At 59.2% G+C, this 65,912-nt stretch overlaps 5 protein-coding genes across 11 annotated transcripts in view; 3 read left to right on the top strand and 2 right to left on the bottom strand.

Moving 5' to 3' along the window:
* Positions 1-7,746: 7,746 nt before the first annotated feature.
* On the top strand, positions 7,747-22,840 carry KIAA1522 (KIAA1522 ortholog). 2 transcript variants are annotated; one of them, XM_027905525.1, is made up of 7 exons: positions 7,747-7,968; positions 17,271-17,426; positions 17,623-17,678; positions 18,815-18,932; positions 19,300-19,416; positions 19,538-22,411; positions 22,637-22,840. In XM_027905525.1, exons 1-7 carry the CDS (start codon positions 7,881-7,883, stop codon positions 22,657-22,659), a joined length of 3,432 nt encoding a protein of 1,143 aa, XP_027761326.1. In that variant the 5' UTR covers positions 7,747-7,880; the 3' UTR covers positions 22,660-22,840. The 2 variants fall into 2 exon arrangements, with proteins under 2 accessions (XP_027761326.1, XP_027761327.1); XM_027905526.1 differs by lacking the exon at positions 7,747-7,968 and adding an exon at positions 15,505-15,873.
* An 825-nt stretch (positions 22,841-23,665) lies between these two features.
* YARS (tyrosyl-tRNA synthetase) lies at positions 23,666-29,131 on the bottom strand. The gene is made up of 14 exons (XM_027905520.1): positions 29,116-29,131; positions 28,941-29,005; positions 28,460-28,606; positions 28,192-28,367; positions 27,944-28,073; positions 27,028-27,108; positions 26,607-26,699; positions 26,278-26,413; positions 26,024-26,109; positions 25,567-25,702; positions 25,131-25,225; positions 24,821-25,014; positions 24,561-24,702; positions 23,666-24,372 (listed from the first exon to the last, which is right to left on the bottom strand). The coding sequence occupies exons 1-14, from the start codon at positions 29,129-29,131 to the stop codon at positions 24,262-24,264; spliced, it is 1,608 nt and encodes a 535-aa protein (XP_027761321.1). The 3' UTR covers positions 23,666-24,261.
* A 129-nt stretch (positions 29,132-29,260) lies between these two features.
* On the top strand, positions 29,261-52,360 carry LOC114068998. 4 transcript variants are annotated; one of them, XM_027905515.1, is made up of 5 exons: positions 29,261-29,340; positions 31,228-32,406; positions 32,612-32,709; positions 33,415-33,519; positions 52,169-52,360. In XM_027905515.1, the coding sequence occupies exons 2-5, from the start codon at positions 31,348-31,350 to the stop codon at positions 52,281-52,283; spliced, it is 1,377 nt and encodes a 458-aa protein (XP_027761316.1). In that variant the 5' UTR covers positions 29,261-29,340; positions 31,228-31,347; the 3' UTR covers positions 52,284-52,360. The 4 variants fall into 4 exon arrangements, with proteins under 4 accessions (XP_027761316.1, XP_027761318.1, XP_027761317.1 ...); XM_027905517.1 differs by lacking the exon at positions 52,169-52,360 and adding an exon at positions 51,846-51,870; XM_027905516.1 differs by lacking the exon at positions 52,169-52,360 and adding an exon at positions 40,104-40,237.
* On the bottom strand, positions 42,687-56,724 carry FNDC5 (fibronectin type III domain containing 5). 2 transcript variants are annotated; one of them, XR_003573696.1, is made up of 7 exons: positions 56,530-56,724; positions 48,583-48,698; positions 48,075-48,273; positions 47,371-47,463; positions 45,474-45,607; positions 44,202-44,791; positions 42,687-43,525 (listed from the first exon to the last, which is right to left on the bottom strand). XR_003573696.1 is itself a non-coding variant. In XM_027905519.1 (6 exons), the coding sequence occupies exons 1-6, from the start codon at positions 56,606-56,608 to the stop codon at positions 44,750-44,752; spliced, it is 663 nt and encodes a 220-aa protein (XP_027761320.1). In that variant the 5' UTR covers positions 56,609-56,724; the 3' UTR covers positions 44,196-44,749. The 2 variants fall into 2 exon arrangements, 1 of the variants encoding a protein (XP_027761320.1); XM_027905519.1 differs by lacking the exon at positions 42,687-43,525 and having other exon boundaries at positions 44,196-44,791.
* Positions 56,725-63,528: 6,804 nt separating this feature from the next.
* HPCA (hippocalcin) overlaps positions 63,529-65,912 on the top strand; it is a 4,179-nt gene continuing 1,795 nt past the window's right edge. Inside the window, exons 1-2 of one of the 2 annotated variants that reach the window (XM_027905523.1) lie at positions 63,529-63,582; positions 65,048-65,502. In XM_027905523.1, the coding sequence (XP_027761324.1) occupies positions 65,125-65,502 (378 nt within the window). In that variant the 5' untranslated portion in view covers positions 63,529-63,582; positions 65,048-65,124. Of the gene's footprint in view, positions 63,583-65,042; positions 65,503-65,912 lie in introns of both variants that reach the window. The other variant, XM_027905522.1, reaches the window with a different exon arrangement.

The raw sequence follows: 65,912 nt of genomic DNA, 5'->3' as shown, positions 1-65,912 counted from the left end.
CCTATGGGCAGCGGCTGCCGGCGGTGCGGGGCGGTGCGGGGCGGTGCGGGGCGCTGCCCGCGGCCATGTCCGCCGGGGCTGCACCTGCGGCGGGCGCCGAGCGGGACCCGGAGCGGGGCGGCGGCGGCAGCTCCGCGGGGGCGGCAGCGAAGGGGGATGCCGGGGCTCCCCCCCGGCGGAAGAAGGCCCGGGCGAACTCGCTGCGCAGGGCTTTCAGCTGGCTCCGGGGCCGCCGGAGGCAGCCCAAGGACGGCGGCACCGCGGGAGGCACCGAGGGACCAGGTGAGGAGCGGCCGGGGAGGTGGCCACGGTGGCGCTTAAGGAGGAGCCGCGGTGGTGGCTGGGGAGGTGGGCGAGGAGGGATCGGGGTGGTGGTGGTGGTGGGCGAGGAGGTGTCGAGGTGGTGGCCACGATGGTGGCTAAGGAGGGGTCACGGTGGTGGCCGCGGTGCTGTCGGGGTGGTGGCAGTGTTGAGCGGTGGCTGTGGAGGTGGGCAAGGAGGCGTTGGGGTGTGGTGGCCAAGGGGTGTCAGGTGGTGGGCGAGGAGTGTGGTGAGCGTGGTGGCCGTGGAGGCGGGCAGGGAGGGGTCTGGGTGGTGGCTGAGGGGTCATGGCGGTGGCCAAGGAGGAGTCACAGGGGTGGCCATGAAGGTGGGGAAGGAGAAGTGTTGGGCATGGAGGTGGCCAAAGAGAGCCGAAGGTGGTGGCCAAGGAGGGGTTACAGTGGAAGAAGCCAAGGAGGGTTGAGGCCATGGAGGTGACCAAAGAAGGGTCGCAGTAGTGGCCAAAAAGGAGTTGAGGTGGCGGCCATGGGGATGGCTAAAGAGGGGACACAGCGGTGGCCAGGGAGGGGCAGAGGTGCTGGCTGTGGTGGCAGCAGAAGTGGCTGGAGGGGGTGAAGGAGGTGGTAGCCGTGGTGGCCGTGGGGGCTGTGCCGGCCTCGGTGGCCGGTGCTGTGGTGGCAGCAGGCCGGATCCGGCAGTCCCTGGTGTGATCTCGCCCCTGCCCCGAGGGCTGGTGCCGGTTCACTGGGTAGGTTCTCTCTCCGCTGAGTCAGAAGGTCACTGGGGCTGAGGGAAATCTGGAGGGACGCCAGCCACTGCCTCCTCCTTCCCCTCCTCCTCTTGGGCAGGGTGTTTGCATGCTCCAGGTGTGGCCCTTCCTGCCCCAGATATGGCCCTCACCCCGTCTGTGGGTGCTGCCTCCACAGCCCGGCCATGTCCCTGCCACCTTGACTGGGACAATCCTGCTCCAGGTGCCCCTCTCTGTGCCACCCCAGGGCCATGTTCCGGGGGATCTGTGTGCTCAGCGATGGGGTGGTGGCGTGTCTGGTCATGCTCGTCTCCTCAGCGAGCTCAGTTTGCAGCGCTGGTGTCCCAGGAGGCAGCAATCACTGGAGGTATCACCCCAAAAATGCTCAGCCTCTCCCACCCCACGCCGTTGGGGACACCATCCCTGTCCTGCCGCTGCCCTCCCTGCAGGCACCTCTGGCAGGGACATCTCCGTGCTTTTGCCAAGGGAGAGGCCCCTTGTGCGGCACCCAAGTGCAGCAGGATGCTCTCGGCTGGGACTTTCTTCCTCGATTTGCCCCGGGGAGCGAATTTCCAGGCATCCAAGACCGCATGCAGGCACGTTTCCTGCTTGGAGGAGCACACGGAGATCCGTGCTAGGAGAGGAGTGGCTGTGGAAAGGCAGGAGGGTCCTGGGAAGAGGCTGAGCTCTTTCCTGAGCTGGTCCATCAGATCCTGCCGTGTGTGGACGCCGCTGCCACGGCCCAACACTGAAACCTGAGCAGAAAAAATGAGATGTGCCGGAGCATGTGATGTTCCTGTTGGCGGTGCAGGAACGCCCCCAGCAGCTCTGCCAACCCTATTTTTCCTTCTTTTTTTTTTTTTTTTTTTTTTTCTTCCTTTTTCCCGGAGTTGTAACGTTCACCAGCTAATCCTCAAAATGCGAAGTCACTGCCCGTCAGGGTGGCAGCTCGGGGACCTGCAGCACATCCACCAGGCTGTCCCTCGCAGCTCGTGCCAGCCGTGGATCCGCCACCGCGTTGTTCCGTTAGATATCCCCGTGTGATAAACTGTGATTTGGCATCCAGGAGAGCTGCCCTGAGCGCCCACGGTCCGTGCTGGTGTTGGAGGGTTCATGCAGCGCCCCAGCCCGGGCTGCAGGGCCCTTCCCCTCCAGGCTGTGCTTTGGGCATCCCACGGGGCGGGAGGTGCCGCCTTCCCCCTGGTCGCCGCTCGCTCCGCGGTGTTCCGGGGGAAGCAGCGCGGATGTGCAGCGCTCGCAGCTCGCAAGGCGCGACTGAATCACCCTCCCTGTGCAATTCCAGTGTGGAGAGCACGCCAGGAACCCCTCCCTGCTCCGGTGCCTCCGGCCCCGCCGCGGCCTCCAGCGTCCTCGGGACTCCGCCAGCACGCGCCGGGGTTAGCGGCGTCCTTCCCCGGGAGATGGGGGATGACACTTCCACACTTCCCTGCACGGTGGGGGTCAGGAGGCCGCAGGGGGTGGTTTGGGCCGAGCTGTGGAGAGGGAAGGAGTGTCAGCTCCGGGTGCTTTCTGTGGGCGGATGTGGCCGCAGAGCCGAGCGCGGGAGCCGGAGGCATCGGCTGCGCCACTCGCGGCTCTGACCTGCCCGCAGGCTGCCTCGGCCTCGCCGCCCGCATCACGAGCCTTCCTGCAGCACGAGCAGCTGGGAATTTTTCCAAACATCAGCCGGGAGCTGTGGGAGGGGGAGAGGGGAGAGCTGCAGCAGGGCCTGGCAGGCTCTGGGTACCCTCAGCTTTCCCCTGCGTCCGTGTGGTGGTTTGGATCTGGCCTGTGACCTGGCAGCTCCCCATCATCCCAGCTCTTCCCACAGGTGGATTTGGTCGTGGAGTGGGGGCCAGGGCACGCCTGACCATTCCCTGGTGTATCCCAGCAGTGGGGAGGGGGAGCAGGGTCTCAGGGTGGCTCAGAGGTGGGACAGAGTGTGCCCGTTCCGAGCTGGGTGCCGGTGAGGTCGGCATTGCTCAGCACTGAAATCACGGCCGCGGGAGGATGAGAGCATTTCCACTTCGGCTCAATCCCGTGGGTCCCGTGGCTATCAGTGATGCCATCTCTGGCTGCCCAAACAGCTGAGCTGTGTGGAGGAAAGGCTCCCTAATCCCGCTCATGGGCGAGCGGCAGCCGCCTCTCCGGGGGGAACACCAGCGGCTCTGTGAGCGGGGGGATGGCTCCATCCCAGCTGGAAGCGCATCCTCTCCTGCTTCCTGACTGGATGCTCTACCCTGTTTGGATGAATGGGCTCTGCTGGCTGTAGCAGGGTACATTTTTATGCCAGTGCAATTTTTTGCCACAGGATAATTCCCTCTGTGAGCTGTAAGGCCCCATCCCGGGGTGTGTGGGGTGGGTGCCAGGATACCACCAGCCCTGGACTGTTTTACCTGGACACAGCCTGCCTGCTCTGAGCACCTCTGTGGCCCCATCCCCGTGGTATCCCAGCACCTTGCCCTTCCAATCGTGTTTATTTCCACAATAACTTTGGGAGGCAGAGGAGTGATTAACCGCTGGGATGGGAACTGAGGTGTGGAGACCAGCTGGGCTGTACCAGGGGTCTAACACAGAGAAAGGAACTGGGGTGCTCAGCTATTCCTGCTCCCCAAGCTGGATTTCTGGGTGCAGAGGTGTAAACCCAGGTCTGGGATTAAGGATGTGGTGGTGCTGGGGTCCTGCTGCCTGCCAGTGGTTTTAGTCTGCTTTTTGGCCACTGCCCTATCCGGCTTTCGCAACATTCTTCTTAATTCCTTGATGAAGTAAAGGAATCGATGTTCCAGAAATATTAAATTAGGGTCGGCTTTTTTTTTTTTTTTTTTTTTTTCTTCTCTCCTTTTTTGATGCCAGCTTAGTCCAGCAGCAGCGATTTCCCGACTGGGGCGGGGGAATAGTGCTGTTAAAAATAAAGCTTTCAATGCTCACAGCTGCTTTGTAACAGCAGCGAGTGCTCGTTGGAACCGGGGCTTTGCCGTGTGCGGGGTGAGCAGCGGGGGGAGGGACTGGGCTGGGGTGGGGATTGTGCTCCCTTTCTTCATGGAAGGGGTTGTTAAGCATTGTTAAGCATCCCTGGGGTGTCCAAGGAATGACTGATGTGACACCCAGTGCTCTGGGCTGGGTGACAAGGTGGGGATGGGATACAGGCTGGACTCGATGGGCTGGGAGGTGTTTTCCAGCCTCAGTGACTCTGTGCTGGTGACACCACGGGGTGGTCAGGGTGCACGTGAGCCCTCCAGGAAATCTGGGGCCGAGCTGTCCCCGTGTGTCGCTCTGATAACAACCAAGATGTGAAATCTCCCCAGACACTTATTTCCTCCCTCCCCTGCTGCCTCGTGGCACTTGGTTTGCTGTAAACATGGGGCCTGTGTTTAGTCCTGAGCTCCTCAGCTCAAAGGAGAGGGGAGGAGAGGGTGGCTGCTCCTGCACCCCGGGACTGTTCCCGTGCGTGCGTGGGAATGAGCTTGTTAATCTGCAGCAGGCAGAGAGTGACACTCCAGAAAATGTGAGCAGCAGGAATCCCCTGGCTGGCCTGGCCTGGCACCGGCGAACAAAGAGAGGTGTGTCTGCAACCACAGCTATTCCACCTGGAGACAACTGGAAGAATTACTCTTGAGAGTAACGTTCCATAAGATCCGATAAAACTATTTCAGCGGAGTCGTATTTCCCTGTGGAGGGAAGGTCTGATTTCATAAGACAATATCATCATTGACTTGGACTCCGGCAGCGATGGGAACATAAGCCGTTGGAAGGTGAAGAGCTGGGCAAGGATGAAGTGAAAAAGCGTTCCCCTGCCAGGCAGGAGCCTGAGCCTTGGGCTGCTCCCCCGTGGCTGTGCGTGGGTAAAATCCACCTCACCCCGAGCAGGGAGCTGTGGGCTCCCTCCACCCCTGCGGGCTGGAGCCGGACCTGTCATCGGCAGAGCCGGCCTGGACTCCGGCTCGAGCAGGAAATCATTTGAAACCCTTCTGGTTATGTATTTCTGTTAATGATTGGGGATCTCAAGTGGGGTTTTTGTGTTACCTTTGCCTCGCTGAGCTTTACTTCCCCGTGAAGGGAACAAGGGCTGAATTCCTTTCTCATTCAGGCAGCTCAGCTCCCACTCCGTGTTTGCTCGGAGACGGCGTCGGGTTTAGAAAACACCAGAAGGAAGGGATGAAACACCAGGAAGGATGGGTAGAACTCCAGGAGGGAATGAATCCATCCCCTGTGCCAGCACAGAGGGGTCCCCAGGCCCGGGCTGGCTGTTGTGACTGAGGGAGTGTGTGACTTTGGAGCGATCAGATGTGCTTGGAGCGGTCACACCGTGTGACCAGATCTGTATCTCAGCAGCAGCTTCTCCTCCCTCCCACTCCAGCTCTTATCAGAGTTCTCTCAATGAGTAAAACTGGGGATTTCTGGCCTGGAGAAGAGATTCTGCCTGGAGCCAGCATCTCTTGCTCTAATTCCCCATTCTCACCCCTCACTCCACAACTGGATGTGCTGGGGATTGTGTGCTGGGGAAGCTGCGAGTTCTCCCCATCCTTCCCTTCCCCTCTGGGCTCTACTGAGGCTCTAACACAGAGCAAGGAATTGGGGTGCTCAGTTGTTCCCACTCCCAGGCTCCCTGAGCTGGATTTCTGGGCACAGTGATGCAAACCAAGGATGAAGGATGAGAGTGGGTTTTACGGGGGGGTTGTGTCCCAGAGGTGCAGCGGGGTGGGTCTGTGGGGATGCTGCAGCCCCCCCATGCTGCTCTCAGCCCCCCCAAATTCAGCAGGGACTGAAACACGAGGCCCAGGAGGAGCTGAAGCTGAGGCTGGCGCTGGATTCCACGTGGCAGTGAGTTACCCCATCACAGTTGTTCCAGCTCGGAGAAGCCACTTGATATTTTTGGCACACGTGGGCTTTGCTGGGTTCCTGGGGCTCAGCTCCCTCTCAGAGCCCCCCCAGCACATCCCAGGCTGTGGCTGGGGGCGGTGACACTTTGGTGCTGGCGGTGGCTGTGTTTGCCTGGCAGGTGCTGGCACGGAGGGCGTCTGTTTTGGGAGTGGAGGGGGAAGTGTCTCCCTGTATCTGGGGCAGTCCAGGCTCTCTGTTTTCTTCCAGGGAGAGAAGTAAAAGTGCTTTGCTGGGAGAGTTGTGCTGTGTGGCTGCAGAAGAGCCCCCTGTGCCACCAGGCAGGGGGCTGAGCAGCACGGGGATGGGGGGGGCACACATCCTATTTTGGAGATTCTGTGTGGGGATGGATGTCCAAGGGATGCCCAGGAGGTGCTGGGCACTGGGAGGAAGAGCCATCCCAGGCTGGAGTTGCCCTGGGCTGACCTGACTCTGGCAGCCCAGGGAAAAATCATCTTCCTGTAGGCAGAGACCTGTGATCTGTGGCAGTTGTGACCGTGTCCTTCTTTAATCCCACTTGCCCCAAGATGGGAAGGCTGACCCTTGAGCTGGGTACAGCTACTGATGGGAGACAGGGAATAGTTTCCTACTGGATCTCCCCATTTCCTTACCAGCTCCAGCAGCAGACAGGGCAGCAAATCACAGGGACACTGGTACAGCCATGTCTCTGTAGCACAAGACTGCCCCTGCCCAGCTGAGCGTGCCCTGGGCACCCAACCAGGCTGGTGAGGAACTGAACCATCAATATTTCCATTGCAGAGGAGGAGACTGAAGTCCAAAGATTAATTCAGTGCCGATCACCTTGGGAGGTCAGGACAAAGCTGCTGGTTGATCTTTAATTTTTTCCTTTCTTTTTTTTTCGCACCACCTCCCCAGTTTTGTGCCTTTCCCACAAAACCCTCCTTCCTATTTATCGCAGCCTTTGATGAATCACCTAAGGAACATAAACACTGCCAGCAGGAATTGCCCACCACTGCCTGCCTGGCTGACCCCTCCCTGCCCTCGCAGCGTTTAATGTTCTAATTAAAAATCAGGAGGGAAAAGCTGGGCTTCCGAGGGGGCAGGCTGGCGTTCGCCCTTGGGAAGGGGCCGTGGCAGGGCTTGTCCGGGCAGCTGTTGGAGCAGCAGTGCCTGCGCACGGAGCTGCTCGTCCCCCGCCAGCCGTGACCGTCTCGCTGCCGGGGCAGGGGCTGGAGCGGGGAGAAGCCGAGGTGCACCCGGGAAGGTGCTGGCAGTGTGAGCCACGTCCTCGTGACTTGCCCCAGAGACAGGAGTGGCCGTGGGGAGGGCGGCGGGGGGTTAACACCCACCGGCGGGTGCGTGGGCGCTGGCATGTGGGTGCTCGCCCTGAGTTTGGGCAGCGGCCGGACCCAGCCCGTGCCCTCGGGCGCTCTGCCCCGGCCTTGGAAGTCCCGTTCTAGTCTTGGCCACGCTGTGCCGGGCTCGGCTGGGGTGTCCCCATAGGGGCGAGACCCCCAAAACCCCCGAGTGAGGGGTTGTAGCCGCGGTTGTTGGTGCTGTGCTCGGGGACAGCCAGGCGTGGTGGCGGCTCGGTGGAGCGTGGCAAAGTCCAGAAGAGAGGTGGGAGCGCGGCTGGAGGCGAGTGCCATGCCCGGCTACCCCGATGCTCAGCGATGTTTGCGATGCGGGGAGGGGAGGGGGGGGGGGAGGCTCTCCCTTTGCCCGCTCTGTATCACCCAGGCATCCCTGCCGGAGGGATGGGGCTGGGAGGGTGCTGTGGGATCTCCGACGGGTGATTCCGGCAGGCCCCTCCTCTCTCTGCCCGTACCATTGGCTCCGGCACAGCCGCCTGCGAGCGCGCTGAGCTCCGCCGGGGCCGGAGGGATGGGAGCCGGCGGCTGAGCGCCGTCGTCTGCCGGGGCCGCCCGGGCCACGCCGGAGCCCGCCCGGCTCCGCGATGTAGCACCGCGGTCCCCTCCACCCGCCCGCGGTGGAGGCGAGAGCGGCCTCATGGGCAACGCGCACCGCAAGAGGAGCCCGGCGGGCGCCAAGCCCGGCTCCTCCTGGCCCTTCGGCCGCGCCGGGAAGCCGAGGGCAGGTAGGAGCCGTGGGGATGCCGGGGGAAGGGGCGCGGGGGGGGGTCCCGGCTCGGTGACTTTTGGGAAAGTTCGCCACCTCGATGTGGGGACTCGCCGGGACTCGGGGGGGGCTGAGGGTGGAGGCTTCTCCCTGCCCTCCCCGTGCCTGGGGGCGCAGGATCAGACCCCCCGACGCCAGTAACGGAGCTGGGGAGGACCCTCCGGCTGCAGGCAGGGGCTGTGCTGACACGCCGGGGACCGGCCAAGGGCTGGCCGGCGCTATCAGGACGGGATCAGCTGAATTAGTTACTGATTTGTTTTCCGAGTGGGATCCCAGCAGTTACAGCGGGGACCCAGCGCTGGCGGCGTCACCTTCCTCCCCAGCCCCCCTCCCATCCCCTGCCTCGGTTCCCTCCGCTGCGCCCTGGGGAGCACCGGGCTGGATCTGGGAGTGTCTGCAGGGAGCACTGGGCTGCTCCCCCCATGTTTGTCACCTCCCTGCGCGGGTCTGTCTGTCCGTCCACACACCGATCCCTCCGCTGCCTTGTGCTCTGGCTCCACGGATGCCGCTGGAAAGCCCAGGAGGAGGCTTGGGGCAGGGCGAGCTCTTTCCTGCAGGAAAGAGGAGTAGGGGAAAGAGTCCCACGCCAACCTGGACCCACATATGGAACCATCAGCCCTGTGGGGTGCCCGGTCCCAGTGGGCTCCCTCTGTGGTTCCTCCATCAGAGCAGGGTGATGGCAACGGGCAAGGTCCCTTGCAGTAACATCGTCCCCATCCTGGGGTTTCTGATTCCCCCACTGGTGTCACTAAACTGTCCCTGTGTCCCCAGCTCGGCCTCAGCCAAGCAGGATATTTGACAGGCGTGTGGGCAGAGGGGGCTGGGGTTGTAGGATTGGGGTTAGCAGGACCAGGTGGGGGTAACAGGGCAGTTTTCCCCTACCATCCCTGCAGGATCCTGGCCCCATCATCCTTCCTGCCCTCTCTCTGTTTCCCTCAGTCTTTACAGTGAGCAGACGCCCAGGGGCGTGAACCGAGCTGTCCACAGGGTAAACAGGGTCTGGAATTAACTCCACAGGGGCTTGGGGAGTGCCACGCTGAGCAAAACTGTCCCAGAGAGGTGGGGGCTGGGGTGGGGACACCCTGCCCAGGGAGAGGGGGCCAACAGCATCCACTGGGCACCTGGGGAAACCGAGGCAGGAGAGTCCATGGCCACGCAGGGACCACAGGCTCTCCACTGTCCACCTCTCCTGCAGGCTGGCTGCAGGCTCCTCTCTGCCACTGTCATCCTCTTGTGACCTCTCAGTGCCACTGGACAGGGCCTGTTGCAGCCGCATCCCTGGCATATCCTCACCTTTTCCATGTGGCATTCCCATCCAGGCCTCCATCTACTCTCCATCCCCTGCCAGCCTCGAGTGCCCCTTGCCAGTCCCTGAACCAGGACCGTGCTGCCCCTTCCCCGGGAATGACCAGGAGAGAAGCCCTGCTCCATCCTGGATGCCCTGAAATGGGTGGGATGTTGGGACCTCGGGAGTCGAGGGCTGGCGCTTGGGGCCGAAGGCCGTGGGGTGGAAGGTGCTGAGAAAACATGGGGTGAGTTGTGTTTGTTCTCTGCGAGGGCTCCATGGCAACGGCTCGGCGGCCACAAAGCCAAAGAATTTGCATTGTGTCGCTTCAGCATTTCGGAGGGCGCAGCGGGGATCGCCGGCTGGGGGCAGGGTGTGCCGGCACCCGCCGGGCGGGCCCCGCTGGCAGCCCCGTCTCTCCCTGGGAGACCCCCGGCACTGCCGGATTTTGGGCTGCAGGCAGATTGCATATGGCAGGCAACTGGACCAGCGTCCCCCAGTTGCCGTCTGTTTAGGGATTGGAAGTGTAGGTTTGGCCCTGCTGTGCCCATCGCTGGTCTATCGGGCCCAGGCTGCCATCAGCAGATGCCTTAGTGCCTGTGCCATGTGTGGAGTGGTGTGAGCCTTTGGATCCAGAGGAGTTGGAGCAACGATCCTCAGAGACAGGGTGGGCAGGCAGGAGCACTGCTTGGGGGCTCTGGGATGGCTCTGCCTGCTGCTCCCTGCCTGAGCCTCCCCACTCAGCCCCGCCAGTGCCAAACACACACACCCTGACCCCATGCTGGAGCGGGGCCCGGCTTGCTCCAGGTGCATCCCTGGCCTCTCCTTCCCGGATTTGTCTGTGGCAGGAGCTGCTGGGGAAGGTCCTTGAGCAGCAGGGAGGCCAAAGCCTCTTATCACCTCCTTATCGGGACACCCCGCCGGGCCCTGCTGAGTCAGGGCGGAGGAACGTGGCGCTGGGCCAGGCTGTGCCCCGCGGAGTCAGCGGGGATGTGGCCAGCGGAGAGCTCTGGGTGTGGGGTCACCCGGCACCCGCCTTCCCACCCGTGGGCTCTGGGGTGGGTTGTAGCGCCAAATTGTGGAATTCTTTGGGTTGGAAGGGACCTTAAAGCTCCTCTCATTCTATCTCCTCCCACCATGAGCAGGGACACCTTTCACTAGGCCGGGTTGCTGCAAGCCCCGTCCAACCTGGCCTTGAACACTTCCAGGGATGGGGCAGCCAAATGTTCCAGCAGGGGCAGGTTTGGGGGGGCTGTGTGACCGTGAGGTTTCCCAGTGGCAGCGCTGGAGCGTCTCGGCAGCCCCAGCTCCTGCTGGGCAGCTCTGGGGTGGGCCGAGCCATTCTGGGCTCTTCCTCCTTCACAGCCACTCTCCGTGCCAGACCCACGCTGGGCCGGCTCCGCAAACACCCGGGGGAGCGGAAAAGGGCAGGGGCCCAGCCCGGCGGGGGATACACCATGATTTACACAGACGCTTTCTCCAGGCACACCGGCCGGCATCCTGCTGCATGTGGGACATCTGAGCCCTTCCCGCTGTCCCCTCCTGCTCCTGGAGCAGGGGAGGAGGTGATCTGCAGGTGTCCCGGGCAGGCAGCTGCTGCAGCGCACGGCTCCGACAAGCCGTGCCGTGCCCGCTTGGCACATGCCCTGTCACCGAGGGGCAGGGGTGGGACCTGCCCTTGGGCTGTGGGTTATCCCCCATCCCGTTTTGGTGGCAGCCCCGTTGCCACCTGGCACTTTTTCCTCCCATCTTCTGCCTGATCCCGCATCGCCGTGTCCATCCCAATCCCCGGTGGGGGATCAGCGGCTCCTCGGCGTTCCCGCGGGTGGGAGCGGGGTTGGGCGCTGCCCGCGGGACGGTGGATCCGCGCACGGAGAAACCTGCAACGTCTTGTCCTTAATCCGTCCTCCTGGATTTGCTCCTTCGCGGAGCCAAGTTCCTGCTGCGACAGGCAACGCCTGCCATGTGAGCAGCACCTGGGCACCCTGCAAACACGCCGGGCATGACGGCACGCGCCGTGGGACGCAGCCAGCCCCGGGCACCGCGGCGGGAACCGCGCAGGCGCCGCCGCTGCCACGTCCGTGGGAGGTGGAGGACACGGAATGAGGGGGATCAGGGAGCGACAGAGCTCTGGACTTGGAGGGAGGAGATGCTGGTGGCCTGTCCCTGGCCGTAGGTGCCACTGGTGGCCCCGTGTCACTTGCCAGGCTCTGCCTGCGGCCTCTCCCGCCCCGTGCGCCCCATCTGGGATGTTCCCGCCCGGATCCGGCTCCTGGCCGGGGAAGGTTGTTATTTGCCTTCAAACCTGTTTGGTGGCTTCTCTCGGGAGGGGACGAGCACGGGGTGGGGACGTGGTGGGATAGGCTGTTATGGGGGCTGGGAGTGAGGCACATCTGGGCACTGGGGTGGTCCTGCCCCCTCTGCAGCACTGCCACCCCCCCTCGGGCTGCTGCCAGACCCCTGCCCTGGGGTCTGTGATAACACAGGCAGGAGGAGATGCTGAGTGTCACTGCAGGGCCAGCTGTGGGGCAAGTGTGGGACAGCAGCGAGGTCAGGGCCTGTTGCACAACCCCGTGTGCTCCTGCCATGACAGCAGCCGTGGCTGGAGGCGACTGCAGCCACAACTCTGCTCCGAGCAGGAGTTCACCCCGCGCCAGCTCCTTCTCCGGGGCCCGCTGGCTCACCGAGACAACACCGGCCAGTTTTCTGCACTCTGATTTAGAGGAAGAACAAACGATCCAAGTTTGTTTTCCCAGTTGAATTAATTTTAGTTCAGCCTCTGCGTGGGATCGTGTTTGAGAGCCGAGCCAGCGGCGCGGGTCGGGTGGTGTTTATTTGCGTGGTGGAGATGTTTTCCTGGCTGGAGCAGCAGCCCCCCGAGGGTGGCCGAGGGCAGGCTGGCAGTGGGAGGCTGCATGGCCAGAGCCACCGTAAATATTATTGTGCTCTTATCCTGCCTGGAGGGAGCACAGTCCTGTGGTGTGTCCCAGGGTGTGGATCCTGTGCAGACACAGGGATCTGGGGAAAAAAAAGGCTGGTTGTCTGCAGGGGTGCTGTGTCCCCCCCAGCCCCCCTCAGCAGCTCTGAAGGTTGGGGTGCAGAGGGAGAGAGGAACAGGATAGAGTCCCTTCCAACTTGGAATATTCTGTGATTCTGTGATACTGGAGCAGAGTGTGGGGGCTCTCTCAGCCGTGGCAGGTTCCATGTCCTGGTTGCTCCATGGGGTTCTCTGGGATGGGGTTTCTGGTGCACCCTATTAGTGTTATCCATACTCATGGCATCTGCAGGCAACTGGGGGGGCAGAGCAGCCCCCAAAGCCTGGGCACACACCTGGATGCAGCGAAGGAGCCTCAAAGGGGTGAGAGAGCACCAACCCCGTGGGGCAGGGAGGCTTCTTTCTGCCCCCTGCACTGCTCTGGCTTCTACAAGAAGAGAGACAAAGGCTCCATCCCACTGAGCTGCAGGACACAGGCAGGCTCCCCTGGGGACCTCCCAGCCCCTTCCCGCCTGCCTGCCAGCTCCCCCCTCCTCCCCATTTTTCTCCGGTGAGTCAGTGGTGGTGAAGGGGCGGGCAGGGAGCTGCTGCCTGTTCCCTGCCTCCTGCTGCTGCCTGTTCCCTGCTTCCCTGCCTCCCGCCGCAGGACCCGCCGCCACCGCGCGGGGAGCAGGCAAGTCGAGGCAGTGCCGAGCAGGCAGAGATGGATGTTTGCAGCTGAGCCCGGCCAAACCTGCTGCCTGCAGGAGGCACAGGCCTGGCCAGGAGGGGGACAGGAGCTGGGATTTTCTCCTCTGGCTCTCCCCAGGTGAGGAGCAGCATCGTGGGAGCTGGGCTGGCACCGCGTCCCACTTTGCAGCCTCGCTGGTCCAGGGATGAACAGCCCTGTCCGTGTTTCTGTGGGGTCTCAGCTCTGGTCCCTCCTTTGTGCAGCCCTTCCCATTCCCACCCCTGTGCCTCCAGTCCTGCTCTGCCAGCACAGAGAGGAGCAGGAAGAGCTGAGGGCGAGGTGCCTGGGTTTCCCTGTCCCTTCCCATCACTGTGCCTTGCTGCAGGGATGCTTTGTTCCCTCCACACCGTCCCTGTCACAGGTAGCAGCAGGTACCAGCTCCGAGTCAGGGAGACCATCCTTGAGAGAGTGCTGAGAACCCTCTGGCTCCTTCTCTGGGAGAATCCCGCTGCCACATGTGGACGAGGCACGTGTGTCAGCTGAGCCCGGAGGGGACGGGGTGATCCAGGATGTATTGCAAGGAATGCACAAGCACAAGGGCCGGGACACCAGCCCAACCGGGCATGTTGCTGCCGGCACCAGCTGCAGCTGCAGCAGCTTCCCCAGCCCACCAGGACCTGCAGCCTCTGCCATAGGATCAGGGCTCTCTCCCTCCTGGATTCCCCCTCTTTTCATGTCCTGTTTGTGTCGGGTTTCACTGTGTGTTGACAGAGCCGGGGGTGAGGCCGGCTGGGTGAGGATGATGCGGTAGCGAAGGTCGCAGGGAGTGGGAGGGGAAGTGGAGGCTGCTCTTCGCACGCCGCCACAAGGCTCCTCCGTGGCCAGGATAATCCCAGCTCTACCCTGGATTATCCTTTGGGAGATTGCAGGCAGCCATGCTGAGCTCCTCCTGTCCCGACTGCAGTGATGTCACACTCGGGAGGGGGACGCCAGTGTTGTCAGTGAGGGATGTTCTCGAGGTCCTCTGTGTCCTCGTGGGCAACGGGCCACAAGAGGGAAGGTGGAGCAGGGATAGGGCGTCTTCCAGCACCTGGGAATGTCCTCACAGCCCTGGGAGCAGCTTCCATGCATGCTACCATTGGCAGACCCCCGGGGCTGAAGCTCAACTGTGTCTGGGCCCTGCACCAGCAGCACAGGGGGGACTGTCCACCTTCACTGCAGGGGCTCCCAGAGCTCCTGGTGCCACGAAGGGGCATCCCGAGTGCAACCCCATCCGTGCAGGCAGAGGTGGAGGGCTGGACCCTTCCCTGTGGAGCCAGGAGCAGTGTCCCTCAGCTGCCACCAGCCGTGGCCCTCGCTGGGCTCGTGACGGGCTGCCCGGAGCGGAGAGGGCAGTGCTCAGCCCAGCACGTGGCTGCTGGCTTTGTGCTTCCTCAGCCCTTTAATTATGTCCCTTTTCCACTTGTGCTGTGGAAAGAGCCGGGGAGCGTCTGCCCGTGGCCCCCGGCACCTTCTGGGTGAGCTCATGGGCAGTGGGGCCGATCCTGCCCGTGCTGGGGCAGGTGCTGGGGCAGGCACAGCCGGGGTTGGGTGTTGTTGGCCACGGAGGCGTTCCGGGGAAGAAATCCTTGCTGAGCCCGGCGCTGCCTGGCTGGGAACACAAAGGTGCCCTTCACAAGGTCAAACTGTGCCTTGGGCCACACAGTCACTTCCTGGGGTCTGCTGGGACCCTTGTGTTGGGTGACGCTGCTCTGTCTGCAGCCCAGGCCTCTGTCCTGATGGAATAAACCCTGGGCACAGACTGTGGAGAGCTGGCAGGGCAAGGAATGGAGGGTTTGACATGTCAGCTCCCGGCTGGCATGAGGACACAGCTTCCTGCTGGATGGTGCTCTTCACCTTTTAGGACGAAACGCTTGTAAAGGAGGAGAACGAGGCCGATTCCCAGATGGCATAGGATTCCCTGGCTCCACTGCCCCGGGAGCATGGAGCAAATCCATGGTGGGGACCATCAGTGCCAGGGCTGTGCCAGTGCTTGACCGCCCGGCATTTCTGCCCCTGCCTTACGTGCCCCCGTGCCAGCAGCTGGAGCTACTGGTTAGACTGGTCTGAGACCTGGCTCTCCCCCGGTGCTGCCAGCCCTTGTGACCGTGACGTGTCCCTGAGGACAAACACCCTTTGCCCCAGCATGGCTTGTGTCCCCCTGCTCTGGGCTGAGCTGTGCCAGGAGCTGGGGGGGGCTGTGCTGGGCACCATGTCCCAGGGGGCACTGGGAATGGACAAGGAAGGGAAATGCCAGCCCTGCTGTCTGTGCTGTGTCATATCCCAAGGGCTGGTGCTCACCGGAGGAGAAACCTCCCAGTTCTTCCCAGTTGGCCGCACCGTTGTGGAAACGAGCAACTGGTTTGCGGGGAGCAGGGTCCCGAGGGGTCCCAGGGCTGCGAGAAGGGGAAATCGGGGAAATCCTGGCAGTGAGCCTGCAAGAACAGATCCCTGTGGTCCGTGCTGTGCGTGGGAGGAGGCGGGAGAGCCGGGGGAGCGAGCGGGAGGCCAGAGGAGGGGCCCCCGCTCTCCTTCTCCCGTGACCGAGGAGCGCGGTGGGCGCAGCTGGGGCTGTCCCCTCCTGCCACCACCGCGCAGCCGTCCCCGGCTCGGGCTTCTCCCCGCTCGGAGGCAGCTGCGCCGGAGGAGCCTCTTTTGCCTGGCCGAGCATCCTCCCGCCGTGCGGATGAGGACGGAGGGAGGGAGGTGGGGACCGCCGGCATCCGCCTCGCCGGCCACAGCACAATAGGCTGAGCCTCTTTTTGGGGGCGGCGGAGCCCCCCTTCTCTGGGGACCAGAACTCTCTCCCCGGCCACCATGGTGGTTTTCATGGGCAGGAACCTCTCCTCGCTTCTGGCTTTCTTCAAGAAGAAGGGTGAGTGAGCAGCTGGGAGGGAGGGAGGGAGCAGCGCCTTGTCCTTACACAACCCCTGCCCGCCAGGACCCCCACTGGTCACCCGCAGCGGGCAGGGGGGCTGCCATCCCCCAGGGAGGGCAGGGAAGGTCACCCCAGCCCTGGCCTCGCCTGCTGGGAAGTTAATGGAATAAATCACAGCGCTCCTCTCTCCGCAAGGCAGCTCCGAGCGTGTTCGGGGGGGTGTCAGACGAGGGGCTGACGAAACTGGGGGGGGAAAGGGGTTTAGAAACATGATGGTGGGGGGGCTGTGGGTGTCTTGTGCCTCCTGCAAGGACCCTGCAGCAGCACAGGGGACCCGTGTGGCCCCAGGCCCTGCCAGGCTGGCCGTGCCCCGTGCCCGTGGGTGCTGGCGGAGGCAGGGGCCGGCATGGCGGCAGGGAGGGCGGCTCCATTGTTCCAGGCCTGCTCCTTTGTGTGCTGGATGGAGTCAGAGCACGGCTGCCTCGCTGCCTGGCCGGGCTGGCCGTGAGGGGATGGGGGACATGGGGGACACGGGGGACGAGGGGATGCGTGTGTGGCACCGGTGATGCTGAGCAGCAGGTGCCCGTGGCCCCGGGGTGCTGCCGCCAGCCCCGACGGTTTCCTGTGCTCGCCCTTCCCTTCCTCAGCCTCGAATTGGGTGGGTTTTTTTCTGGGCAGGAAGAGTTGGAGGCTTCGCTCGGGCAGGAGCAGACAAGGCTGTGCCTCGGTGCCGCAGTGCCCTGTCTGGGTGGTGCCAGGGCAGCCCCCTGTCATGGGCACCCCAAGGTGCTGGTGAGGGTTGTGGGGAGGGGGCTGTGAGATGGGGAGTGAGGGCTCTGTGCTGCCCCAGGCACGGCAGATGGGATGTCCAGCATACCGGAGGGGCTCAGAGCAGGGATTTGGGTCTTGTGGGGTCCCTGCAGCTGGTTGTGCCTCAGTTTCCCTTGTCTGTGCAGTTCCCAGCTGTGGGATGGGCCTGGGGTGAGTCCCTGCTCTGGGGGTGATGAGCAAGGCCTGGGAATGACGCAACGCTCCGAAGGGAAAGTCATCATCTTCCCATCGACATTTAATCCCCCCGTGCGGCCTTTCCTCTGCTCCGCTGGCCCCAGCCCTGAACAACTCCCTCCCTCGTTTGCCCCCAATGAGGGCACTGGGGAGGAGGGTGGTCCCATACCCAGCACAGCTCCAGCCAGTGGGGGGAAAACCCATGGAGACAGCCTGACTGCAGCGTATCGACCGGCCGGGGGATAGGATTTCTCTGTTTGGGGCTGGGCGGGGGTAACGTCATCCCGGGATGGTTGTCATCGCCCAGCTGCATCCCGTGGGTGAAGGTGCCTCGGTGGGAGCAGGGCTGTGCCCCCCCAGCCGAGCTGACCCCCTCTGTGCCCCCGCAGGCGCTGCCAAGGGTGAGGGTGAGAAGCGGCTGAGTGTGCAGTACACGGCGGGCGAGGAATGTCCCGACAACGTCTTCTTCCCCAGCACGCGGCCCCCGCACCTGGAGGAGCTGCACAACCAGGCTCAGCAGGGGCTGAAGTCCCTGCAGCACCAAGGTGGGTGTCCCCAGCCCTGGGGACACGGCGGAAGGGCAGCTGGCTGTCCCCAGCTCCTGGCTGGCCGGGCTGTGTGGGCGGCGCGATGGGACTGACCGGAGTCCAGCGGTGGCTGGGGGTGTGCAGGGGGCACTGCCAGCTCGGCAGCTGCTTCCCTGCCTGGGGGCTGGATTTACCTCCTGCCTTCCCTCCACAGAGAAGCAGAAGCAGACCAAAAGTGCCTGGGACCACGGGGACACCAGCAGCCTCCAGGTGAGCCCTGCTGGGAAGCCCCCTCTGCCTTGTGGTGCTCTTGGGGGTGCCTCGGGGGTGAGGGGACACAGGGTGGCTCCTCTTTCCCCCCCAGGTAGTGTTTGAGGTCAAACAGGGAACCAAACAAGGTGGCTGGACCGTGTCCAGGGGGGTTGTTGGGCGGGAAGGGGCTGTGTGTCCCTTGATGTCGTCCCCTTTGCCCCATAATGAGCCACTGTCCCTGTCCTTGGCCTTGACACATTCTGCCCTGTGGGGCTCTGCTGGGGACCCTCACCTTTCCTGCATCTCTCCATCCCCCTGTTCCTGTCCCACTGGTGTCCCCTGGCAGCCCTGACCAAGGTGGAGGGATGGGATGGCACGATAGGGACCATTAGCCATATCCAGACCAGTATCTGTGCCCCTCCCCAGCTGCTGACGAGGAGAAACTCCACTCTCTTGGCCGAGCTGGCCTTTGGTGTGTCCCTGGGCTCTGACCCCGCTGCCAGTGCCTCACCCGCCCGTGTTTGCTCAAGCCGCTGCCTCCCGCTGGCTCTTGTCCCCCTTAACCCCTTGGAAGCAGGGTCTGGAAACTGGGGTGGGCAGAGCCACTGGGATAGCGAGGTGGAGGGGTCAGGATGTGTCTCATCCCGACATCTACCTGTGCCAAGGGATGGTTTGGAGGGGTGGGAACACTGGAAGCTGTGCCTGAAGTGGCACACAAGTGCCAGGGGTCCCCAGCCTGACTGCGTCCCTGCCTGCCTGTCCCTGTCCCACTCCCCTCTCCCGGCCATGGCAGCCCTCCAGCGCTGGGATCCGGGTCACAGCCGGGCTGGGAACATCCACGGAGCCAATTTTGGCAGGGCACAGCGGCGGGGCCGGCGGTGCCTTCAGGTGCTCCCCTGGTGGGCCAGACCCCGGCTGTCCTGCTCTCCGGGGGGCTGCGAGGCCACGCGGGGTCCCAGGGGCTGCTCCCAGCCCCGCTCCTGGTGGGAGGACTCTGGATGCCGGCACGGCTGACTCAGCCTTTGGCCCTGGGAAAAGCTTTTGTCTGGGCTGTGGAGTCAGTTTGCGGCAGGGAAGGGGCCTGGCCGGGGCTGGGGCAGCTCCGTCCCTGCTGTCCGGGGTCCGCTGAGCCCGCTGTCCCCCTGTCCCCGCAGTCCTGCGCGTCCTTGGAGGATGACACTGTGTCCTTCCGGAGCCGGGCGACCTCCTGTGCCACGGACAGCACCTCTGAGGACACCCTTTCCATCCGCTCCGAGATGATCCAGCGGAAAGGTACCCGGCTGGGGGGTTGTGGGATGGGGGGGACACCAGGCAAGGGGATGCGAGGGGGGTCGGAGCTCATGGCAGGAAAGATGGGCTCTGCCTTGGCGTGGCCATGAGCCAGAACAGGGATTTGGGGGCCCTTGGGAGTGAGATGAGAGCAACTCCGGCTGAGTCAGAGCGTTGGGGCTGGGTGAGGGGGATGGACAGACAGACAGACACCGTCTCCTCCCTGTTGCTGGTGCCTCTCCAGGCTGTTCCGTGCCTAAGCTGGGCTTGTCCCAGAGCATCTCTGTCAGTGAGGGGGTGCTGGGGAGGCTGGGGACACCCTGGCCAGAGCCCCCCTCTCACCTGCTGGGCCTGCTCACTCCTCTTGTAGGTTCCACCTTCCGACCGCACGACTCCTTTCCCAAATCCTCAGAAAGGGCTGGCAAGAAGAGGAAGGACAGGAGGACAACGGTGCTGGGCATCCCCCAACATGTCCATAAGGAGCTGGGTAAGCGTAGGGGGTAAGGGGGGGGATTATTAAGGTCTGCTCTTGTTTCCCAAGCTCCGTTTGCCTTGGCTCGGAGTGTCTGCCTCGGGATCACGCTGAGGTCACCTCTCCCTGCTCCCAGGTCTCAGGAACAGCCATGAAGCTAAGGGCCATCCCGGGGCTGATGGGCGAGGGCCGGCGGGGCGCGGGGGCAGCCAGGCAGCGCAGCCCCTGCTGAACGGCGGGCAGGTCTCGGGCGACGCCGTCCGCATCCCCACCATCGACGGGAAGCTGCAGCCTCTGGCCGTGCCCGGCGGCGCCCGCGTCTGCCTGGGAGCCTTGGAGGAGGCGGACGCGGCCCTGCAGAAGCACATCAACAGGGTTTACTACGACGACACGTTGGTGGGGAGGAAGACGGCGGCCAAGCTGTCGCCCATGGTGAGGCCGAAGTCGCTGGCCGTGCCGGGCATGACCACCTACGCCAACCACCCGGAGGCGGTGATAGGCCCCGTCATGTCCATCTCGCCCCAGGGCACCTACATGTCCAAGATCATCCCCAACGCCATCCTGCCGCCCATGGTGGACGTGGTGGCCCTGACGAGGAGCAGCGTGCGGACGCTGAGCCGCTGCAGCCTCGTGTCGTCCAGCCCGGCCTCGGTGCGATCCCTCTCCCGCTTCTCCGAGCGCAGCGCCCGCAGCCGCGAGCCCTCCTCCTCCAGCGACAACTGGAGCCACTCGCAGTCCACGGAGACCATCGTGTCCAACAGCTCCACCATCTCCTCCCAGGGCGGCTGCGACCACCGGCAGCCCGAGGCGGGGCCGCACAGTGAGGTGGACGCCGCGGCTCGCTCCGACACCGACCAAATCAGCGTCTACAGCTCTGCCAGCTTCGCCAGCTCCTGCTCCAAACCCCCTGCCGGCCTCCCACCTGGGGCCTTGCTGGCCGTGGGGAGCAGCAGCGGGCGGGTGTCCCCCGCCTACAGCATGAGCAGTCAGGCGGACGGCTCGGACACGGGCAGCCTGGCCAGCGAGCGCTCCTCCGCCCGCAGCGTCTCCCTCAGGAAGATGAAGAAGCCCCCGGCCCCCCCTCGCAGGACCTACTCGCTGCACCAAAAGGATGATGGGGAGCCCAAGGTGCTGGGGCTGCCCCCCAAGCCTGACCGGCGGCCCCAGCGGGAGAGCGGCGCGCCCTGGTCCCCGCGGCCCGAGCCCTTCAGCCCCACGGCCGAGGATGAGGTGTTCTCCCCGTCGTTGCTGAGCGAGACCAGCAGCCTCCGCTCCGAGAGCCTGGCCGGGGCCAGCTCCCCCGAGGCCTTGCGGGGCCGCCCCGGTGTGACCGTGGTGCTGAGGGAGCCCCAAGCTCAGCCCAAGTGGAGCTGCCCGGATGGGTCTGACCGCACCATGTCCCCCTCCAGCGGCTACTCCAGCCAGAGCGGGACACCCACACTGCCCACCAAGGGGCTGGGACCCCCGTCCGTGTCCCCGGGCAAGTCTCAGCCCCAGAAGCCAGACCGGGTCTGCTCCCTGCAGTCGCCTGCGCTCTCTGTGTCCTCCTCCCTCACCTCCATCTCCTCCTCGGCCTCGGACCCTACGCCTCCTGAGGCACTGACCGGCCGCTTGGACCGGTTCATCATCCCACCTCACCCCAAGGTTCCCGCTCCCTTCTCCCCACCACCCACCAAGCCCCAGCAGCCTCCGGCCCCCACTGGCCCCATCCTGCCCTCGCCAGACCCCCCAGCGCCCAGCACTGCCTGCCAGGAGCCCGGGGCCAAGCCCAGCGGCAAATCTCCACCTCCATCGCCGCCTCCTGCCTACCACCCACCTCCCCCGCCAGCCAAGAAGGCTGAGGGGAGTCCCCAGACCACCGGGGAGCCCCCCACCGACACCGCCTGGCCCCCACCACCACCGCCAGCCCCTGAGGAACACGACCTGTCCATGGCAGACTTCCCCCCTCCGGACGAGTCCTATCTCTCCAGCCTGCCCGATGCCACCTCGGCTCCGGCGGACGGGCAGAAATCGACACCGGGCCCGGCAGCTGCATCTTCACCATCCTCAACCGCTGTCTCCTCGTGCAGCCAACAGCAAGTCCCACCGGCTGGGGCACCGCAGCCCCCGTGTCCCACCGAGCCCCTTCCCGAGGCCGCTGTGCCGCCGCCGCCGCCCCTCCCGCCACCCTCGGCGCTGGCTCTGCCACCCCAAATCAGCCTTAAGAAGGCGGCCAACGGCCCGCGGGCGGCGGACGCCAGGAAGGAGCCGGTGTCGCGGAGCAAGAGCGGCCCCGTGCCCAAGGAGGACGCCAGCCTGCCCATCGTGACGCCCTCGCTGCTGCAGATGGTGCGGCTGCGCTCCGTCAGCGTGGAGCCGCCGGCCGGGCCCGAGGAGCGCCCGGCCCCGCAGAAGCCCGTCCGCCGGTCCCTGTCCACGCGGCAGCCCCCTCCCGCCAAAGACACGGTGCCTTCCAACCCGCTCCACCACGCCGTGCACCTCAGGGCGGCCGCCTTGGCCGCCGGCGAGGCCGCGGAGAAGCCGCCGGGCGGCCGAGAGGCCCAGGCTGGCGGGCCCCCCGAGGACGGGCAGCTCTCCCCCAGGAACAAGTCTCCGGCCTCCACCGCCAGCTTCATCTTCGCCAAGAGCTCCAGGAAGCTGGTGATCGAGACGGCCTCGTCCCCCGAGGCACAGGCCGACCTGAAGAGGAACTTGGTGGCCGAGCTGATGAATTTTTCGGGGCAGCGCTCGGCGGCTCCGGCGGCCGCCCCGCAGGGCCCTGGCAAGGCACAAGCCCACCGAAAACCCGGCAAGATCCCCCCTCCGGTAGCCAAGAAGCCTTCGCTGGGCCCAGGGCTGGCTCCTGCCCCGCTGAGCACAAAGGCAGCGGGGGCAGAGGCGCTGGGCTCCCCGGTGCCGGACGGGAACGCCACGGCGGTGCCGGCGGATGAGAGCAGGACTAAGAGCGAGCTGGTGGGGACGGAGGGCAGGGACACCACAGAGCCGCCAGCTCAGAGCCTCCCTGCACAAGGTACGTGGGGTGGGAGCCTGGTCCAGCCCTGCTGGGGGAATTCCTCTGCTGTAGGTGCTCAGGATCCTGAGCTGTACGTTCCCAAGCTGTACATTCCCGAGCTATAGGCTCCCAGCTGGGCTGTGTGGTGGCTGGGGTGGCACTGGGACAGCAGGGAGAGCCTGGGAGGGCTGTGGGAAGGAGGGATTCGGGGTGTCTGACAGGCTCTTCCCTCCTGCCTTGCAGACGGACGGGGAGAGACGGCCTGAAGGACGACGCTGCAGGACTGGTGCCCCCACGGACAGGAATCCAAATCTCTCAGGGACCTGGGCAGGTCAACGGACGAGTGTGGAACTGGCAACTAACTTAATACAGGAAGCAAACAGCCTTAGCCTCCACGGCCTTGATGATATTTATGCAAAAATGGTGTTGGTTTCACTTTCCTAAGTACTACAGCTTTATTTTGCTTTTTTTTTTTTTTTTTTTTTTTTTTTTTTTTTTTTTTTTTTTTTTTTTTTTTTTTTTTTTTTTTTTTTTTTTTTTTTTTTTTTTTTTTTTTTTTTTACTGGACTCGAGGCCTGTGCCCAGAGCCAGCACCTCCTCCCCGCCGAGCTGCTGCTTGGTCTGGGCGTGAGGAGTTTGGGGACCGAAGACACGAGAGATGGGACCACTCTGCTCCAGGCCTGCGAGGAATTGAAGCACTTTGGACAAGGGAATGGGAAGGCTTTGGCCACGGTAGTGCCTGGGGGGATGCAAACAGGAGCAGGACAGGATGGAGGCGCTGGTTGGGAGGGACCAGGGCTTTGTCCCCTGATGGAGAGCCACGCCGGCCACAGGATGAGGGGGAGCCTGGCTGCCCCTTGAGCTGGTCTTCAGGCCCTGGGCTCTTGGGGTGGAGCCTCGATTCTTTCTGTAAACTCGGGTCACATTTTGATTTCTTTGATTGTAAAAAAACCCAACCAACCAAAAAAAAAAAACCCAACCAACCAACAACGAACCAACAAACCCAACCAAACCAAACCAAAAGCGACCGACCCTCTGCCGCCGAGTAGCTGCTCAGAGCTCTGTACCTGGCTGGTAAAAATGATGACCGAAGCTCGTTGTCTCCTGTGCTTCCTGGCTTATGGCCACGGCACTGCCACGCGTGGCAGGTCCCTTCTGGATGGCGCTGAGCCCCAGGGTGGGCACAGACCCCCCCTCGGGCTGGTTCCCAGCACCTGTGCCCACGAGAACTCAGGAGCAGGGCTGGCTGCCAGACAGACAGGCACACCCGTGTGCAGTCAGCTTGACGTTTTATTGGGTTTATGACAGATGGATCCCGAGTCAGTGATTAAGGCCCACACCCCCCACAGGCTTGGAACAGACCCACGGGTGCTCCCTGGGCTCCTGGCCAAAGAGCAGCACCAGTGGCCACAGCCCTGGTGGGCTGAGGGCGGAGCAGGAGGTGCCCAGGCAGGGCAGGGGACGGTCCTGCTGGGCTGTCCCAGCCCTGGTAGCAGCAACACAGGTTTGAGAAGCAGCTTTTCCCTTCTGCCCTCACCGCAGCACCCACACGTGCCGTCCCACTCAGGACCAGTGGGCAGGGAGTGCAGTCCATGGCACAACCGGGAGCGAGCCCACGGCCCCAGCGTGGAGCTGAAGGCCACGGGGGATGAGTCACACAGGTCCCTTAGGTGGGAGGCCACCTCCAGTCCCCAGTGCTGGCCCACAGACGAGGCCCAGGGGGATGCTGGAGGCTGCCAATTCAGTCCCAGAGCCCCCAGGTCCCGCAGGGCTGAGCCCCCAGCTCGGGGCACGGAGGGGGGAGATGGCAGAGACCGAGGTGGCGGCGGGGACCAGGCAGGAGGCACGAGCAGCAGCCCTGGCACTTGTTAGCTGATGGTTCCACCCTTGAGGCTTTTACAGGAGACTCTCCCCAGCTTGGTCAGGAAGTTCCTCTGCTTCCACTGCGCGACACAGTCCTCGGAGACACGGAAATCAGCCTGGGGGCAGAGCAGGGAGGCGGGATCAGCAGTGGGGCAGCAGCGCCCAGCTTTGCTGACAGTACCAACCCTGGGCACCGAGGGGCAAACAGCCAATGTGGGCTCACCCAGAGGTGGGGGCACCCTAAGCACTGCCCCAGTCGATGCCTGGAGCCCCAGGCATGCTGAGCCGCTCCCAAACCCCTCACCTGCAGCTTCTCAAAGACCTTCTTCTTGGGTTTGAGCTCCTCGTCGGGCTCCCCGCCCTCATAGCCCTCCACGTAGACGCGCTCCCCAGCACAGCACCCAGCTGGGGGGTCCAGGGGCTCCACCTGCCGGGGCTCCCCCACGCTGAAAGACAAAGCAGAGTCACCCCAAGGTGGTCCCCACCTGTCCCTCAGCACCCCAGGGCAGCAGGGGGTGGTCCAGATTACCCTCTCCCACATTGGTGCCCCCATCCCTCCCTCACCTGGAGGCACACAGCACCATGCCCTGAGACTCCACTCCCCTCATCTTCTGGGGCTTGAGGTTGCAGAGGAGCACCACGAGCCTGTCCTGCAGCTGCTCCTTGGGCACGAACTGCACCAGGCCGCTGACCACGGTGCGGGGCTCGGCCTCGCCCACGTCGATCTTCTCCACGTACAGGCTGTCTGCGTCGGGGTGCTGCCAGGGGAGGGGCAAGGGTAGGAATGGGGTGGCACAGGAGGGGGCAGACCCTCCCACACCCCCCCAAGTGTTCATGTGGGGTGGTTACTCCCCTCCCCCACTCCTCGCTGTACCTTTTCCACGCTGATCACTTTGCCCACGCGTATGTCCAGTCGGGATGGGATCACTTCCTCTGGCTCCGAGTTCTTGGTGCCCTTCTCTCCAGGCTCTGCAGGGCAGAGGGAATGGTCACACCACTCAGCATAAACCCAGGGAGCCGGCCAGGCCCTGAGGAGCACAGTCACCCCCAAATGCAGATCCTGGGGGGAATTCCCTGCAGGGAATTCCCTGCTTGTCTCTACACCAGGGAGCACAGTCCATCCTCTGCTGTGTTGCCCTCTCAAGCACCAGAGCAGCATCTCCAGAGCAGGCAGACAGCCCTGGCATTGGCCTTCCTCAGCTCTCCCAATGTTCTCCAGGGCTGTTTCTGAGACTGAAGTTTCAGAACTTCTCCCACCCAGCCCCACGTGGTCAGGGCCCCACTTCCCTCAGCTCCCAGCACTTCCTTACTGGCTTTGGATGGGTTGGGATATGCAGCACTGCTCAGCTTCTTCAGCTCTGGGCTGTTGAACTTCTCTCTGATGGGGTCAAGCAGTTTGTTCAGGGCCACCTCCACAGAGTTCTTCAGGTCTCCGGGGTGCACGACCTGTGCGTGACAAACACGTTCCTGTCTGAGGGCCAGGGTGGGAACTGGAGATGAACCCCAACCCTTGGACATCAGAACCCTTCTTCTGGACACTTCTGCTTCCACTTGGGAACAGCTGAGAAGGGTTTAAACTGCTGCTCTGTTCCAGGACAGCTGGTGTCCCTACATCCTTCACCCCTCCTCTCCCGGGAGCACCCCTGTCACTGGGTCACACCCCACACCTCTTTACCCAGTGTAAATCTCCATCTCCCAGTGCTGCTCCCAGACTGCTCATGGGAGCCTCAGGCAGGGGGAGAAGGTTCAGCCCCTCCCAGCACTCACCTGCTCAGCAAAGTCCTTCTCCAGGGCCTCATAGTCCGTGTAGGTTTTGTTCCCTCCCCACTTCTCTTCTCGCAGCACCACAAACTCTGTGACGCACAGATTTTAAGGCTCAGATTTGCTCAAGGCTCAGATAAAACCCCCTGCCCCACCCCACCCAAGGTGGGGACCACAGGCTGGGGAGGTGGCACTCGGGGGACACACTCCTGTCCCTTCCTCCACAGGGAAAACACCCCCCAGGCCTGGCGAGCCCTCACCTGACTTAAGGGGGAAGAGGACGTGCTTGATGAAGGAGAGCACACCGTTGTTCTCCACGTTCCCTGGCTCACAGAAAGCCTTCTTCAGCTTCTTCTTCACATCCTCCTTGCGGTCCAGGAGATCGATCTTCGAGTCCTGCAGCAAAAGATTTCCTCAGCCCCCTCACCCAACGTTTTGCCCAGAGAAAACTCACGAGGGAGTCACTGCAACTTCTTAGGACCCCGTGTGGGCTGAGAGGTCACCTTGCCTTGGAGTGCAGCCTCTCCACCCCCCCAGCCATCAACCTGCCCCTCTGCACCCCCCTGGCCCAGCCAAATCAGGCACCAACCTCCTCTGAGGAGCTCATTTTGCTGCCTGTCAGCCCAGGAACCATCGGGTTCATCAGATGGACACGCTTGGCATAGCCCAGGGAAGGGAGGTACTGGGAAAAGGCAAAGAAAGAGGCAAGTCAGGGGCAATGCTCATCCAAAGATCACCTTTCACTCACAATCCCTGCTTGCTCCTGGCTCCAGATAACTTTGGAATCTGGAATAACAGGACCCAGAGAGCCACTGTGAGCTCCCAGGGCACAGAGAGGCACAGCCAGGGATGAGCAGCCACACACCAGAGCCCTGCAGGGCAGCAGCACAGAGCACTGTGGTGCCAACCCAAACCCCCCCACACCCTTCTCCCAGAGGATCAGCAAGTGTCCAAGCCCTCCCTCAGGCCCCAGCACGGCAGAAACCACTCCCACCCATCCCATTCCTGACCTTCTCTGCGAAGGTGAAGATCTTCCTCTGGTCGACCCCTCCGAACTGCGCGTCCACCTTGAGATACTCCTCGTCCAGCGCCTGTGGGGACACACAGAGCCCTGAGGCTGGGCCCAAAATGCCTCACTCCAGCTGTGCTGAGGTCCTGCCCGTCCCTCAGCCTCTCCCAGGGCGCTCCCACCCTGGGAAAGGATGGGAATGCTCAAAGGTGGGATGTTGGGGTGGAGAGGAACGACCCGGCCGCCCAAACCCTCACACCCCCGCGGTCCTGGTCTTGCCAGGGAAGCCACTCAATTGAGGCAGTCTTTGAGAAACAAGAGGTTGCCTCAAACACAAAATTGTGGAAGTAGTTTCAAAACCCTAGCATTAGGAAACCACAGAAGAAGTAATAAATTGTCTGAGGAACAGAGCATGTTGACAAGATAGAACATTTAAAGCATAAAACGAAGAGATAGCAACATCAGCAAATCTTAGGACGAGCCAAAAGTCAACCCGACCCTACCACACTTGCCAACTATCCAAATTAGGGAAAGATTTGAGGAAAAAGTTCGAAAGTTTACAACGAAGAAGACCAGCAAACGACCCCTGCCCATGATGAAGGCTGCAGGAACTCCCACCTCTAAACCTCCCCAAATTGAAGACTCCGCCTATATAGGAATATTACAAGTAGATGCTGCAATTTAACGAATATGCATGTTTAGGATGTAATTTTATGCTCAAAACTGTATAAAAGAACTATGCTGATTGTACACGACAGAGTTCTTTGTCCAGGGCGACCTGGGGACTCTCCAACGCGTTGCATTAAAATACCTCCTGCTTTAAGGAAACAAATCTTCGTCTCTAAAGCGGTCTCTCTGTGCTTTTTGGGGCAAAAATTCGGCTTCACCAGCACCTCCCTGGGCAGCCCCTGCCTCACCTGCAGGCCTGGGTAGAGCAAACCACTCAGCAAGGGGTGCTCCACCTGCTTCACCACCTCCGCCCCGGCCTTCTTGGCGTCGTGCTGCGTCACCAGCGAGGACAGGCGGTACACGTCCAGCGTGTATTCCCTGTGGGAATGGCACCCCTGAGCCCACCTGGCACGGGGGGCATCTCCTCACTGAGAGGAGACAAACCCCTGGAGGCAGCCCAGGAGCGGGGCAGGGGCAGGAGGAGGCCAGGACTCACTTGCTGAGCTGGTAGTCGGTGCCTCGGACGAACTTGAGCCTGTCCAAGGGCACCCCGATGCTCTCCAGCATGGCCTTGATCACCTGCTCGTAGTAGCGGGTGCGCAGCTCCAGCAGTTCCCAGGGGGCCTTCATGTTGTCCAGGTAAGCGTGGAGGTCGGCAAAGAGGATTGTCACCTGGCACGGAGGGTGAAAGTCACTGCCAGGAGTCCGGAGAACCCTCCTCCCTCCCGTCCCCGGGGCGTGGGGTGCCGGTGTGACCCCCTTACCTCACAGCCAGCCTTCAGGAAATCCGCGATCTTGGACATGGGCACGAAATAGGCCACGTGGGGCTTGCCGGTGGTGGCCGTGCCCCAGTAGATCTTCAGGTCGCGCTCCTTCAGGATGGCCATGAGTTTATCCTCGCCCAGCACCTCCTGCGGGGGGCGGGGGGGGGACACACAAAACATGCACATCTGGCACAGCTGGGGAGGGCAGCGCACACCGCGTGTCCCGGGGGTGCTGCTCGTTCCAGGGGCTCATCCCCGGCTCTGATCCCCCCGCATCCCTTCCCTGGGCCCCGATCCAGCTCTGATTTCACCCCGACCCCCCCACTACGGATCCGATCCTGCCCCCCGCTCCAGCCACGGTCTCCCCGGAACCTGGACCCTGTCCTGCCCCCATCCCTCCTCCCCAACCCCTATTCCTGCCCTATTCCCCGCGATCCTGCCCCGATGCCCCCTCCCCGTTCCCCACCCACCTCCCCGGTACCTGCAGGTTCCGCGTGATGAGCTGATACTTCTCCTGCGGGCCGGGCGCGGGCTCCATGGCGGCGGCTGCGTGGGCAGGACAAAGCGTTACCGGAGCCCGCACCGCCCCAGGACCCCCTAAAAGCCCCCAAAATCTCCCCCCTCTCCCCCCTTTCCACCTCCCCGTCCCCACCGACCTGCCCCGGGTTGCATCAGCCCCGCTCGGCGCTCGGCTGGCAGCGCCTGGGCGGCACGATCGCCGAGCTGCCGATGGGGAGGTGAACGGCGGGCGGGGGGGGGGGGGTGCCGCTCTCCTCCAATCAGAGGGCTCCTCGCGCTGGAGGGGGTGCCGCTCTCCGCCAATCAGACGCCGCCTGGCGCCCGCGGGGGGCGTGGCCTCAGCGCCGTTAAGATGGCGGCGGGTGAGGGCCGGGCCGCGGCCGCTGCTCGGGGTCCTTTATTATCTCCTCTCTCTCCTTCGTTTGGGGTGTTTTGCCCCTTTCCGCGGCGCTCGGGGAGCGGCCGGAGCCCCCGGCGGGCTGCGAGGAGGAGCAGGAGGGTGTGGGCTCGCCCCCAAAGCCCCGCCTTGGGGCGGTGCCCGTTGAGGCGCCGGTTGGGCGGTGCCCGCTGGGGAAGGGAGGGAGGAGGGACCGCTCCGTGAGGGGCTGGTGGTGCTGTCAGTGCCTTCGAGAAGGAAAGGCTCCAGGGAGACCTTACTGCAGGTTTTTAAGTGCCTGAAGGGACGCCAGGAGAGGGACTTTGGCAAAGGGATGGAGCGACAGCACACAGGGAATGGCTTCCCACTGCCAGAGAGCAGGGATAGATGGGATATTGGGAAGGAATTCTCCCCTGTGAGGGTGGTGAGGCCTTGGCGCAGGTTGCCCAGAGAAGCTGTGGCTGCTCCTGGATCCCTGGAAGTGTCCAAGGCCAGGCTGGAGCATCCTGGCCTAGTGGGAGATGTCCCTGCCCATGGCAGGGGGAGGGACTGGATCATCTCTTAAATTCCCATTTCCGTGGAGTAAATCCTTGCACAGCCCCAGAATTCCCCACGCTGCTGTGGGAATGGCTTGGGAATTCAGGCACACAAGTTCCCCGAGTTGTGCTTCCAGAGTCCTTCATGCAGGGCTGGTTGGTGGAAGATGTCCCTGCCCATGGCAGGGGGTTGGACTGGATGATCCTCAAGATCCTTTCCCAAAGGACCCAAACCACCCCACGATTCCGTGGTTAGGAGCTGCATTATCGGGCTGCCACACCCCATTGGACCAAATCTACGTTCAATTCGGGTTTATTTGTGATTTTCTCGGAGCACTCGGGTGTAAATTGCAGCATTCCAACAGCACCGGGGCTGCTCCTGCTGCCTCCACGTGTTCCTGTGGGGGGTTTTGTACACACACAGCTCATTCCCCAGGTGGTTTTTCCTACAGCATCATTCTGAAAGTGCCCTGAAATTTTTATTCTTTAGGCAGAATGACAAGAGGAAGCAGCAGAAATTGCCAGGTTTTATCCCTGAAGTTGCACACACACACACACACACACACCTCCCTTTTTTTAAGCAGTAGGTAGTCAAAGCAACAGGAAGGCAAAAAGACATTCCTTTAAATCCTTGGTCAAAAAGAGGACAGGAAATACCTTTCCTTAGTCCAAATCCTCCTGCTGGGTGAGAGTCAAGTGCAGGGCTTTCAGGTCCAAAGATTCCTGTTGGGAAGAGTCCTCCCTGGGAGGAAAAACACTATTTGTTTGTGAATGCTTGGAAACCATTGAATTTTCCGGGAAAGGTTCCTTATCCGGGGAGGATCTTGGATTGTGATGTGTGTTTTGTGTGAGTGTCTCGGTGATTAATCCCCTCCTGAATGTCCCCTCTGCTCCCTGATGGGGTTTTTTTCCTGACCCCCCTCCCAAAAAAAAAAAAAAGAGACTTTTCCCCGTGTTTATTTGTGTCTTTGCAGGGTGGGGCTTGAGACACTGGGAGGTTTTATTTAATACCTGAAGTGTGAGCTGGGGTTGTGAGCTGGGATTCCTGGGCTCTGCTGGGAGTGTTTTGCAGCGGTTTTGGAGGAGGTGGCACCGAGGTGTTGGTGATTGGGGTTTGTGTTGGTCCTGCCTGATAAATCCCCCCCCCCCCCGTGAGGGAACCCTCAGGAATGAGGGCTTGGTGGTTGTTACGTGTCAGGACCCAAAAGAGTCGAGAATAGAGATCAAGGAGTTCAGGCTGTGGTGCCTCAGCCAGTGTTTTCACCTCCCCTGTTATCTCCCAGCACCTTTGGGAAGCAGCTGGGTTCATTTTATTGAAGGTGTTGTTTTGCTGGCAGGTTGGAGCCGACTCGTGCTGATTCCTCCTCTGAAGGGGCTGCTCGGAGGGCACCGGGAGCTGACAAACCTCAGAACAGGCCTCTAGAGCTGGAAGCAGAGATCCAGGCAGTGCCAGCGACATGACAGACGGTTCCCCTCATCCCCCTCACCCCCCTGGGCTCTGCCTGCGGCGGGAATTCAAACAGGACGCGCTTCCCAGGGCCAAGAGGTCGCCGGATTCCGCGGCGCAGCTCCCGGCCCTGCAGTCAGCCAAGAGGGTTTGTGTGGTGGGTCAGGCCTGCAGCACTCCAAAGCCATCAGACAGCCTGGTGCTCCTCTCCCCAGGTTCTCCCTGCTCCCCTTTCCTGGATGACAGCGGCCAGGGTGACCTTGCTGCTGATTTTTGTGGGTCGAGGTACGACGACGTGGCCATTTCCCTGGACACCAGCGGGTGCTTCGATGACACCGAGCTGGATGACTCCCTGCTGGAACTGTCAGGCAGCGAGAAAGGGAACTCTCCCTTCGATTACACTGAGGAGGAGATCCAGGAAATCTTGGCAGATGACTGCATGGAAGCTGAGCAGCACCTGATCAGCCAAAGCCATCTGAGCCAGAGTGTAAATGAGGAGAGCGGAGAGGCCGAGAGCGGCAGCTGCAGCGGGGCCTCACTCGGTGAAGATGCCGCGGAGATGGTGGAGGAATCAGAGGAACCTCTGCCCCAGGAGGGTTCCACAGTCAGTTCTGGGTGTTATCCTGGCTTTTTGAGTGGAAGTGCTGGTTTGGGTGGGATCCACCTGCAGCAGGACCTCGACCTGCAGGATCTCCTGCACCTCGGCCCGTTCGCTGCCGGCCGTTCCGATGAGCCCCCGGAGGGCAATTATCTGGTGGAGGTGGAGAGAGAAGCTCTAGAAGCAATGATAGATGATTGTTTAGGATATGCTGATACAACTGCTGGTAGCTGCGTTCCCGAAGAATCTCTGGAGCCTAAAGGCCAGGAAAACCTGGCTTTGGATTGCCTGGGAAGAGCCGTGCCCGTGTCTCACCTTGGCTGGAGCGCAGCTGATGAGAGCCCAGCACCTGGGGCTGGAAACCAAGGGCTTCCCAAAGCAACAACGAGACTGTTTTCAAGGAAACCAGACTCTCCAGAGGATGGTGAAGGGGAATCTCCAGGAGCTGAGCAGCCATCAGGCAACATTAAAGTAAACTCACATCTTAATTCTTGTAGCTAAAATGTTTTTAATTCCATTTCTTTGGGTAATGTCCGTAGACACATAAGTGCTGTGTTTGTACAGGCAAAGATTTTTCAAGTGGAGCAAAATGTGATTTTTATGTAACTGTACAAGCAAAACTTACATGGAATGATTTTATTTTGCATGTTAATCCCCTTTTTCCTTACCTTTCCAGATAAGTGACACAACTGAAGTCCAGACCGTGCAGGAAGAGACAGCCAGTGGGAAGAAACCTGGCAAGGTTATTATTGCCCCACAGGAGAAGGAGAAAAGGTAATTTCTTAGCAAGTTTCCACTTCGAGAAACACGCCAGTTATTTCCTCAACCAGTTTGTTGGTTTTGTGCTGCTGGGTTTTATCCTTGCCATTTAATTAGGAGGCACCGAATTAGGGGGGGAAAGCAGTTAATAATTTACCCTGGAAGAGGGGGATGGTGCAAATGGGGAAGGAGGTGGTGAAGCCAGTTTGGGGCAGTGGTTTGAAGGCAGAATCGGGGATGTTTGTGCTGTTGTGGCTCCTCCCCGAGCACTTTTCCTGCAGATGGCAGCAGCGGAGTGGATCGGGATGGTTCCTCCTTCTCTCCCCTTCTCCTGGAGGTGCCACTTCGGAGTTTTTTTTCCCTTCAGACCTGCTGCTCTCAGGTGTTTTGTGCTTTGCTGTTCCCAGAATGGCCCTGGGTGATGTGAAAGATCTGCTTTTGAGGGCTCTCTGCGGGGTTCCTGGCGAGGTAACCGGGGCAGTGACCTGCTGGGGTCACTCATCTGACACTCCTGCTTTGCTCTGGGGTGTTTTATCTTTGCAGCTTTAGTCAAATAAATACCTTTATTTTTTTTTTTTCAACCACAGAACAGGGCTGCAAGGAGGTCATGCCTGTAACAGTTCTAAAGGACACTATGCTCTCTCTGTGTTCTGTAACCTAATTTGACAAATAATCTAAAAAAAAACCCACCCCACCCTAACACTGTTTATTATTTTAAAGGCTGAAACAACGGCCCTGCATGTCAGAGGTGAAAGCTGAGCAAAAGAAACGTTTCCATCCTGAGTGTGCACACCCACACGATGAAAAGTGTCCCCCCTGTGCCAGGTAAACCCTCAGGTGGGATGGGCTGAGGCTGCTGGGGAGGGGAAAATTGATATCCTGGCAGGAGGCCTGGCTGGCTGGACTCGTGTTCTTTGGTGGGTTTAAAGTGTTTGTTTTCAGAGGGGATTAAAAAGTGCCTGTTGCACTTTGTTCCAGCACTACCACGAACACAGTTCCTGTGCAGGCATCAGTCTTGCTGCAGGGCTGGTTTGGATGAGCTTCAGAGTTGGGGATCCCTGGGAAAAACGTTGGAAAGGGAATTTGTGTGTCAGGGATGTTCCCAAAACAGGCCTGTGGTAGCTGGGGAAAGCAGAGCTGAGCTCTGGCTTAGTGTTGGAAGGTAAGTTGGTCTTGTCAGTTCACAACTATCCCAGAATCCCTGAGGTTGGAAAAGCCCTCCCAGCCCATGGATCCCCCCCTGTACCCCATCCCCAGCCCAGAGCACCGAGTGCCACCTGCAGGCCTTCCTTGGAGACACCTCCAGGGCTGGGGGACTCCACCAGCTCCCTGGAACCTGAAGAGCTGAGGTTTGGATTTAACTCTGACACCTCCTCTGTGTCACCGCAGAGCAGAGGTGTGAAGGAAGGGCTGCTAAAAGAGCCCGGTGTGGGTTTCAGCTGAAGGGTGACATCTGATGGGGGTAGTCCTGGGATGTTCTGAAGGGCAAAACCTTCTGGTATCTTCAGTCCATGGCCTCCCACTGTGGTTATTTTGAGTGTTGTCCACGGGCGCAATAATTGTCATTTCTGGCGAGTTGTAAGGAAGTGACAGTTGTGTGGAGCCTGCACTTACCCGGGCACAGGAGCAGCTGCATAGCCACAGGGCTGCTTCCAGTGCATGAATGCAGCATCAGTGATGCAGAGGGGACGAGGCAGGCGAAGCTAAAGTGGCCTGTTTTCCCTTCCTTTCAAATTAAAAATGCAAGACGTATGTCGTGAGTCACAGAAAATCAGGCAGGGGCTCCAAGCGAGCGGGGCTGAGGAGTGAAATACAGCTCTATCTTGCTGGGGAAGAACATTGTCTGGGATGCACACAATTTGATTTTCTTATTAGGGCAAGCCTCTCTTATTTCCAAATAGCTGCAGGCTTGGAATTCAGCCCGACAGACAGCGTGGGCTTCCCCAGTTGTCACAGATAAACCCTCTCAGCGGGCTGGCTGTGCCCTGTGTGCTGTTCCCAGGCACCTGCATCTGCAGCTTTGCCTCGTGGATCCTTTGCATGGAAAATGCAGAGCCATCCCAAGGAAATCATGAAGGGAAATCAGCAGGTTTCAGAGCCAGCCGGGGGATTCCCTCTGGGAAGCAGTAACTAATCCATTGCTGCTGCAAATCTTCAGCTCTGTTTTGAGTTGCAAATCTCCTGGCATTTGTCTCAGTGTGATGTTTGCCTTTGCTATCCCATCGTTTATGTAATCTGTCTGTTCTTCCTTGCATCCTGGCTCCTGCTGCTGGGTTGTCTGAGGGAATTCCTGTCTGCAGCAGAGATTTTTGCCTTCTCCCTCATCTGCAGGTTGTCTGGCACTTGCAGGTTCTCCATAAATACAACTTTCACATATATATCTTAGATACCTACATCTTAGATATGTTATATATATCATATATTTTTATGTTGGGTGATTGAGTGCTGCAAGTCACAGTGAGTGGCTGAAAGAATAAACTTTTATATTCAGAATAAACTTTTCACATCGAGCCATCTCGAGCGAGTTGGGAGCCTCCTCTGCCTCCTTTCATTCTGTTTTCTAGATGATATCCAAGCTGAATAAATAAATTTAATTGCAGCTTCCTACAGGGGTTTAAATGCTGCTGAGGCTGCCTTGTGGGAGCTGTAAAAATGAGATGTGACTCCAGCATCTGCTCGGGCAATGGGTGGCTGATAATTGACCACACAAGATTCCTACCAGCTGTTTGTCAGCGTTTGCACTCCGTTATTGCCCTTTATCCGGCAGTAAATAGAATTATTTCCCTCTTGAGGAGATCCTCCTCAGCAATTCCGGGTCTGTGTCAGCCACTGAAGTAGTGAGGCTCCTAAAACTGTGTTGTTTGGAGCAAAATCATGGACTGGTTGGAAGGGACCTTAAAGATCACCCAGTTCCACCCCCCCTGCCGTGGGCAGGGACACTTTCCACTGGACCAGGTTGCTCCAAGTGCCATCCTTGGTCCCTCAGGTCCCTGGAAAGCTGACCTTTCTCCAGCAGGATTCCATCAGGAGCTCTCCTGGAGGCTCGGTGTGTTTGCTGGAGGTTTATGATGCTTTTAGCAATTCTTACAACCTGGCAGAAACCTGGGAAATGATTTTCTTGGATCCCTCTTGAATCAAAGGGAGAGGAGGAGGAAATACCTTATAAAGAGTCACAAACCATCTGGTCTTGCTGTAATAACAAAGATCAATATCTTTAAAAAGCAGACAGTGTGTTTAAGGTGATGGAAAGGGAGAACAGTGTAAGGGAGCATATGGGGAAACAAATCTGTGAAATACAAATGAACTCTGCGCTTGCAGACTCTGCCTTGAAAGGGTCTGGTCTGCTGATTGATGCTGAGCTGGCTGAGGGAGGAAAAAAAAAAACAACTTAATCTTGAAACAGTTCTTTCCTGCCCAAATTCATTTGGCTTGAACGGAGAGCAGGCAGGGAAGGGGCAGGACTGGGGCTGTGCTGACATGAAGGGTGGAATTACCTTTAGTGGCTGAGCCTGGGAGGGAGATATCACTTCAGAGGAAATGAAATCCACCTCCAAACCCTAAGTTTCAAGAGGTGGGGGTTGGGGTTTGGACGAGGGGATGGGGTAGGAGTTGATAAAGCAGATTTCTAGGAGGTTTATGGTGAGGGGAGTGGGAAGAAGTTACCAGTTCTTAGAGGGTGATAGTCCTGGTCGAGGGGCTTCTCTCACATGGCTTCTGCTCGCAGGGGGGTTTGCAGAGATCATCACAGCTCCTGGTTTCTAAATGAGTGGAACTTGCCTGAAAGTCTCCTGCTGAGTCTGTAGTTTGGTCTCAGCTGCTGTGGAAGGATGAGGGATGTTTTAAGCTGAACTTATTGAGGGTGTCACTGTCCCCTGTCCTGGGGTGTGATGGCCAGAAGGACCTTTCCTCTGAGCCCTGGGGTGGATGGTTATGTGAGGCACTGAGGTAAAAGCTCTTTCCAAATATTTGCGGGGTTAGGCTGCCCCTGAGACTTTCCCTCTTCCTGGAGTGAGTCACGGTGTAGTTGGCACAGCCTGTCTGCCCTCAGGCTCAGGGGTGAAAGGTGCACCCCTGGCAGCAGGAAATGCTCCCTCTGTTTTATGACCTGGCACTCAGAATGCCGAGGGAGGGAATTTACCTGTGGAAAGGCTTCCAAACTTGTGCAAAGCTGTGATTTCTTACACACCTGTGGCAGCCAACACGAACTGCTGTGCACAGTGAGGGTTTGCCTTTTGAGAGCTGTCCTGGAGAACCTCTCTAGACCCCCCCATCCCAAACCCGTGGGTTTTCCAAGAACACTTTCTAAAAAATCCCTTCTAGAAGCACCATTTTTTTGGGGTTTTCTTTTGACAAGTAATGTCAGTTTTCCTTTGGGTAAATAAACGCTGATGCTGCAGTTTCTGGAGGAGACGTGGAATTGCTCTGGAAGGGAAGGGCTGTGATTCACAGCCCCTCCCCGCGTGACTGATGGAAAATCCTCGGGGTTTTGACTGGCCAAGGACACACAGCTCACTGACAGAGCTTGACTCGAGCAAGGGCAGCATTCCAGGGAAAGGACCCGTTCTGATGGAACACGGGGTGTCTCCTCCCCAGCTCCTGGTGTGACCAGGTTGCTTTGGCTTCAGACCTTCTGCTCGCTGCCTGTTCTTGCTGCAGAAATAAAAGCTCTCTGTGCTGTGGATGTGCCAACCCTGTGCCAGGCAGATGTTCCAAACCGCTGGTTTTTCAGGAGTGACCCCCTTCATGGTTGTCCACACTCCTCCAGATTTTATTTTGCTTTGGTGAGTTTGCAGTTTATAATTTGTATTTCCTGAGTTATGCTCACCCCTGTGCACAAAGAAGAAGAAGAAAAGGTGACAGAGTTGCCTTTCAAACTTATCTTTTCCGAAGTGCAGAAGGGGCAAAGCAGCCTCTAATGACGTGACAAAGCTTTGTCAAAGCACTCTGAGGCCTGGAGATAACCAAGCTCGTTGAGGTAATTTGTGTGTTGATTTTTTTTTTTTTTTAATCTTGCTTTTCTGAGGCTGCTTGCAGTTCTGTGGGGGTTTGCCTTGCTGCTTCAGAATGTGCAAATGAGAGGATTTAACAGCACTTTGGGAGGAAAATTGGCTCCTTGTTTGAAGCGCCTGTTAGTGGAGCCTTCAGCCTTTGTGGTGGGCCAGGCAGAAGGGGCTTTGCAAAGGAGGTGGTGGAGCACAAAGCAGAGTCCCTGAAAGGACAGGCTTTAAACTCCTAAAATATAAACTTCTTCCTTTCCAAGGTGCCTTTTTAGAACGTGCTTTTCTTTTTCAAAACCCCCTAAGAGGAAAATTAAGTGCCAGCTGCAAACATTAAGAAAATGGAGGGCTTTTTTTTCAGTGAAGATGCTGTTCCTGCCTCTGTAGCAATGCTTCTCTTGAGTTTGTTTTAACTATTTGACTTCCTTTTGCAGAAATTACCCAAGGGCCAACAAGAAACCTACCCAGAGGTACAGCCATGCCCACTGGGTGAGCAAGAACTTGGCCAAACTCCACGATTTCCAGAGCATTCCCGACCACTTCCAGTGTAACCCCGTTTGATTTTTCGCTGTGTTCTGCCTTTAGGAGTTGATAACTGGCCCGGTTTATTTTAAGTGGTTTGTATTTGGACAAGTTGTCTTCTGATCTTTGAAAAGGCCAGTGGGAGTGTTCTCAGTTTGGGACAGGTTTGGAGATGAAGTTTAAACCTGGTCTGGTTGGGGTTTTTTTTTTTTTGGGGGGGCAGCTTTTATGCCTTGCACCCTTGGGACTGCAACCAACCTCCTCACAGGTCACAGGTGCAGGGGTTGTTGGATCATTTCACTGCTGGCAACTGGAAAAACTTGATCTAAAGCTTGGCATTGAATCTCGTGCAGCGATTGGGATCCCTTTGGGTGACAGAAAGGTTTAGAACTGGGAGAAGCAGCTGTGGCTGCTGTTCTGTTTGACAAAGCTCTGTGTGTGTTACTGTGAGCTCAGGAGAAGCTGCTGATGTCACTGCTGGCTTGTCTTGTTCCCTTGTTGTTTTTGCCCCTGAAAAGTTTGCCTTTTTTTGGATTGTTTTGACTTGGTTTCGTTTGTGACTTCTCTTGTAAAAATATTTAACGAGAGCTGCGCTCGAGTTTATAAATATTTTGTACCTGTTAAGTGTAATTTTCTTTTTTCCCCTGTGTTACTTGGGCCTTTCTTTCACTTGCCTTGCTGGGCTGCCCAGAGGAGTGTGACCTTGTGTTCATTGGTGTGACACAATCCAACAGCAACTCCTGATCTCTGTGCTGCCTCCATTTCCTTCTCTAACAGAGCATAAAACCTCCAAATTATTTGCAGTTGGAGAGGTTGATCTTCAAAATGCTCTTCCCAGGAGTGTCAGCAGGACCTTATGAACCCCTTTAGGTGTTTATGGGAGGGGGAATTTAGAGAGCAAATTGGGTTTACTCGTGGAGGGAATCACATTATATTTTCATTATAGTAATTTGAGCTGGTTTGGAGGTGCTTTTGGTTAATATGATTTTAACAGAGATAAAATTTAAGCTGATGTTTTCAGCGTCCTGGGTCATGCATTTTGTTCTTTTTGCCCTTCTGGAGCAGGGCAGGAGGAGGTGGCTTGGAAAAGCAGGGAAAGTTTCTCGCTGTCCCAGATGTGCAGTGACTGAGACGCAGAGCATGGAAGTGATTTGTGCAGAGGATAAAGCGGGGGGAGCAGGAGCAGAGCCTGGCACTGCCTGCCTGCACTGACTCCCACGTAACTCGACCTCTTGGGGCCACTTTTACCCCTGTAAATGTTGTCCTCAGAGAGCTTTTCCTAGGAAGAGGAGGGGAGATTTCACCTGCTGTCCAGGTCACAGAATTCCAGAATGGTTTGGGTTGGAAGGGACCTTAAGGCTCATCTCATTCCACCCCCTGCCATGGGCAGGGACACCTTCCACTAGCCCAGGGTGCTCCAACCTGGCCTTGGACACTCCCAGGGATGGGGGGCAGCCACAGCTTCTCTGGGCAAACCTGTGCCAGGGCCTGCCCACCCTCCTGGGGAGGAATTTCTTCAACCTCCTCCTGACAAGGTTTGGTGTCTGCTGGGTGCTCAGAGCAGCTTCCCTGTGCTGGACACCCCTGGCACAGGCAGGTGCCTCCTCCTGAGGTGTCTGTGACTGTGAAACCCTCATGTGGGTGGATGAACACTGCCAGCTCTGCTCTCTGAGAGGGGTTGAGGCTTTGCTGCTGAAAATTTCCCTCTTTGACACTGCAGGTGATTCATATCTGCTGAATGGTGGAGACACTGCAGGGGGAGGGAGGGATTGTGGATTAAACCCTCGGTGGAAGGACGTGCAGCGTGTTTGCTTGAGTGTAGCCAAGGGCTGTGTAGATGATTTTTTGTGTGGGGTTTTTTTTTGTTTTGTTTTTTTTTTTTTTCTGTAGTAGAATCCAGTGCCATCAGTAAAGACTGCAAGGAGCTGCTTTGTGCAGGCCCTGCGTGAGCTCTGAGATGAAATGCCTCACAATTAAAAATTTAATAGCATTCATCGACGTGTTGCAGGCAGCCAACAGCAGCTGGAGGACAATGGGACTGAAATTAAACTACTGTGTGGGTTTTTTTTCCTGCCTTCCTCTCCAAAACTGACCAGCTCTTCCCTCCTTTTGTGCTGTAAGGGGGGGGGAAGAAATTATGTCCTGAAACATAATGATATTCTCCTTTTGGCTGAGAGGATTTCCAGGTGCATCCTCTGGGTGGTATAAATAGGCTTTATTTAAGCAGTTGGTGGCACTAAGTGTGGGGGTTTTGTCAGCTAAAAAGGACAAAGTGTCAAATGGCATCGTGGGGCTCTGTCATTACTGCCACTCGCTGGCTTTGCATCCAGATCCCAAGGAAAAAAGATGGCTTTTCTGGCTGCCAACTTCGCTGCCTCCATCTGGGATCTGGAATTCAAGCTGTGTCCTCCCTGGCTCTGTCACTAATAATAAAGATTCCTCATTTTGGAGCTCACTTAAACAGAATTGATGCTGATGCAGGAGCTGAGAGAGAGAGAACCCGGCTCCCCTTGCCTCCAGACGTGTGGGCTGAAGCTCCAGCAAGGAGGAACATCCTCCTTTTAATCCGCCCGGGTCATCAGACGATTTGCCAGGCACCAGATCTGTGGAGGAAACAGCAGATATTTTAGCATAACAAGCATGTTGATCACGCAGCTTTTTTTTCAAGGAACAGCTAGAAAGCTGCCGGAATGTGGTCAGCTCGGCGCTGGCTGCTCCCGGGCTCGGCGCTAATGGCTCATTATGTGTCGTTAGGAAGCGTTTCTGCAAATCTGGGGGAAATTACTGTCGGTGTGGAGCATATGGTGCGATGTTCAGCTCCCTCCTCGGGAAGCTCGGGCTGACTGCTCGGTCAAAGAGGTGCCGGAGTTTTTTATCGGGGGGGAATGGATGTGCAGCTGTGACATTGGGTTTTGCGGCGAGGTGACCTTTGGTGTCTTTGGCAAACCCTGGCATCGGCAGCCTGCTCCTCCCCGTTCAAATCTCCTCCAGAAAGTCATTACCAGCTGAGATTGTGCTAACACTTTTCCGCCGTGTAGGTGTTTTCCTCCTCCTCGGTTGCTGTTGAACTGTCAAGGGATAAAATGCCTAATGTTCTCATTTTCCCTGGAGGAGAGAGCCCAGAGCTTGTGCTGGTGCCTTGTGGCGGCGAGGGAGGTGTGAGAAGTGGCTGGTGCCGTTGTTGTGAGCTGGAGAGGACACGCCGTGCAGGATTTGTTTGCTCCACACTCCCTCCCGCGGCTCCGCTTCCCTCGACTCGTGGGGGAGGAATAGATCGGCTAAATTGTACTTGTAGGCATAATATTACAGTGCTTGGAAGGAGGGGAGGGAGGCAAAGCGGTGCTTAACTTTAAACACGCCCCGAGCGTGCTGGCAAAGGGTTGTGTTTTGCAGCTTCTTGCTCCTGTTGTGCCCTCGGTCTCTGCTCGGTTGATTCTTGGAAATCAGCGGGATTAATCCCCAGGGGCTGCTGGGGGGGCTGCTTCCCTTTGCTTTTAGAGATCAGCAGGGAATCAGCACTTGCAGGGCTCTCTGGGCTCCCTGTCATGCCAGCCCACTCCCACTTGCCGCTTTTTGGTATTTATTGAAACCTCCCCTTTTTTTTCCAGCTCCTGCTCCAACAATGAGTCAAAATCAGCAGTCGGGGAGAAACACGCGGGGAACGTGGGTGGCCTTTGGGGTATGTTCTGCTGTGGCCCAGCATGACTTCCCTCAGTGTGTCTTGGGTTTATTTTTCGTTGATCCCTTCCCTTTATTCACTTTAAAACACCTCAGGAGTATCTGTTGGCAGCTCTTGTTGGGAATGAGGTCTCTGTTCTAAAGATGGGCTTGAACTCACACAGGCCCAGAGCCTTAATGGTGTTGGACTCTCATGAGTGACTGTGGAATTTAATACCTAACCAGCTTTGATGTTTATGACCCTCAGAAAAGCAGGATTTTAAAGAACTTCCTTCTCCTATAAGGGGGGAAAACCTTTTCCTGAAGTGTGGTCTTGTTGCATCACTCCAATCTGGAGTTGCTGAAAACTTTTCTTGAACTGGGTGGCTTGGAATCCCTCTGAGAGCTGAGTTGCTGCCAGGCTACATTTGTTTCTCCTCACTAACAGCTTTATTTCCTTACTCTCAGGGCATCAGTTACGGGACATCATAACTGGTACCTCCTCCTGCCCCGTCAGGGTGTGAATTTTGACTCTGACCCTTCGCGTTTTAATTCTGTCCTTCCCAAACTGAGCGGTCGCCTCTCTGTTAGGAAAGAAGTGGCTTAAGCCTGTTGCTGGGGAATAACAAAGTGGATATGGTCTGCATTCCCAGGGACAACTGTCTTTACAAACAGCCACACAACCCCTCCCAACCTGCCAAATTACCAGGGTGAGATTCCTCTTGAGCACCTTCTGAGGGCTGTTTGCTTGCCTGTCTGCTCCAGGATTAGGAGAGAGCATCTCCCTTATCGTTTTGCACATGCTGGACCATCTGTCCCAAATCTCCCTTTAGAGGGCTGTGGATTCCAAATGCTGGTTTCTTTCTTTAGGAGATAACAGCCGTGGCTGAAGGATTTTGCTAGGTATGGCTCTGGTGCTATTTATGGTGCAGGTTTTGGGGTTTTTTTTTTGTCCTGCAGCCACAGCGAACTCTGAACCTTCCTGGGTTTCTCCACCCAGACATTTTGGGTTGTAGTCCCTGGGAAATACAGGGAAATTCCCCCCCCCCAAGTTCTGTGGTGCGTGTTCTGCTCGGAGCAGGTGAATATATAATTACTAAATTCAGATGTTACAAGGACACAGGAGAAATGCCTTTAATCTTTTATTGTACATTATAAAATGTTTATTGCTCTGTCTGGATCAGAGGTGTTGACCTCTCCCTCTTGGTGATGGAGGAGTATGTTCTGGCAAAGGATCCGCTGAAGACACCTTTGGGGTTGGCCTGTCTTCTGAAACCAGCACGAGGGAAGCCCCTGCTTGTTCAACAGCAAACTTCCCTGTGCCTTTCTCCCAGACCAGCTCTTTTGGAAAGGCTGGTGCCAGTGGAAGAGGGGAGATGGCTCAAGTCCTTCCTGCCAACCTGTTGCCTTGCAGGGACTTCCAAACCCAGGCTCATCTGAGAGAGCAGGCTCGTGGTTTGAGATCCAAACCCTACCCAGGCCAACCTGTCTTGGCATTGGATGGAACAAGGAGGATCCTGCCTCATCCCCTAGTGCATATGGAGTGGTCTCGTGGAGTAATTAAATAAATACAGATACCCCATGGCACACTACAGAGAGGAAATCTTGTCCACGTGATGGTCCTGCATCTACCAGCTTCCAGAGCACCAGGGATCCTGTCAGCTCACAAACATCAAGCACTTGAGAAGAGAGAGGAGAACCCCAGCCCCTTTCCCGTTCATCCCCATCCCTTTTTGGGAAGGGCCGTCCCCAGCAGACACCTGCCCTTCCAACACCCCAAAACCAGCGCGGGCAGGGTAAGGAGAACCAGCCCTTCCCCACAGGAACCCTACTAAAAGAAGCATTTTAAGAACTTAAGCCCTCAGAAAAAGGTCCCTCAGGCCAGAGCCTTCCACAGCAAACAGCTCTTGCCCCTGGAGCCCTTGCATAGCAACCGGTATCATCAGGTATTCTGTCTTTTTGTTTGTTTGTTTGTTTGTTTGTTTTTTTGCTGACTGGCTACATTTTTACGGACCTTTTATCACACTGGTGGTGGAACTCAGGCCCAGCTGAAAAATACCGCGAAGAAAATGGTTGAAATTCTCCTGGAAGCCGAATAACAGCTTCTGGTGTCCCCCGGTGTTGGTCTGTGCCTCGGTGTTCCCCGGTTTGCTGAGGTGGGAGAGCACCAGTGTGAGACAGCAGAGGCAGCAGCAGTGCAGATGTGCTGCAGCCTGACCAGAGAACCACCAGGGCAGCTTCTCCTGGTGGCAATGGAAACTGGGGGATGCTTTTTTGTTGTTTGTTTTGTTTTGTTGTTGTTGTGTTTTTGTTTTTTTTTTTAAAAAAAACCCACCTGGCAGGACGTGTTACACCACACAACATCGATGAGCAAAGCGAGGCGAGAGCGCACAGCAGCCAGAATTGGGCTGGTTGGTGGTGATTGGGATGAGATTCCCTCCATCCCTGCTCGGAGGGGGGTGTCGGTGCCTGGTTGGTGCCTGAGCTCCCGGGAATTCTGCCAGGATGGAGCGACAGTGAGACCGAACAAAGACACAACAGAACCTCGCACGTTCCCAAAGACAGGAAAGTCGTCCCAGAAGGTGGAGTGTGAGGGTGGAAAGGAGCGTGTGATTCGTTGCTCCAGCCCAGCTGATCCACGAGTCCGGGTCAGCACCGCTGCTTTTCCATCTTCTTTGGGTGCCAAGGATTCTCTGAAGGATTCTCCTTCCTGGCCAGATGTTTGGCAGGACACAGGCGAGGAGGTGTCTGCCAGCAGGTGACAATCACTGGGTCTCTTTCCAGGTTGCTCTGACAATGTTTCACCTCCCCAGTCATCACGGCTCGGAGGCAGAAAGTGAGAGTGAGGGATGGAGTCCATCGGTCGGGTGACAGGCCTGTCATGCTTCGATGATATTCACTGAGGGCTTGTTTTTTGGAAACTAGGAGAGAAAAGGAAACGAAGGGAGAAGGGATGGATAGAGGGGGGAAAAAAGACAAACCCACATCAGAGATCAGTGCACTGTGCTGGTCAGTTTTTGTGCAGATTCTCGTCCCATCCCCTCATGATGATGAAAAAGGGCCAGGGCTGAGCCTTGGGCTTCTGTGGCTGGTTCATCACTGCTGCTGAGGGAGCATCAATTAGTGGACTATTTCAAATAATAAATAAATGTGAAGGGGTGGGGATGTGCCAGAGAGAATAGAAACACAAGGAAGTTAAATTAATTGAAAGAAGTTGGTATAAATTACAGGCTTGAGCCTGTTTACTAAGGCTGTGACAAACCTTTACCATCGTGTGTGTTACCAGACAGTGCTCCCGCTGATTAACTTTCAGTTAATCACAAGAGCAGTGTCCTCTTCGCCACGTGCCACCTGAGGGTTGTGGCAGGACCCAAGGAACTCGTTTTTCTTCCAGAGGTGTTCGGATAATTCAGAACTGTGGGTTTAATCCTGATTTCTGATGGCAGTTCCGACCGATCCAGAGGCGTGTCTGGAAGGCTCAGAGCAGGGAGCGGTGCGTGGGGGTGGAGGGTGTTCCCTTTCCTCATCCCCTCTGCAGGGGGGGGTGTTTACAGAGGGTTTTTTGGGTGATTCAGGACGGTGTGCCCCATCCCCAGCTCTCACCTTGCTGCGCAGGAGCCCCCCTCCCTGGTGCTCCGGGGTGCTGTTCTCAGAGGCGCTCTTGGCTTTCTCCTTGCTGTTGTTGGGCTCGTTATCTTTGATGATGTCGTACTGTCTGCAGAACAGGGCGATCACCCCTGGCAGGAAGAACCATTAGTGATCACACAGCAAACGAGCTCAGCCCCCGGAGCCTGCCGAGCTCAGAGACCCCTCCTTTGCCGGCCTCCTTTGTGCCTCCTCGGCAGCATCCACGGTTCCTCCCAAGGATCATTTCCTAACGCAGCCAGGCAGCCCTCTGGCTCTTTCCTTCCCCTCCCCGTGCCTAATTCCATGCTAAACTAGTTAGACAGGAGCACAGAAGCTTAATTATATCCCAACTTCCCTGTGTATAAATGGGACAAACAGTGTTTGAAGCCCTCAAGCCAACAACCGAGCCCTGCGGTTCGGTGGGATTTTTATTTTTGTTTTTTTTTTTGCTTTGCAAACACGGGGCCTGCTGGAATTTCTGGTTAGTAAAAATGTGTCCTCTGATCTGCATCCTCCGAGGGGGAGAGGAGCTGGAGCTGGCAGAGGGGAGGCAGGTCCTGTGTGCCAGCAGCAGGACAACACCTGCAAACGCGCAGCACAAGCTGCGAGTGGAAATTTCCTCCCAGCCAGGCACGTGGAGAGGGAAGCAGGGGCAGCCACGGCACGTAAGAAGACTGCAAATGTCTGTCTCCAAAGCTCCTGTGTGATGCTTTCACCAAAGAGCATCTCTGCCTGCTCATTCCAGACACGTAGGTTAAGTAGGTCCAGGCAGATGCTGCTTCTCCCTCGCTGCAAAATACTCCTCAATAGCAGCATGAGTGTAAAACTTCCACCAGATCATCCCAAACCGCTCTGGGAAGTGAGCTGTGGTTATGGCAGCTGCCCCAGGGTTCACTGGCATACACAGAGATCCCGGCCCTTTCTTTGGGAATGTGGACAGAGGGCTGATTCTCGGAGAGCGGGTGTTAACATCTGCCACGGTCACAGGGGAAAACCGAGGCACAGAGCAGCAGAACTGCCACGAAAAATGCCAGAAACACAGCACAGGAGTTCAGGGCTTGGCTCCATCCAAAACCCTGGGCAGGGACTGGCTCCAGGTTGGATTTGCTCAGTCATCATCACACAGGGCAGGTTAAGAGCTGGAGTGAGGGTTTGTTTTTTTTTTTTACACTGAGACTTTGTAAAGAACCCACTCGATGAAGAGAGGTCCCTCCCAACCCCCTCTCCTTTTTAAATGTAAGTCATCTGTCTGGAAGGGAAATTGTGGGATTAGCAAATTCTTTGTTCCCAGCTGATCTGAGTTTCAGATTATTCTACAGGGGCAGATGAATCAGTTGTTCAGTCGCTCCATGTAATTATTCATGATTGTTTTTTCTGGCAGGGCATTTAAATTTGGATGTGCACAAGTAAAACTTGGCATAGCTGCTGAAAAAAAATCATGGGCTAGAGGTTTTGGAAGCCCTTTAATTTAGTTTAGGGTTTTGTGTGGTTATTGTCTTTGGGAATAACTCCTGTCCTGTCTCTGGAGGTGCAAATAAGGGCAAAATAAATGTTCTCCATGTCAACTGAGCCATTCCCCCTGGAGAGTGAGGCTGAGGGCATTATATTCATGTCATTCTGGGAAAAAATGAGATTACAGGATTAGCCTTTGGGAATTGGCTCCATCAAGTGCATTATCTGCTCCTGGTGGATCAGACCAGATCCACTGATTCACCTGCTTTTGGCACTGCCCGACCTTACAGCTGAGAACTCCTCACTCCTTGGGGGAGGAAGGGTCTCTTTTCAGGCCTTTTTCCATGATTACACATGCAAACCAAGCCAGCCATCCCTCCCTATGGATATTCCATGCTTTTGAGGGAGAGGTTGAACTGACCTGCCCACATAAACAACACCACAACGATGATGAGAATTTCCCCCGCTCGCAGCTGTTGGTTTTTCTTCGCCATCTCCTTCATCGTCACCTCATCTGCACAAAAAGGGGGGGAAGAGAGACATGGAACCAAACACCCTGGCCCAAATCTGGGGGGTGTCAGGGTCACAGCTCTGAGGGAGTCCTCACCCTGACAGGAGGGCAGCGTAGGTTGGGTGTCAGGAAGGAATTCCTCCCCAGGAGGGTGGGCAGGCCCTGGCACAGGTTTGCCCAGAGAAGCTGTGGCTGCCCCATCCCTGGGAGTGTCCAAGGCCAGCTTGGAGCAACCTGGGCTAGTGGAAGGTGTCCCTGCCCATGGCAGGGGGTGGAAACGGATGATCTTTATGTCCCTTCCAACCCAAACCATTCCATGGTTCGTTCTCTGATTCTGTGGAAACACAGCTCCCAGTGTGGAAACCTTCTCTTCCTCCTCGCTTTGCCTGTTAAACCTCATCTGGAACTGGAGAAAGGAGCAACCCGCCTCGGCAGCACCTCCCTGTCACCTTGTGCACCCCTGAGGCGTCCTGCTCGTCCCCTGGGGGCTGTGAGAGGACACTTTGTGTGTTTATCCCAGCCATTCTACCTGCACAGGATCCCCTTTCCTCCCTGCAGAGCCCTGCCCTGCCTGGGCGTCCCAGGGCCCACGGAGGAACTCACCCAACACTTGCCTTTATTTTTAGAGGCTAGTTTCTCAGCTTCCCTGGGGGTCTTGAAGAGGACTGGCTCACTGGCAGGGCTCTGGCCTTGGATGCTGATGGACTGGACGTGCACAATGTACTCAGTGTCCTCCTCTAGGTCCCAGAGGGCACAGGAGCGGGTGGTGGTGTTCACCTCCTGGATGAAGCGCAGCATCCGCACGTCCTTCTTCTGGAAGCCGAGAGAGGAGAGCACAGAGTGGTGGGGAGGCCTCCCACACGTGCACTGCTGTCACCTAAGGCCACCTTGCCTCCTGCCCTGCCCGCCAGGGACGCGGGGAGCCATCGGGCCCTTCCCCTCCCTGCGGCCGCCAACGCACCGAGCGCCGCTGCAGAGAGGACAGGGAGCCGAATCCCCTCGGACCACGAGGGACAGGATGAGAAGGAAAGGGCCTAAACTGCAGCAGGAGGAGGATTTGAGGGCTGAGGGGACCTGGGGGGAAGGGGGGTGGGAAGATAAACGTGACTGCAGGCACTGTACCTGCTGGGAAATCGCAAATCCAATGACAACTTCGTCTTCCAGGACATCCCAAGTCACAACGGCCGAGTTGGCTTTCAGGTGTTTGACTGTGACATTTACTGGAGCCGACGGGCTGTCTGCAAGGAGGGAGAGCAGAGCCTTTACAGGGGCAGGAGATGGAGCTAGAGCAAGGGAGGGAGTGGGAAAAGACCTTCCTCAGGGTCCTTCCTGGGTTTGTTTCTGGATGTGGGAGCTGGGAATTGCAGGTACTCCGCGTCTCGATTCCCAGTGAGGTTCTAAGAGATCTTTCCTGAGAGTATGAGTGTCATCAGACATGGGTTCAAACTGAAAGAGGGGAAATTTAGCTTAGATGTTGGGAGAAATTCCTCCCTGTGAGGGTGGGCAGGCCCTGGCACAGGTTTGCCCAGAGCAGCTGTGGCTGCCCCATCCCTGGAAGTGTCCAAGGCCAGGTTGGAGCAACCTGGGCTGGTGGAAGGTGTCCCTGCCCGTGGCAGGGGGTGGGACTGGCTGAGCTTCGAGGTCCCTTCCAACCCAAACCATTCCATTGATTCTGTGTATGAAATAAACTGACTCTTGGGAAGGGTTTCTTTACCAACACAGCCAAGCCCTGAGCAGCTCATTCATCTCCTCCTCCCCAGCCACGCTCCACGTTCTCTCTGTTGTTCCCTAGTACGGTCTGACAGTGACAGCTGGGAGGAGATGCAAAATCTGCCTGGGAAGTATGCAAAGGGAATGCTTTGATGAGCACTCTGGAGGTTTGAATTGCAGGAGTAGTAACTGGGAGCGTTTCTTTGGCTTTTCCCTGTGAGTTTGGCAGAAAATGTTTCATGCAGGTTTTGTGGCCGATGTCGGAGGACATCCAGGAACCATCCACCCGCAGCTGGCAGGACCCACCGAGGGATAGAGCACTGGGAGAGGATAGCAATGGCCTGAGGCTCTGTGTTTATTCCCAGTTCCAGTAGAGTGGCTCCCTGGAGCTGCCAGCCCTGCCAAGGAGAGCTGGACTCCTGCACACCCTCCCTGGGAGCCTCTTCCCAAGGGAGCTTGCACAGTCCAAAGCCCTTCTTGGCATCTCTGACAAAGGTTTTACCTCGTAGGTTTGGCACAGCTCTCCCAGCTGGACTCTGTTCCCTCTCCTCTGGTCACATTTAATTCACAATCTCCAGCTTGTGCCCTGAACCCAAAGCAGTAAATGCTCTAAATAACCCCAGGAGGGTGAGGATTAGCAATTTTTTTTTCCTGACTTTTATAAGAAAATAACACTTTTGTTGCAGTGGAATCCCTGCCCAGCCCCTTTGGGGCCGAGGCTGAGGTCACCAATAAAAGAGGGGGGCACGTGTGCCCATCTCCAGTAACACTTGTTGGATTTATAGTCAGTCCCAGCCGCCTGGATGTGGCTGAAAATATTCAAGCTGTAGTGTCAGTGTCTCCAAACAGCTGACATCACTCCTGGTGAATGTTCCCCTGGGAGCACAGAATTCCCCAGCTGAAGGTCAGTGCTGTCCTCCACTCATGGAGCCTCCCACACCCCCCAGGGAGTCCCGGAGGAATGGGGTGTCTGGACAAGAATCAGACCCAGACCAATTCCAGAGGGTCTTTCAGTGAGCAAAAAGGTTGCTGAATGGCTAAAGTTGGGGCTTTGGGAGGAGCAGCAAGTGATTGTGGTCTCAGGATTTCACAGGGGATGTGTCACCCCTCTCTGGGGCAGAGGATGGAGTCGGTGTTGACCCCACAGTGTTCCCATCTCCCAGGGGCTGGCCCTCATGGAATGAGGCAGTGTTCCCCAGGCAGCTCTTGGAGGAAGGGAACACTCATCATCCTCACCTTCCCCTGCAGCAGCAGGGCCAAGGACAAGCTGAGGAGGGAGATGGATCATCCTCCCCATCCCCAACACCAACCCCTGCTGTGGCACCGGGAAGGGACGTGGGTCTGCATCTCTCACCTTCCCCCGTGCCTGAACCTACCAGAGTCGGCTCTAATTTTAGGAAGGGGCAGTCAGCAGACAGGAATGTGCACAGGGAAGGTCTGTGAGTCATGCCTGATGAATTTGCTGGAACATAGGGAGAGGGCATGACGGAGTTGAGGGGCGGGAGACAAAACAGTCTCCAGCTGCAGCCGGGCCCTTCTGCACCCTGAAATCCTGGCCTGGTTGTCTTTCCTGCATATTTTTAGGAGCTACATTTTGCTGGTTTTTTTGGGTTTTTTTGGTTTTTTTTTTCTCCCAGGAGCTACCACTCAGCTTAAGTTGAGGAGGCTTTGGAAAAGATTAATTAACCCCATAGGAACAGAGAGCAGGGATCAGGGGAAAAGCTGGGAAAAGGGAACACACAGCGCTCTGCTCTTGGCCCCCTTTGAAATTTGTGACCTTGAGGGAGGCACAGCGTAAAAAAAGTGTCCCAAGTTTCCCCATGACATAAAACGTGGGGGAGCTGGGAAGACCTCAAAGAGCTGGGGAAGAGCAAAGAACCCTCTGGGAAGTGGTGTGGGAGAGGCTGGAGGCAGGAGGGAACACTTGGCAAAGCTGCAACCCAAGAGCTCAAAGCCTGCAAAACCGGAATCTGAATGGAGGTGGGGGAGGAATCATCTGACGTGGGTGGTCAGGAACATTCTAGAAACCCCCCCACCCCCTTGAAGTAATACCTGAGAGAGAGGCAGACTAGTTGGAGTCAGCAGCTCTAAAATCTGGGAATCTAGGACAGCGGATGGGAGCGTGCCTTCCCTTGCACTGCCACAGGTTAGGAGTGGCTACACATAAACCAGTGGTGTCAAACCAGCATAAAAAAGCACCGAGAAAAGAGAATTAAACAGTGTTTGCCAGAAATACGAACCCAGGAGAAATGAGCTTCCTGCTCCCAGGGCTGAGGGAATAACTTGGAAGCGACATTTTCGCCCGTGAGGATGCTTTTCCTCGCCGCTCCCGGGAGATGCACAATGAGATCATGACTTCCTAAAATCTAAGCACTGTTCCAAGATATCCCACGTGACTTTTGGCTCCCTGGGCCCCGTTGCAGCTCTCTGTAGGGCCAGCCTGGCAGAGATCAGGTGGGGAAGGCGCAATTCCTGCTTCCCAGCTGGCTGCAGGGCCTTGAGGTGCCAAATCCAAACCTTTGCTTCCTCCCAGAGTCATGTGCAACTCCTGGAAACTTTGCTTCTGTGCCCGTGGCAGCCAGGCAAGGTGCTGGTGTCCAGGGAGCTGGCACAGAGGGTGGGATGGCTGCAGGGATAGCAGGGAATATGTTGTGGATCAAACCTGTTTGCTACAGGATCCCCTGAGGGCAGCACATTCCCTGTCTGGTCCTTAAGGGACCCGTGGGGTGCAGTATTCCTGGTTTAGCAGTTTAGCTTCATCCCCAGCGCAGGAGCTGTGATGCTGCTGGAACAAATCCCACCCTGCAAACTGGCAGAGGATCTGCTTGGCCAAATTTGGATGGAAAGATACTCCTGTCCTCGTATCAGCAGAAAGTGGCCCCTCCTTCCCCCTGCAAGGGGGAGCCTCGGTGATATAAGAGGGAATCGAGGCTGTTAAACACAAGCAGCGGCTTCAAAGCTGGGGATTCTAAAGTCATGTCTCGTTTCCTCCCCACAGGATCCGCAATCTTAGATCCCCCAGGGCTGGCTGTCCCAGCTCTGCCTCCCTCTTCACCTGGAGCCCTTTTGGCAGGTGCAGGTCGGCGCCTCCGCTGCGCAGCAAGAAGACGTGAGCCACTGGAGATTATCCCAGATCCCCTCTGGATCCTGAGAACCCCTTGCAGCCTCCCATTAAATGTTTTCCTCGTTATTAGTGGACTTTTGTTTGAGAGAGAAATCCCCCCCCACTCCTCCATGAACACTTGAGAGCTCTGGGTTGGCTCCTCCCTGGCTTTGTTATCCTGGGCCACAAAGGCATCACTGAAGGAAAGGAGGAATCCATGGAAATATCACCCCCTTGGAGGTCACTTCAGGCTGGGTGACCTCAAGTCCTGTGCCTGGGCTGTAAGTTTGGAATTAAAGAGTATCCCTGGATTTATCTCCCCAGTCAAGGGGCCCAGCCTGGTCCCAAAACCTCCCTCTGTCCTGGAAACTCCAGTCACTTGGAGGTGCCTGGAATTTCTTCCTACGTGGCTGAGGCTGTGCTGTACTCCCAGCATTTCCCAATTCCATTCTCTCCTCTCCCAGACAGCTCCTTTCCTGCTGGGAAGGGCTCAGAGCCTCAGAGTCCCAGGAACGCGGCCCAGTGAGCCGAGTGCCTGCCGAGGCTCTGAGGCAGCTCCTTCCATGCTTTTCACCTGCCAGCTGCCCTTTCCTGCAGGAAGCAGTGAATGCCAGCCTTAAATCCCAGCAGCTCTTTATCCCTGCACCCTGCAGATGCGGGAGATGGGAGGACACGACCTGCAAGGGGAAGGAGCATCCGTGAGATCCGTGTGATGTTCTCGGTGTGGATTCACACAGAGCTGCTTTCGCTGCCTCTCTGAGCTCTCTCTGAGCTCTCCCAGCGTGGATCCCATCAGTGGATATAATTGCTTGCAGGGTGTGTAGGAAGGGCTGGCACCTTGCTCAGCGTTCCCGAGGGTTTTAATGAGGGGGAACCCCAGGGGGGTGCGAGGGAGCAGCGCCCGTCCCGCTCCCGGCCCCGTGGGAAGCGGGGCTGTTTGCTGAGCTCGGGCAGTTCCCAAGGGCAGAAAGACCAACTGGTGGTTCTTCAGGCTGGGAAAGAGGCAATTATTTCCCTCTGACCGCCCACTTCCCTGCAAAAACAGGGATATTAATAGGGCAGCCCCCTCCCACCCACCCCTCGGCTCTGCTGCCGATTCCCAGGGAGGAGGTGCCCAAACGTGAGGGTGGACAGAGCGTGGAGATGCTCACTGTGTCCATCCTGCCCGCTGGGAGTCCCTCAGGGCAGAAGGGAGTGGTGTTTGTGCTCTGGGGAGTCCCACACTGTGCCAAGCCTTGCAGCTTCATTGCTCAATACATTTCTGCTTTTAACTGAATTATACTCGATTCAGGCCTTAATTCAGCCTCTGGGCACTTTATAAACCAGGAGGGGTTTATTTAGCAATAAATTTCTGAAGGATGAGCCGTGTCTGGTACCAGCACATGGATGGTACTCCGTGGAGGACCCTCTGCATGGTTAATGCCTGCAGGCACGTCTCTCTGAGTGGAATCTCCCTTTTCCATAGGTATATTCCCAGCAGGACACAGGGTTTGGAGGAGGATGGCACAGCAGCATCCCTGCTGAGAGGCTGACATGGAGGTTGGAAACCTCCCCGCTCCAATTAAACCTCTCCTGCACGGAATGCAGAAATCAATAGAGTGCTTACGCCTGCCCTGAGCTGGCCAGGAATCTCCGTGGCCTCCGGGATGGAGGGAAAGGGCTGGAATGGGTTGGTTTGCTGTTCCCAGGGAGCTCCCAGAGCCATCACTGCTCCCTCCCCGCTGAGCTCGTGGCTCGGTCTGACCCTGCCCCACCGTGGGTGAGCTCAGCTCCCTGGGCTCAGGGGGAAAGGGTGAGCACGTCCAGGAAGGCACAGGGCAGGAATCAGCACCTGGAGCTGGGTTGTCACCTTTGCTTTGCTCTCCTTGCCCCCTGAGGCTGGGGGGCTGCCTGGGGAGGGGGTGAGGACAGAGACTCAACCTCAGCAGAGGAGGAGGTCTTCCATCATCTCCCTGCTGCTCTTGGAGCCCTCAGCAGTGCCCTGAGCCCAGCCCAGCTCACCCCCCTCTTCATTAGCTCAGCCTAACGAGGAGGGAGCTGCTGGCAGAGCAAGGCCGTGGCAAAATTAAATCCTGTCTCTGACTTGCCAACCATCCCGAGTGTTTCCTCAGGGACCCTCCGGAGCAGGAGCAGCAGGAATGACTCGGAGGGCACAGATGGGACGCTGAGGGCTGGCAGAGAGTGTTGGTGTGGAGGTTATTTCTCAGCTACTTTTTCCTCCTGGTCCTGCTTCCTGTTCTTGTTCACCTTGGCATCACCTTGCCAGAAAAATGGTCCCGTTTGGCCTAACCCCTGTTCAGAGCAGGGCCTGTGCTCGGTGTTGCTCACTCACTCGCCCTTGCTGTGGCTTTGCCAGGGGGGAATTTGCACCAATTCCCTCCTGGGAACAGCAGCTTGAACCTTTCACAACGGGAGTTACTTTAAACCCACTTGCACAAGCTCTAGGTCCAGAGGGAAAGGACCCCCAAGCCTCCATCCCTGCCTGGGAATGATTTCCTCTCCGTGGGCTTTTCCAGTGACTCTTGGCTTGGGTGCCTCGGTGGCCTCATGGCCACACCATCAGGTAGAGCTGGGGACACAGAGCTGGTGGTGGTGCTGCCACTACCTCCGTGTGACCTTGGGAAAACCACTCCAGACCCTCATTCCCCTGTTCCTTCTCTGAAAAACAGGGGCAGGACAAGTTTGCTGCCTCGCTGGGGGCGTGGGCAGAACTCATCACCACCCTTGGCAAAGGAGGCACGCAGGGAGAGGAGGCAGCAGGGCTGGGTGGCCCAACACCAAGGTCATCCACGTCCATCAGAGCCCAAATCTGAGCCTCCTGCCTCCCCAGCACACACCATGCCCATGAGACAGGGCAGCTCTCCGAGCCCACGGGGCTGCCCAGCTCCTAACGTGGCACAGACACCTCGGGGCACGGGCAGGAGCAGGGGGTGGTCATGGGCAGGGGCACAACTCCGTGTTTACTCCCAGTTTGCCTGACCGAGGTGATTCAAGGATAAGGAAGAGCAGGGAAGTGGCCTAGTTTACAGAAAATCGGCAGGGCTGTCACAATTGCAGGCGCCTCCATTGTGCCGCGGTGTTTTCCTCATCGCTCCCTCCTCCTGGGAATGTTTTCATTAATCTCCCCGGGTCTGTCAGTTGTGAAACGGCAACTTCAGAGGCCAAGGATGGATGTCAGAGCTGAAGGAATTCGGGGGGGGGGGGTGGGTTGCTGCAGCCCCGAGGAGGCTGAATGTAACTCCAGCAACTCCCGGGGCTGACTCGGGCAAAGGAATTTCCACTCCCTGGAGCTCCTGCATCCCTGACAGTCACCCCCAGCCTCCTGGAATGCAAGGTATCCTGGCAATCAGCGGTTTGCAAATCGAAGCAGCTGTTCCACCAACATCTTGCAGCCAACCAGGAAAGGAGACAGCCCTCGACTGCCTGCACGGAGCCGGGGAGGGCGGCTGGACTGGGCTGGGCTGGGCTGGGGAGCAGCACCAGCGCTGCCCAGTTTGCACCCACAAGCGGGGTGCTGGGGTCAAGGTTTAGCACGGCCAGTGCAGGCAGGAGTGGACCTGAGCATGTCCTGGTCGCTCCAAAATCAGGTCCAGCTCGTGGGGCCCTTTGCCTTCTCCAAAGATCCCCCACTCCTCAGCTCAGCTCAGCTCAGCTCAGCTCAGCTCAGCTCAGCTCAGCTCGGAGGGGCCTGCTTTCCAGTGGCTGGGACGTGCTGTGCCCCTGGTGAGGTGGTTCTTCTGGGGCCGTGGTGCTCTCCCAGCTCACAGAGCTCCCAGCTGGGCCCCGGACAGCCGGGGGTGAGCCGGGCAGGGGGATTGCCGAGGCTGACGTGCCACGGCATCGGCAGAGCAGGTCTGGCTTTGCCCCCTCCGCTCCAGTCCACCCCAGTGACACGAACCGGTGCCGCTGCTCAGGTGCCCGAGAGCTTTCGCCTCTCCGTGCCCAGCGCTGCGCGAGGGGCTCGGCTCGCTCTCCCTGTCCCCACAGCGCATCCCCACGAGCCACCTTTCCCGGGGATGCCCGGCTGGAGCGCCCACGCCGGGACCCCGCGGGGGCGAGCGCCCGGCGCTCCCCGAGCCCGGTGCCGCGGGGCTGCTCTCCCGAAACCGCCGCCTCTTCTGCACCCAAATCCCCACCAAGTCCCGACGCCCCCCAAAACTCCGTCCCCGGCGGTGTGGAGTGGGGGGTGTCTCCCCGCAGCGAACCCCCCTCCCCGCAGCCCCGGCAGCCTCTCCCGGGGGCCCGGCCGCCCGTACCTGCCTCCACCGGGCGCAGTCCGGCGTAGCTGAAGCAGAGCAGGAGCGCTGCACCGGTGCAGCCGAGGAAGGGCTCCATCCCCCGCGGCCGCTCGGGGCCGGGCCGAGCCGCTCCGGGCCGGGCCGGGCCCCGCCGGCGGCGCGTCCTGCGAGCTCAGCGGAGCCGTTCAGCACCGCGGAGAGCGCCGGGGCCGGTACCGCCGGGGCCACCGGTGCCGCCCGGTGCGGCGGGGCTCGGCAGCGCCCGGCTCGGCTCGGTTCGGCACGGCACGGCACGGCACGGCACGGAACGGAACGGCTGGGCTCGACCGGGAGGCGGCCCCGCCGAGCCCCGGCTCCGCCCGCTGCAGCGCCGGGCAGCCCCGCTCCGGTCCCTCCCCCCGGCCCCGGGGGCGCTGGGACGGGGGCGGCTCGGGCCCCCCACCCGGCACGGCCCCGCTCTCTGCCTCAGTTTCCCCGAGCTACCGGGTCCCGGCACAGCCCTGCCGGGGGCTGCTCGGGACACCGCGGCCAGGAGATGGGGTCCCACTCCCACCCGAGACCACCAGCGGGGACGTGCCACCTCCAGGGCGTCACTGAGCCCCTGCGAGTCACCAGGCTCTGAATTCCGTGATAAGAGGATGCGATGAGCCTCTGGAATTAACCTCTAGGTTAATTAACTGACACCCTCTGATTAGTGGTCACTAATTGATGGGAATAGAAGCCGTGACCCCAAATGCCAAATCATGTGACACCAACTGGGGGGACCCTGCTCTGACCCCTCTGCCGTGCCCCATCAGCAATGAGGTGTCCTGCTGGCTGTGATGGCACGGGGTTGGTGCCACCCGACAGGGACAGCGGGTTCCAGCAGGCACGGATGGGTCTGACTGGGGACACCCTGTCGTGCTGCAGGGGTGGGGGGTGTTGGAGCCTGTGCCGTGGATCTGGGCAGCATCACTGCTTGGCTGTCTGTCTGTCTGTCTGTCTGTCCCCACCTGCTCTGGGGGTGTGGTGTCAGTGGGGTCCCTGTGGTTTGGTTTATGGACCGATGGTTGGTCTCCATCCAACTCATCCATCCAACTGGATGAAAAGGGGGAGTGGATCAGGTGTGAGGGGCTTGGTGTCGGCAGCCTCTGCCACCACCCCCTTCCCACCCTCCTGCAGTGGTGTTGGGGACCCTCAGGCCATGCACAGACACTGCTGTGCTTGGGGGTCACAGTGAGACACCCCCCAGTTGAGGGGTGTAGAGGATATCCTGCAGAGCTCCGAGTGTCTCCCTGTCAACCAAAGCTCCTTCCAGGCACCCATCGCCCAAGAAACACTCCAAAAACCTCCACCAGAGCCAGGAGTCAGCCCTGTCCTGCCAAACCCATGCCATTCCACCCCTCTTCCCTCAGCCTGGATGCTGATAATTCCCAGCACAGTGTCTGTGTCCGTGCTCCCCATCGCGGTGCCGGGGCTGCAGCGGCTGCATCCCAGGGAAGCGCCTGTGGTGCCTCCCTTTCATCTCCTGCCTGGCAGCAGATTAAAATTTCATCACTTCAGCAGTGGAGAAGGAGCAGGGGAGGAGCAGGAGCCCCAGGCTGGCTGGGGGGGGGGGGCTCAGCCCCTCACAGAGCTGCCCACGCCGAACTCGGTGCCCACCCAAAATCCAGGCACACGTGGCTGCAGGATTTGGGCACAGCCATGCAGGGGTGGCTGCAGGCCGGGCTGCTGCTTCCCTTGGGCCTTCCCTCACCGGAGCACGAGGCTGGGCAGGAGACACTGCCGGGATCTGGGCTCCTGCTGGTGCTTCCTCCATGGACTGAGCACCTGGAGCAGCGCCACAGACCCCCCAGTTCCGAGGCAGGTGCAGCCAAACAGGCCCCAGAAATGCAAAGCCGAGGTCTCAGCAGGATGTGCCTCCATGCCAACAGCAGCAGTCTCTGCACAGGGATCTCCAAATCCCCCAGCAGCAGCGAGATGGAGGGATTGTCACACAAATCCAGTAGTTCCCAGCCTGGCTGGACCCCGTCCTATGCCAACAGTGAGGGGGCCAACACGTGGGATGGCTGATGTTTTGCCCCCATTGCTCCTGGCAGATGTGGGAGGACTGGTCCCTGTCATCCCACTGCCTCCCAGGCTCCCACAGGAGGGTTTTTGATGCGTCCTGGTATTTTTCCAGAGGCTGAACACGGATAGCACCACAATTCCTTGTTTTTTCCCTTTCCCCTTTTCCAAATAAAGGGGGAGACGTTGCTCTTTTCCAGCCCCATGACATCTGCCACCCTCAGCAGGTGCCCTGGGACCTCCCAGTGGCACTGAGGTCCCCTCCAGGGCTCAAGTCTGGTCTGCCCCTGGATCCCTGGGACACACCACACTGTGCTGGTCCTTTCCCCTTTCCCACCACTGGACAAGGCTTTTCGGGGTGTCCTGGCCCCCCTGGTCCCCTCTGAGCTCAGTGCAGTGTGGATCCTCCCCCACCTCCCCAGCCCATCACTATTCAAGTCACACGAGCCCATCGCGCGTCGTCCCCGTCTGCCAATTAAGTCATAGCTCTAATTACGCACTCAGGCTCCGCAGACGCTCCTCTCTTCCCTCTCCCAGCACCAGACGGACACCTGGGAGGCCGCCAGCTGTCCCCTCCTCTCACCCAGCCCCTCCTGTCCCACCTCACCCTCAGCACGCTGGGCTGGGCTCTGGCAGGAGCTGAGCACAGAGACACGGCCCTGTGACACCAAAAACTGTCCCCAGGTCGGTGCTGTGGGGCAGGGCCATGGGGAGGGGCCTCCTGTGCAGCCCAGGAGGGAACTGGATGTGTGCAGAGATGCTCTGGATGCCCTCCAAGAGGGACAGTCCCAGTCCTGGGGTCCCCAGGGGACGATGTGAGGACAGAGTGATGTTGGCAGATCTGGGGGACCCTGCTCTTCTGCTCCCCAGGACCCCCTGTCCCCCAGAGCTGCAACTGCGCCCCAGGAGTATCTCAGTGCCCCCCAAGCATCACCTGCACCTCTCTGTGGCACCCCAAGCTCTGGGGGTGAAGGTTCCCTGCGCCCCATCACAGAACATCACCCGTGTGGGCACCCACCGGGAGCTGCTCCAGGGTCTTGTTCCCCCCCAGTCCCAACCCCGGGGGGCTCCTGTCTGGATGTGGACACCCACGAGGGGACTCTGCATGTTTGGGGGGACCCGTCCCCGCATCGCCGGCGCTGCCGAAAGCCGCTGCTGCCACCTGCCGTCATCGAGCCGGGTCCGTCCCCGCGCAGCGCCGGGTGAGGCGGGGGGGACACGGCCGGGACCCCCCAACATCCCACCCGAACCCCCGCGAGGCGACCCGCAACCCCACTCCCCGCGGGGCCCTGCCCCGGGGGGCGGGGATAGACACGAGGGGACGGGGGGACCACGTTTTGGCGCCCCCCGATTCGGAGCCCCCCTGCTCGGACTCCCCCCAAGCCCACTCCCCCTGAACCCACTGCCCCGGCTGCAGCTGCCCCTCCCACCCCGCATCCCCGAGGCTCCTCGGTCACCCGTGAGATGGGGAGGGAGGCCACGAGAGGGAGCCCCGGGCTCGCGCGTGGCCGTGGCACTGATGGGAGTGGTGTCAGTGGTGGCACTGGTGACACTGAGAGCACTGACAGCAGTGGTGGTGGTGGTGGTGGTGGCACTGGCGATGGGGGCGGCACTGCTGGCACTGGTGGCAGCGGTGATGGCGTTTTCCCCCTCTGTTCCTTGAGGAGGGCGGGGGGACAAGGGCCAGACCCCTCTGGGTGCCCTCCCGCTTGCCCCAGTGACAGACCCCCCATTGTCACCCATTCCTGCATCAGCAGGACGGTGGCATCACCTCCACATCCCTCCCTCCCCCCTGCTGGGGCACGGCAGGGATGAACCACAGGCCCCAGCCAGCCCTGGGCATGGCCTGACCCTCGGCAGGATCCAACTGGGGTCCCAAACTGCTGGGCAGGATGAACTGGGGCACAGCCAGGCCATGGGTGGTCCCCAGCACGGCCTGGGGAGCACCGTGACCCCCCCAGGCAGGATGAACGGGGACAGAGCCAGACCGTGGGCTGTCCCTGGCTCGGGCAGGTGACACAAACTCCATGAGCCTCTGGGCACGGTGACAAACCCTTTGAGGCTTTGCACTTCCCCAGCCGCTGCCAGGGGAGGTGGCACAGAAAACTGGGCACCACGGTGTCCTCAGCACCCCAACACCACCCCTCCCACAGCCACTTCCAGAGCTGGGGACACCCCTGTGCCCCAACTGCCCCGAAACACAGCCTGGTTCTGAGGAGGGCACACGTGCCCAGGTGCCAACGCCCCGCGGGGACAAGGACACTGTCCCCAGGAGCCCCGACCTTGGCAAGGTGAGCCGTACGTGCCGCAGGGCAGCGCCCCGGGCGTGGCACGTGGGGACGAGGGGATTTGGGGCCCTGGGGACACGGGATGGAGCCACCCCCTTCTGAAAGGTTACGAAACCTCCCCGCACCCCCGCGGGGAGAGTGGCTCCTGATCCAGATGAGATCGGGCATCACAAAGGGCTTTGTATTCCAGGAAGCCTATTAGAGATTTAAATTATACAAATGGGCTTTTTACCAAAGAGCCTCATTATCTGGTCATTTGCTTTTAATCCTCGGCTCTTCCCCGCAGCCCCTGCCCCGTGCCCTGCTCCTCTTGCCTTCCCAAAGTCCTCCCTGGGGACCTGTGTGGGCACAGGGACAAGCCCTGGGGTCAGTGTGGGCCCCTGGGGAGGGGTCTGCTGGGTATCAAGGACACCCCTGGTTGGGTTCACTGGTACAAAGAGGGGCTGAGCCCCTCTGGCTCTGCCCTCTCACCTCCCAGTTCCTCCCAGTACCCCAGCAGGCTGCAGGGTTGGTGGCTGTTAGTCTGTTTAGAATCAACCTTTCTTAGGGCCCATTCACAGGACACGCCTGGGCTCCTCCTGTGCCACCCTTGGCTCTGTGGGATCCCTAGAGGATGCTCCTGAGGGCACTTGGGGCTGGTGAGGCGGATGCTGGACCCCAAATCACCAAACCCTGGGCACTCTGGCCACCATCGACCCCCATCGGCTCGGGGACCACACCCAGAGCTATGAGAGGGCCAGAACACGCTGCCCTGCCCGCAGGGACACGGTGATATCCCTGCCGAGGTGTCCCCTGCAGCCCCATCCCAACCTGCTCTGCTGCAGTGAAGCCTCAGGGGCTTCACGGCTGCTATGACAACGCAGGAAATTCCCACAGAAATCCCTGCCAGGAGGAGCAGGAGAAGGGGAAGGAGAAGGAGAAGAAGGAGGGAAAGAAAGAGAGAAGAAGAGGGGGAATCTCCCAGCACCCCCTGTCTCCCCCTGCCAGCTTTGGGAAGGTGTCCCAGCCGTGCTGGTGGCCGTTTCGGAGTCCTCCTGGCAGCACCACGGGGCTGTGTGCCATCAAACCACAGGGTTTTGGGGTGGAGGGTGTGGGGTGTGAGCCAGGGAGGATGGGCTGGGGGGAGGGGGGGTTTGCCCCCATTCCCAGGGACCCTGCAATCACTCAGCGCTTGATGTCCCTTCCTGCGCCCCCCTCACCCGCATCACCCTCCCTCTGCCTCCCACAATCCGTTCCAGCGCGGGGATTAGGTGGGTTTAGGGTCGGGTTTGAGTCGGAAATGGGACGCTTTCAAATCAGCCTGCGTCAGTTGGGCCTCTGTCACTCATGCCCGGGGGGATTAAAATAGATATGAAGATTATCAGAGGGGAGACGACACCCCCACCTTGGGGGCCCCCGCTCTTCCCCTGCCCTCAGCACCACGGGTGTGGGGTGCCCAGCTCCAGCCCTGTGGGCTGTCGCCCCAGGGGTACAAATTTATCCCTTTTTCTCACCTTTCTGCTCATCCCAAGGCCCCATATCCCATCCCACACCTCTCCAAACATCTTTCTTGAACAGGCACCACTGCAGCAGATTCCCATTCCCATTTCCCTTGTTTCCAGCCCAATGCCAGTCCCAAAACACCCCTTGGGCTTGACCCTGGACCCCACGGAGGGTTCCCAGCCTTGCAGAACCACTGTCCCCTTGGGTGGGCTGGGGCACAGACCCAGCTGCTGCAATGGAATCATGGAATCATGGAATCTTCAGTGCCGAGTCGCTCCAAACCCCATCCAACCTGGCCTTGGACACTTCCAGGGATGGGGCAGCCACAGTTTCTCAGTGCCCAGCAGATTTTGGGGTGAATTAGCCCCAGAATCCTTCCCCACAGCTCCCCACCCTGGAACAGCCACCCCGACCCTTTCCCTGTTGCCCCCAGCCCAGCAGAGGGGTCAGGGGTTTAATCACTTTATGTGTTTTGTTTGTGTAATTCCAAGCAGAGTGCCTCTTCCTCCCATCTGCCCCTGCCATCTGCTCCCCACGGCATTGTCGGGGGATCCCAGGCTTTGAAAATGGAGGGAGCTGGTGCAGGGACCCAGGAAAACCTGCTGGGAATGGCACATCCTTATGGGGAGCATCTGTCTCCACTGGAGCCTTTTCCTGGTGCTCAGGGCAGCTGCTGAAAGCCTCTTTGCTTCAGCCTCTGGAATGACTGGGGAGGATTTCATAGCCTCATCCCAGTCCTGGGGACACTCAACCTGAAACGTGCCTTTCTAGCCCCAAAATGCCTGGCTTGGCACCTCCTTGGGCCAGCAGAGTCACAGCGTGTCCCAGTTCTCCCAGTGTTCCCAGTGCCTGAAGACCTCATGGTCCACCCAGCGCTCTCAGTGCTCCCGCTGTTCCTTCCCAGCGTTCCCATCTCCCCAGGACCTCCCAGCGCTCCCAGGGTTCCCATTCCCTGCATTCCCAAAGCCCCCACCAAGCCCTTGCGGGTGCAACAGGGGGTCCCCCATTTCACCCCAGACCCTGCCTGGGGGGACCAGGGGCGGTGTCTCGGGGGAGGGGGGATGTGCGTGGGGTCCCGGGGCGGGTGTGGGGTGCCCGGGCTGGGGATGCTGCGGGTGCAGGCGGTGCCCCCGGTGCCCCCCGGTGCCGGTGCCCCCCCGCCGCCCAGCACTGCAGCGGGCGCTCCCGGCGGGCGCTCCCGGGCTGCGTTGGCGCACGGCGGCGGCGGTGGCGGCGGCTGCTGCTCTCCAGGCAGGTAGGAGGTGGTGGGGACGGGGAGAATTCGGTGGGGGGACAGACGTACACTTCCTGGGGGCACTGGGGAGCCGGGGAGCCCGGGGCACCGGTACGGACCCAGCCCCGGGCACGTCCCTCCCCGCCGGCGGCAGCAGAGCCACCCCCGCCCCAGCGCATCTTTGGGGGGTGCCCTGTGCCCCCTCGGTCCCCAGCGCACCTTTCGGGGGTGCCTGGGAACCTCCCTCCTCCGAGGGGACCTTTCCTCGGGTGTGTCCCCGGCAATGCCCCTCTCTCCGGGGTGTCCGGTTTGGGGGAGAACCCCCTGTAGCCCCCCCCCACGCCACGGGAGAATCTTCCCTAGGGGTGCCCAGCCACCCTTCCGGAGGTGTCCGCTTTGGGGTGGTCCTTGCAGACCCCTCTCAGGGGGCTGAGCCCCCCGCGGGTTCCCCTCCCAGGGGTGGGAGCTGCCCCGAGCAGTGGGAAGGGGTCACAGCACCCCCCGGGCATTGGGGGTGGGGGTCGTGCCACCCCCGGAGGGACAAAACTGGGGACCCCTGAGTGGGGTGGGGGAACTCAGATCCTCCCTCGGGCTGCTGGAGTGGGGGTGGAGCAGTGGTGGGGGGGTGGTGGGGAGACACTGAGGGGTCCCAGCCCCCTTTAACGGGGGGTCCAGCCCTACTGGGCTGCTCCCCTTGGGGAGTCCTCTTTGCCCAGTGATCCAGAGGAATGGGGGGTTTGGAGGTGCGGGGGTCTCTCCCCACTTTGGATAAGGCAGCAAGTGCTCCAGGCACTGAAGCCCCCCCCCCCACTGCATCCATGAAGCCCCTGAGCCCGTTCTCTCCCACAGAGGGGTCACAACACAGCCTTGGGTGCTGCTAGTGGGTCAAGGTTTTCCCAGAGCCCCTGGGGTGGGGAACTGTGCTGGACACCCACCCTGCCCTCCTTGGGTCCCTCTGTGCTCCTCTGGGGTGATCCTGGTGGGATGGGGCGCGCTGGGTCCCCTCAGGGCTGTTGGCACCCTGAGGTGAGGAGGGAGCCCCGAGCAGGGACCTGCCACCCCCAGCCCTTCCTGGGGCTCCAGTGCCCGCCGGAGGCATCGAATATTAACAGAGACAGTGGAGGAGCTGAAAATAACCCTCCTCCGAGGGATCTGACCCAGATCCGGCCAGCCCCAAAGCTGGGCTGGACCCAGAGCCGCGGGCAATGCTCTGCGGGCTCCGAACGCAGCCCCGTCCCCTCCCTCCGGGCTGCTCTGCCCTCCTGATCCCCCCTATATATCACCTATATATTATGCAAATGAGCCAGAGGGGCTTATTACGCAAATGGGAGGGGGCTGGCACTGCCTGGCCCTGGGTGGTCCCCGGGGCCACCTCTGACGGCTCAGAGAGGCCGGTGGGGATGGAGGAGGAAGCACTGGCGTCCTCCCGGGAGTCCGGGGGCTGCCAGCAAGCACTGCCCCATCCCTCTCCCCTCCTGTAGCGCAGAGGGACCCCCGAGCCGGGCCAGGCACCTGCCCCACTCCAACTCTCCACCCCCGGGGCAGCCGGCGGGTCCCAGCGGGATGGGGAAGCAGAACAGCAAACTGCGCCCGGAGATGCTCCAGGACCTGCGGGAAAACACCGAGTTCTCCGACCTGGAGCTGCAGGGCTGGTACAAGGGTTTCCTGAAGGACTGTCCCTCGGGCATCCTCAACGTGGAGGAGTTCAAGAAGATCTACGCCAACTTCTTCCCCTACGGCGACGCCTCCAAGTTCGCCGAGCACGTCTTCCGCACCTTCGACACCAACGGCGACGGCACCATCGACTTCCGAGAGTTCATCATCGCCCTGAGCGTCACCTCCCGCGGGAAGCTGGAGCAGAAGCTCATGTGGGCCTTCAGCATGTACGACCTGGACGGCAACGGCTACATCAGCCGGGAGGAGATGCTGGAGATCGTGCAGGTACCCGGCTCGCCCGCCCCGCCGCGGCTCCTCCTCGGTGGTCCTGGGTGTCACCTCCTGGGTGTCACCCCGGTGTCACGGTGGCTGTCCCCTCCCCAGGATGGGGACATGCACCCTGTGGTGACTGGGATGGAGCCTGTTGCTGTCTTGCAGCTCTGGCTGCAAGGGTCAGTCTAAGCCAGAGCATCCCCAGCTCCTTCCCTTGTCCTGGGGACATCCCTTTGTTACCCCTTCCCGGGACTCTTCCCGTGCTTCCAGGGAGGGCTGGGTACGTGGCAGCTGTCCCTAGGCTCTCCTGGTGGTGCTGGCAAAGGGACAGGAGATGCTCTCCTTGCCTTAACCCCAACCCCACGGCATGAGAATCAGTGGCATCTCCTCCCCGCAGGAGCAGCTCCGGCCCTGGCTGTGCT

This window comes from Empidonax traillii, unplaced genomic scaffold, assembly GCF_003031625.1.
Source record: "Empidonax traillii isolate 1590-97213 ecotype Southwest subspecies unplaced genomic scaffold, ASM303162v1 scaffold1160:size199357, whole genome shotgun sequence".
NCBI classification, from domain to species: Eukaryota; Metazoa; Chordata; class Aves; order Passeriformes; family Tyrannidae; genus Empidonax; species Empidonax traillii.
The sequence above is the reverse complement of the archived record's forward strand: the minus strand, read 5'-3'. Positions and strand labels throughout refer to the sequence as shown.

What these genes read in the sequence shown, in the direction of transcription:
- KIAA1522 (XM_027905525.1), top strand. Translation starts at nt 7,881, where the DNA reads ATGGGCAACGCGCACCGCAAGAGGAGCCCGGCGGGCGCCAAGCCCGGC. An exon ending in GAAGTCCCTGCAGCACCAAG is followed by an intron (nt 17,427 to 17,622) that starts GTGGGTGTCCCC and finishes TTCCCTCCACAG; the next exon opens with AGAAGCAGAAGCAGACCAAA. An exon ending in TCAGAGCCTCCCTGCACAAG is followed by an intron (nt 22,412 to 22,636) that starts GTACGTGGGGTG and finishes CCTGCCTTGCAG; the next exon opens with ACGGACGGGGAGAGACGGCC.
- YARS (XM_027905520.1), bottom strand. An exon ending in ACCGACTACCAGCTCAGCAA is followed by an intron (nt 28,074 to 28,191) that starts GTGAGTCCTGGC and finishes CCATTCCCACAG; the next exon opens with GGAATACACGCTGGACGTGT. An exon ending in TGCTCTACCCAGGCCTGCAG is followed by an intron (nt 27,109 to 27,943) that starts GTGAGGCAGGGG and finishes GTGTCCCCACAG; the next exon opens with GCGCTGGACGAGGAGTATCT.
- LOC114068998 (XM_027905514.1), top strand. Translation starts at nt 31,348, where the DNA reads ATGACAGACGGTTCCCCTCATCCCCCTCACCCCCCTGGGCTCTGCCTG. An exon ending in AGCCATCAGGCAACATTAAA is followed by an intron (nt 32,407 to 32,611) that starts GTAAACTCACAT and finishes TTACCTTTCCAG; the next exon opens with ATAAGTGACACAACTGAAGT. An exon ending in CCACAGGAGAAGGAGAAAAG is followed by an intron (nt 32,710 to 33,414) that starts GTAATTTCTTAG and finishes ATTATTTTAAAG; the next exon opens with GCTGAAACAACGGCCCTGCA.
- FNDC5 (XM_027905519.1), bottom strand. Translation starts at nt 56,608, where the DNA reads ATGGAGCCCTTCCTCGGCTGCACCGGTGCAGCGCTCCTGCTCTGCTTC. An exon ending in GATTTGCGATTTCCCAGCAG is followed by an intron (nt 48,274 to 48,582) that starts GTACAGTGCCTG and finishes CTCGGCTTCCAG; the next exon opens with AAGAAGGACGTGCGGATGCT. An exon ending in GGTGTTGTTTATGTGGGCAG is followed by an intron (nt 45,608 to 47,370) that starts GTCAGTTCAACC and finishes TCTTCCTGCCAG; the next exon opens with GGGTGATCGCCCTGTTCTGC.